The 71,161-nt window shown below is 45.3% G+C and overlaps 5 protein-coding genes and 1 non-coding gene across 6 annotated transcripts; 2 read left to right on the top strand and 4 right to left on the bottom strand.

The window, feature by feature from the left end:
- Window positions 1-898: 898 nt before the first annotated feature.
- LOC124680300 (BTB/POZ domain-containing protein POB1-like) lies at window positions 899-8,427 on the bottom strand. The gene is made up of 6 exons (XM_047215371.1): window positions 8,217-8,427; window positions 2,597-2,673; window positions 2,457-2,520; window positions 1,875-2,154; window positions 1,295-1,769; window positions 899-1,252 (listed from the first exon to the last, which is right to left on the bottom strand). Exons 1-6 carry the CDS (start codon window positions 8,425-8,427, stop codon window positions 899-901), a joined length of 1,461 nt encoding a protein of 486 aa, XP_047071327.1.
- Window positions 8,428-9,816: 1,389 nt separating this feature from the next.
- Window positions 9,817-9,978, top strand: LOC124680309. The gene has a single exon (XR_006995474.1). It is a non-coding gene; the product is annotated as a U1 spliceosomal RNA (small nuclear RNA).
- A 520-nt stretch (window positions 9,979-10,498) lies between these two features.
- On the bottom strand, window positions 10,499-16,037 carry LOC124680303. The gene is made up of 13 exons (XM_047215374.1): window positions 15,795-16,037; window positions 15,059-15,245; window positions 14,327-14,399; window positions 14,021-14,165; window positions 13,669-13,778; window positions 13,147-13,278; window positions 12,944-13,070; window positions 12,726-12,860; window positions 12,012-12,169; window positions 11,835-11,909; window positions 11,574-11,712; window positions 11,043-11,309; window positions 10,499-10,645 (listed from the first exon to the last, which is right to left on the bottom strand). The coding sequence occupies exons 1-13, from the start codon at window positions 16,035-16,037 to the stop codon at window positions 10,499-10,501; spliced, it is 1,938 nt and encodes a 645-aa protein (XP_047071330.1).
- An 865-nt stretch (window positions 16,038-16,902) lies between these two features.
- LOC124680304 (probable protein phosphatase 2C 36) lies at window positions 16,903-20,181 on the bottom strand. Its single transcript, XM_047215375.1, has 4 exons — window positions 19,881-20,181; window positions 19,384-19,751; window positions 19,045-19,281; window positions 16,903-17,464 (listed from the first exon to the last, which is right to left on the bottom strand). Exons 1-4 carry the CDS (start codon window positions 20,179-20,181, stop codon window positions 17,252-17,254), a joined length of 1,119 nt encoding a protein of 372 aa, XP_047071331.1. The 3' UTR covers window positions 16,903-17,251.
- Window positions 20,182-23,884: 3,703 nt separating this feature from the next.
- Window positions 23,885-27,273, top strand: LOC124680306 (huntingtin-interacting protein K). The gene is made up of 4 exons (XM_047215376.1): window positions 23,885-24,096; window positions 25,150-25,205; window positions 26,824-26,890; window positions 26,975-27,273. The coding sequence occupies exons 1-4, from the start codon at window positions 23,914-23,916 to the stop codon at window positions 27,053-27,055; spliced, it is 387 nt and encodes a 128-aa protein (XP_047071332.1). The 5' UTR covers window positions 23,885-23,913; the 3' UTR covers window positions 27,056-27,273.
- A 4,222-nt stretch (window positions 27,274-31,495) lies between these two features.
- Window positions 31,496-36,500, bottom strand: LOC124680307 (elongation factor 2-like). The gene is made up of 3 exons (XM_047215377.1): window positions 36,375-36,500; window positions 34,861-34,990; window positions 31,496-34,130 (listed from the first exon to the last, which is right to left on the bottom strand). Exons 2-3 carry the CDS (start codon window positions 34,949-34,951, stop codon window positions 31,690-31,692), a joined length of 2,532 nt encoding a protein of 843 aa, XP_047071333.1. The 5' UTR covers window positions 34,952-34,990; window positions 36,375-36,500; the 3' UTR covers window positions 31,496-31,689.
- Window positions 36,501-71,161: the final 34,661 nt, after the last annotated feature.

Genomic DNA, 71,161 nt, shown 5'->3' on the forward strand with positions numbered 1-71,161 from the left:
ATGGAAAGTTGCCGTGTTAAGATTCTAAAGGACCAACGCATTAGACAAGCAACCGTCGCTAAAGATAATAACCATATGTTGAAAGAAACTAACCTAAAACCACACCAACTAACATGAAAACCGGCCGGATCCCAAGAGATCCACTGGACACATGACTCCACGCGCCCTCTGTCAATGCTAGACACACCAACGAAGCGAGGATAGTGCAAAGAGAACCTTATTCTAACTGATTTAGGCGAGTGAAGCGTATATATGTCATAATGCATGTGACATAAGCAACATGGCTATGCTGTAGCCGCACCGCCTGGTTTCACGTATGTATGTGGTGTGCAACTACATATAAGCTACCGAAGTAGGAAAAAAATGCAGATTTAATGTTCAAAATGTGCAACAACATATAAGTTCTAAAAAATCTTAAATAGATTAACATAAAAAAACAACAACAGTGATAGTTAAAAAAAATAAAAACTGCAACTAGATAGAAAATTAAATAACCAAAAACAGTAATTATTATTAAGTGAGAAATTAAGAAAACTATCCAGAATAGAAGTCAGGAAAATGTCCTAGTAACCGGTCAAGCACTTTTTTGGGAATAGATCAAAATGTAACACAAACATATCACATTACAATGACAAAATACTAGCTATAGGAATGTAAAATTTCAATCCATTGAATATTGTTCGCAAAAGAGTTTATAAAGGATAAGGAAGCCATCCTTCAGTCTCACATTATTACATCTGTAAATTATTTGGATAAAAAAGGAGACAAACTTTAATTTAATTGACCCTCAATCAACGCCTAATCCAAACTACTAGGCTGGTGGTTGGCTGTGGTCGGACATTGGATAAAGAACCACCATGTTACAACTGACCCAGCAGTAATTCTGTAGAGTAACTTATCAAGCTTGTAGTTCTTGTTGCTCCAATACCCTCCAATCAGCTCTCAGATGCAGCACGTCGTCGATGAAGAGGTTGTCATCAGCAATGAACATCTTCCATGGAATGCCAAAAACATCATCGCATCCAATCATCAAACTACCAGTGAAGGTGTTCTTACTCTCAAACCTGGTCACAAATTTCCCCGACCCTCTTGTCCTTGCAGCAAACTCATAATCTACTGTCACAGATCCCTTCAGCTTCTCTATAATGACTAAGAAGAGGCCAAAACTGTACAATCCACTCGGCTGGTCGATGTTACATCTTGCTACGAGCGTGAAGTCCAGCCCTGCAAGATTGAGCGGGTGCGAGATTATCTGTCCTGACTGGAAGAGTCTAGGGAGTGGCTGTGAAGGTACCTGTCCTGGCTGAAAGAGTCGGGCGCACTCCTCACGCTTCAGATCCCAGTAAGCTATAACCTGGGGGCAGGGTCCATCAAACGCAACAACTTTTACCGGTTTGCACATGTAAGTTCGTTCTGCAAATTGCCAACAAGTTGTTGCGTCTGCTCCAAGAACACCATGTACATGTGCTGGGTAAGCTTTGTGCAGAAGTACTGTAGTGATAACCTTATTTACTTGATCATGGTCTATATCATCGTCGGTGCAAGTTAGGACCTTCTGCAGTCTTGCACAACTCATATGACTGAAGCGCACCAGCGGAAGTAGATGAGAACTCAAGATTGTGCGTCTTTCCTCCAATTCTGGGTATCGCGCACGGGCCCAGGTGAGCATGAACATATATATGTTGTCTTCAATTGTTACATGTAGGTCGGTACTTGAAAATATGGCTTCAATCCCAACAAGAGGGAAGTTCATTAGTTCGTGCTGGAACCTGAAAAGAAACAAAACCATGCCTTGAGTACACTTCATAATTTTGCGACAACAATGTATATGATTTTTTCTCTGCGAAGAGCCCCGTCCAATGAGGATCACTCACTTAGTATAGTTCTTGTATTTGTTGGCAAGGAATTTCTTGGCTCTAACTATCAAACAATGAACTTCAGATGCCATTGAAATGGAGCATGCATGGTCGAGGTAGAGCAGCGCAGATTCTGTGGTCATAGGCAACTTTGCAAGCAACTGACTGCAAAGCCTCATGCAAGAAAGCACCTCAAATTTATCAGCGGCCATCAATATGTCGAGCAGACGAGCAGGCTCGGGTGTTGTCAGCTTTCCATTGTACATAAAGCTTAAAAGCTCCATGACGGCGTTTTCCTCTGTTCCCAAGTAGAATCAAAACAAAAAAAAGGCACAAGGATTAAGAAAACTGTTGTTAAAAGTTATTTAAGTGTGTACCAAAGTTACACAAATCTATTTCGTAGGTAAATCAAAAACTGAAAAGAGACTTAAAAGTTTCGGTATCAAAGAAAGGAGTGAAGAAAAAACTCGGAAACATAAATGCATTCATTATTATAAGTACTCGTGTTTTATTTCAAAGTACAAATTAATAACAGAATCACAATAATTAATTAGAAGGAATTATAAGAGGCAGAATGTTACATTTGAGTTTTGTCATTACCTGAATTAGCAATCCTAAGTGTTGGATGTGTCTGATCAGATTCTTTCATGCCATTTGAGAAAAGCTAAGAGGGGCCAAACTTGTCAGAATCATGCTCTGATAATAAAACACATGTATTTAAAAAATAGAAGAACAGCTACCTTGAGAAAGAAAGGACTTCTTGCAGCAAGAATAGCTGAATTGATATAAACTGTCTTTACTCGTAAAAGTGGTGTATCTACCATGGTTGAGGATGATTCTATATTTTGTCCTGCATCACCTGCAAAATACCAAGCTTGGATAAATAAAACAGAAATCTGAAAATAAGTACAAGGTACATACACAATCTCTAGATAAACTTCGAACAACGTTCTGTGAGTGCAAATTCTTTTATTACACTTCAGCAATATGGTAAAAACGATCAAATAAAATCACGAATATTGCATGCACTCACTCTCCTGCATCCAGCAACAGAGGCAAGCTTGTAGCTCAGTCAGTTAAGTAATCGATCATAAGCATGTTGAAGCAAAAAAAAAATCACGCAAAGTTCATAATATAATTAATTAAGCATTTAGTGGCAGTAAAAAGTCAAGTAACTAAAAAGGAAACAAGGGGTTAACTAAGACTTTGTGGTAATGTGCCGATGCCAGAGGTTGCCATGTAACCAACACGTATAGGAAAGAAGCAACCAAGGCCTACATAAGTAATTGCACTACATAAAAGTAAGAACTCATCAAACAAGCTATGATGACCTAAGTTCACCCAGAATAGTAATCGTAAGACTGTTCATAGTGGGAGTAACATGGGTAGTAACATCACACATCTTAAGATATTTTGGTGACATGGCATGCTCATAGTGGGAGTAACATAGCTAGTAACATCACACATTTCAAGGCATTTTGGTGACATGGCATGCGAACAAATGAAGAAAGAGAGTGAGGTGATAACTAGCTATGTTACCGTAACATCACACACCCCAAGGTAAAATGAGTCTACAACATAATAAATGACACAATGCATGACACCACATATAAGTTACTACCCACTATGAAGGTAGTAACCTAGACTAGTAACATGACATATGTTACTAGTCTAAGTTACTCCCCGCTATGAGCAGCCTAATAAATGAAGAAAAAAAATGAGGTGGTAACTAGCTATGTTACCATAACATCACACACCCCAAAGCAAGATGAGTCTACAACATAATAAATGATACAATGCATGACACCACATATAAGTTACTACCCACTATGAAGGTAGTAACTTAGACTAGTAACATGGCATATGTTACTACTTACTACTCTAAATTACTCCCCACTATGACCAGCCTAAGTGTTACCCCAGCCCAGGGATTCTATAGAATTCTGTATAAACACGTTCAATTAATTAAGCTAAGTTGTGATTAAATGGGTCACTCATCCGACAGCCATAGCCAACACTAACATTAAGATATTGATGATACCATTACGAATTAAGGGCATCTCCAACGGGGCGACCCATCCCGCGCCCGCGCGTCCGGATGGGTCGAGCCGGACAAAAAAGCGGCCCAACGCGGGGACGCACCGCAAAAGCGGACGGCCGCGGTGTCCGGAACGACGCAAACCCGGCCCAAATCTGGGCTAGGTTTGCGTGGCCGCGGATGGCACGCGACGTCTGCTCGCGTCCGGGCGCTTGTCGCCTCGTCTCCCTTGGGCCCACCTGTCGGTGACCGGGGAGGCTATTAAATGGGGACTGGAGGGGATCTGTCCCTCCACTCCAGTCCCCACTCCACTCCCCGAGCGAAACCGCCGCCATGGCCCCGAAGCGACGGTTTGCTCCCGGAGCCAATGATGACGAGGCGAGCAGCAGCCGCCGTCGCCCGCCGGCGCTGCGGCCATCCGGAGGCAACCGAGGCGGCCTCCACATCGGAGAGGCCGCCCGTGGCGGCGCGGCATTGCCGCAACCGCCGCCGCTGCTCGAGCCCAAGCCCGAGTCCTCGGAGGAGGACCCCGACCTCCGCGCCGCGCTGCTCATCTCGGCGGCGGAGGAGGACGCGAAATGGCCGCACCTCCATGCGGCCATTCGCACCTCCGAGATGGAGGAAGCGGCCCGGCGGGAGGTCGAGGAAGCCGAGGGCTAGGAGCTGTACGCCCAGACCCGCCAGGCGCGACGGGAGGAGGCCAGGCGCCGCGCCGACGAGGAGCAGCGGCGGCAGGTGGCCAGGCGCCGCGCCGAGGAGGAGCGGCGCACAAGGCCAGGCGCCGCGCCTGGCAGGAGAGGGAGCAGCGCCTCAGGGAGGAGGCGCTGCTCCGTGCGCTGCCGCTTCCTCGGGCGGCTCCGGACCCCCCACTCAGCCTGGGAGGAGGCCCTGTGGTCTCCGTGGCCGGAGTCCCCGACGCGGTCGAGCCACAACAGTGCCTCGCCGCCCGGGGACCTCGTCGACACCGACGACGCCCACAGGGGCTAGGCGGCGCACCGGCGACCACCGCGCCGTCGACCAAACCCTAATAGAGGGTTTTTAGTTTAAATTTTAAAGCCCATATAGAGGCTTCTTTTGTTAGTTATTTGCCCAAAATAGGGCTATGTACAAATTTGCCCAAAATAGGGCATATGTTTAATCAAATTTCATTCAAATTCGCATTTTTACTTTCCTTTTTCTATTTCCTCGATTATGCATTGCGTCCACGCGTTGGGCGCACCGCGCGACCCAAACAGACGCGCGGACACGGGGCTCCGTCCGCGCGTCCGCTCGACCACCCAGACGACCCAAAACGGACGGTCCATCGCGTCCATTTGGGTCGCGCGGTTGGAGATGCCCTTCCCTCGTTTCTCTGAACGTGCTGCCGAAGACATGGCCAATCTAGACGCGGGGCTTGGATGAGGCAATGTTGGGCCACGAGGTGAACAGAAAGAAATCAATGGGCATGCGACCTGGTCAGTCACTCACTGATGGCAACGGAATGTGGCTTACTTGGTTGGAGAGGGCGGTCACGATCGGCGCACTTGTGCTTATCTCTGTTTGGAACCCATGCTATTTATCGCAAGCTCCTTATATGATGCCCCAGCGGCGTGACATGCCGGATTGGTTGCGATCCATGTGTACCTTGTTGAAATCGGGATCAACAAGCTTGAGCTCATCAGACGTCGCCTTCACCCTCACCCAATAGGTGCAAGAGTTTTGATTCGCACCAGTGAGAGGGTCGAGGCATACCACCTTCCATGCTTCGGTGAGGCATTCATCCTCCTTAGGCCATACCGCCGGAGCCGGCTTTCTTCTTTTGGCCACGGGAACCGGCGGCTCCTCCCCTTCCTCATCTTCATCCTCCTCGTTCCTCTCCTCCTCTTGCTGTTGATCGGCATAGGCCTAGGAATCATGCTGCGTGAACACCTCCTGGGAGCCGCACTGGATGTTTTTGTGCATGGTCGAGTCGCCATGCGACATTCCGCCGAACACGATGTGGGCGTCGTGCCCAACGTGCAGATACAGCTGCGACAAAGACGATCCGTCCCCTTGTGCGCCTCCTGTGAACGGCATGGCAGAGGGTCGCTCTGCATGGCTGGCGAGCTATCATGCGCGAGGTTGAGGTCGAGCGCGAGGGAGCTCGTCTCTCTGGGCATCTGCTCCAAAGCCGCCATGCGGATTGCTATCAAGGTGCTGGGGGGGGGAACCCGAGTGTGGCCAGGGAAGAGGTTATGTTGCGCTGGTCGCTCGAGACCACCGTGCGATCTAGTTCTCCGGCCGCTGCTTCGCCTACCAAGGTTTCTTCTTCGCTGCCAGCTCGGAATCATCGGCGGCACGAGAGCCTTGGAACTTTTTCGGTAGCATCTCGGCGATGAGGAGGCGAGTGAGGGTAAATTGCAGGAGTGGCAGCAGCGAGGGGGGAATGACGAAATGAGAGGGAAAGAGACGTTGGGAGGGAATGTTTGCTCTCTCTCGCTGACAAGGTGGCCCACCCGCTTTTCAGCTCCATCTAGCGCCTCAATGGGTTGGGCTAGTGGGGGCGGGGGACTGGAGATGGTCTAAGTCACTGATTAAAGTAACTACATGTGCTTGTATATTTATGCTATAAATAGCCAAAAAGGCAGAAAGCATTAAGCAGTTATGTTTATACTATTGTCCAATTTCCTAATATATATTCTACACAGTAAATGGCCAAACAGGAAATTAGGGGGGAAATTTGGTCAGCATATTGTGGGTATCTTGCCTTTAATCAGCATATTGTCCCAATACAAGATTAATTTACATGTATACAACACGTGCTTGTAACGCTTAAAAGTAAGCGACTACCAACAAGACTAGTAATTACCTTTGATCAGCATATTGTCCCAATACAAGATTAATTTACCTGTATACAACACGTGCTTGTAACGCTTAAAAGTAAGCGATTACCAACAAGCAGACTAGTAATTAGTACCTTAATGTTTCAAGATTAATGGTCCATTCTAAAACAGAGAGTTCTAGGAACTCCCTCCATGCCTCCTCTCCAAAAAGTATGAAGGGTCACATTTTCTAGTTTGGATAGATATACACAATGTATAATACAGTATACATTTCTCAAAATAGGCTTTCGCCTACTATATTAATATAGCAACCAACCGATACAATATTGAGACTACCGTTGAGGCAAACAGCACAACAAATCCCAAAAGAAACAAAAGAAGAAAAAACAAAACAAAAAAGCAAAGTCGACAAAGTCGGGTTCACGAAAACGCTGATAATCCGCAACTGATGCGCCCTCCAGAGAATTACCACCATGATGCTAGCCCTCTGAAGCGCTGCATACCAAAGCAACACCTTCAAGAAAGGATACGACGATAACGACGATGTTGCCCGGACGAACCTAGGGTTTCCCCCGATATGCAGGAGGGTTGTGGGGTGGGGGACCCAGACGCCCCTCAAGAAGGCATGGCGGCGCCCGTGAACATCACCGCGTCGGTGTCAGCCATCTAACAAGGATTTTTCCCGTCCCTCACAGAACCACGACCACGGACACTCCATCGCGCTCCGCCAACCTCTCTAGCCACCAACACGCGCCACCATGGTCTTGCGATCACCAACGCTGCCTCACCGTGGCCGAAAAAACGAGACAGAGCGAGAAGCAGCGGAACAACAGCCATGCAGGAGGGATCCGCCTCCACCGCCACATGCGGTTACCGTCCGGACGCAGCTCCATGAACACACCAGGTCCATCTGGCCCGGCCGAGCCCAAGGACTCGTAAAGCTCATGCCGCACCGTCCGCCCGCCGGGGTGGCGCATACTAGCACAGGGCAGGCCCGCCCAGACCCAGATGGGGCCCAAAAAGGCCTAGATTTAAGCCGGGAGGACACCGCCACCAGCGTCGGCACCACCCCGCAGCCAAGCTGCCGCGCCATCCCCGCCAAGCCACTCGGAGCCCCGCCGTCCTGGACTGCGCGCCACCACCGGAGCCATCGTCGACCGGGGCGTGCCCTGCCGACGCCCCGCGCCACCCCTCCATATGCACGGGTAGAAGCAGGACCGCCGCTGGCACCACGCGGGCTTTGCCCGGCGGCGGCAGGAGGACGAGCTAGGGTTCCCCCCTAGAGCGAAGCGTTTTGATACAGTATACATTGACTACTTTGTCTCACTAAATTTGACATGGATCCTCAAAAACAAATGGAAAATGATTCAGCCGTGGACTACTTCCAATGTCAATAACTTGCATTTCTACCACATCGCCGAGGCTAAAAAAACTTACGAACTTCATCTGTCGCGAGTGAGCCGCAAAATTACCATCTCTATCGCGTCAAACAGCAGGGGCGAGCGGCCTCTACGTACGCACCTTTCTCCTCGTGGCGCGACGAGTCTGGCTCTGGCAGGGATCGCCCGCCGGCGTCTTCACTGGCGACCACCTCTATCCGCAGCAACCGGTCGGAGAAGTTCTGCGAGTTGAACGCGAACTCGAACTCGAAGCTGGGCCCCTCGCCGCCGCGGGAGAGCTCCAGGTCCACTTCCATCTCCGCTGCCGTCGACGACCCTTCCGCGCCGGCCATCCGCGCGCGCGCTCCGCCACGGACTCCGGAAGAGGGATTGAGGGAGGAGGACGCGCGCGCGGTAGCGTGGACGGTAAAACCCTAGCCTCGCGCGGAGAGGATTTCGAGGCGAGGTCGGCGGCCGGTTCATTTCCAAGGCCCGCGAACCTTTATATTTTTCATTTTTTGATGAGGGGCCCAAGAATTAATTTCCCAAGAGGGACCCTCGAAAGTGGATGAATGTCAAAATAAGACGAGACCATGCGGACATGCGGTGAATAATTAATTTCTCGTCGGAGATGCATTGGGCATTTGAGCTGCGTCAACCACATTGAGGATGATCGTCGACTCAACCCAAACAACCCACGTCTTTGCCGCCAGCAAACTTGACACTACCTCCATCCTAAGAGGCTAAGACTTTAAGCTTATATTTCTTTAAAAATTAAACCAAGTAAAGCTCGATCAAAATTTTAGAAGAATCTATCAAATAAATGATATTTTGTAGATACCATATGAAAATATATTTTATTGTCTATCTAACGATATCGATTTTGTATTTTACATGTTAATGATTTTTGATAAAATCTTGATCAAACTTGATATAGTTTGATTTTTTTAAAAAAAATATAAGCCTTAAGTCTTGGGATAGAGGTAGTATATGTGAAACCTTGGAGAAACAAGGGACGGTGGTAATCAGCTGCAGGTGGTGAGTTGTCGCCGGTGATGTCCCCATGCTCACCGCTAAACGACATGACAGTGTGCAAAATTTTACAAATGGTGCAAAAGCCTATTTCGAGGATAACCGTAAAGTTAGTTTCTGTTGAGCCATGCATTTTGGTGTCCCTTTAATTTGGTAGGATTCTTGTGATCCACACCTGCGGTGGTAAGGTCGTTTGTACGTAGATGCACATTCTGCAAAACTCCATCTTCTCCTTTCAGTTCATTTTTATGGATGGAAAGTTTAATGGTGTTTATTTGTGCGGTGAGTGGGGAGAAGGCCACGATTTGATGATTTCAGGAGGTTTAAAATGCAATATGTGATGGTTGTTTCCTTCTGCTGGGTGAAGTGTCGGTGCTGAAAGGTGTCTCAGCCTTGTTCAGCAAAAACTTCTACAGTATATGCGTATAAATTTTATATTTGAAAATAGAAAAAGGGTAGAAAAGGCCAGGCCACGTTAGGCTGCGTAAGGGTAAAAGAAAAAAAAATAGACGACTGAAAAGAAAGCAGCCCATATACCATCTCTTCCCTCAGGGCCCAAATGGAGAATTACCTAGCAGCCCACGCACAGCCGCCAGACCGCCCACACAAGCTGAGAGCTCCTTCCGTATTTTTAGTCCCACATCGGCAATCGATGACGGTTGCCCCACGAGGCCCTGCTATAAGAGGAGGACCGGGTACCACCTTGATCCTTACTTACCTGGACGGGGTCGACGGAAGATCATGAAGTTCCGTGGCCTAGGCAAGTGACCCACATTGCACTTCGTGGGTGCGCTAGCTTACCATCTCCCCTTTGAGGGAGAGTGGACGTCATAATTTGTGTTAGAGGGGGTACGCGTTCGCGCGGCCCCTGCTAATTCTCCAAAATTAAAAGTTGGTCCCTGGTGCTGAACACATTGCACCCACTTCTGTTATGTTTTCTTTTGTTAAGGTCCCTTAGTGATTTGCTTCTTTGCATTTGGATCCTGGCTTTTGGTTCCACGTATGAGATGTATCTCACGGTCGCATGCTTGGGTTTTTTATCATCAAAACTCGTATCTGAATTTTCTTGTCTCAGAATTATCTAGTGACAGAATCATGGCTGAAACAAGGCCTCTGGCTACTTGGTTTCTTCACGACAGTCACAAATAAGCGAAAGGCTACTCACATTATGTCCAGATTGAACCACACCATCCCAGTAGAGAACCATCATAATATAAACACATGTCAATCAACAAGTAAAAAAAGCATTCGGTTCCCGGTGGCAGATGCATCAACAGTCTGCCTACACAACACGCTTGAAACATGAGTCACCAGACAAAGGCAAGGCCATGATCCCAAGACACTTGTAACACAAAATATTTCGTTCTCAGTCACCGACGAATCCTGGGGAGTTCATTCGCATTTCTGGGCTCTCGTGATCTCCCACGCCGGAAGTGCCTTGTCATTCTCGGCGTACTTGTCAACCCGTTTGCTGGTGTTCGCGATGGCCACCGTGAAACTCTCGTTCTGCAGAGTGAAGAGGTACATTGCCTGATCATCCTGCCGGTTTATCATCAGAAGAAACTTCAGTAAGACAGAGTTGGATTTTTTGCAACAGGCTAGCAATAAGCAACCTGACAGGCTGACAGAACTGTACATGAGACCAGCGATGGATGCATCCCGAGTGATGCACATAATGGAGCTCATGAAAACTTCAAAGGCAATATTCAGTTTACCAACATGTTGAGAAACAATTAAGAAAACATACGTTTGCTAAAAATAAGTGCCTAGTTAATGCAGGATATTATTACTGCTGTGTAAGAAGAAACAGAAGGAACCTTGACTAAAACTATATGTAAACTGTTGTCCTGTAAGCTATTCGAAGCGGATGTTGAAAAGCGCCACCGCAAGTATTAGGTACATTGTATGAGTGGTGGATAAGTTGACAGGTCAATACCTCAGGGAGTTCCATATATTCATCTGGAGATATTTGAAGGAACTCTACAGCCGTTTGCCCGAGACACCATGCAAAGACCTTCTCGCTGTCGTCTGCAATGGTCAAGTGCAACTGAAAGCCATGTGTGCATCCATTCTGGCAGGCGACTTCGCAGAAGGAACAGTACAGTCCATCTGGCTGTTCATTCACCACATGGCCACATAGATTGTGGAATAAGGGCAGCTTTAAACTGTTGCAATCAATGTGGTCAAGTCGAACACGGCATATCTGTAAATTTTGGGGCATGCATGTTAGCAGAAAAAAAAATGACTGCAGATGAAGAAGGCAATCAAATTCTTAGAAACATCTGTAGAAGAACGTATATGATTCCTTGAAACAAAGGGTGTTTGAGACTGCTTTTATTATATGTTTACATTTTGGGGCATGCTAAAGGTGATGCAGTGGTTGTTTTCAAAAGTATTGTCAATATCTGAACTTAAAATGCTCTAGAAGAGATCTCATAGCAGTAGTGGTCAAATGGAGAAGAGTTACGTGTGTCCTGTTTGCTGAATGGGGAAGATCTGACAAGAGTGATAAACTATGCAGGCATGTTGAGTTCAGCAGGGCCGGCAGCAAGCTCAAGTTAACAAACAGAGATCCTGTCTCCTTCTCACGCCATGAGACTTCAAGGCTATTGATAAGAAAATAACGCATCAACCAAAACTTTGCACATATTGGAGACTCCACATATTGTGGCAAATAATAAGACATAGAGATGCATATAGATGTGATACAAAGGAACATGATGCTTACATTTTTGTTTTATTCAAGGTACAAGTCAGACCAGAGATATACACCATATGACCAACTCCAACTCTACCTAATGACCTACAAAGGTATTGATACAGTATAATTGGTTCAAATGCATAGTAGAACCAATTGAATTGGCAGAGGAACCAATAACCGGTAAAAACAACTAAAAATAGTTACCAGTGTCCAATAAAGTTAAGCTTCGTCAGAGCAACTCCAGTAACGTCTTCTATCTCCAAATAGAAGGTAGTCCCAGACGCACTTACTTTGCAAACACTTGTTACGGTGCCAAACAGACTAACTCCCACCATTTTACCATGAAGATCACTTACATATGACTAAAAATGAGGCATGTCATACAACTACCAGAAGAAAGATATTGCAGGAAGCTCACTACATGTCTACATGTGCAAGAGGTACATGATATATCAAGAGTTGTACCAAAGTGTAAGCAATGTTTTCCCAAGGTTTTCTTTTATTTGAAGATTCACCAAAAAGACAGCAGAAACATTTGAAAGGTATTATTTTCTCAAAGCAGGTTCAACATAAGGGAAACATCAAATCACACTTATATTTATGGTGTTGCCTATGTGCATGTGCCTATGCACTGAAAGTACAATATGCATATAAACAGAACTAACAGAAATGAAATAAATTATGACATGTAACAATTAATAAGATATTAAATTATTTAGTTTTTACTGTGGTAAACTCAACATTTTAAGTTACATATACTAATGTTATGATTCACATATTATATAACTCGATACAAATCAAAGCTTCAGCAAAATCAGCAGTTAGAGGCTAAGCTTGGTCAGAGCAAGTCCAACACGATGACAGGCAAAAGTTATCTTCTGAAAATAAACTCTAATGGATGAAGATAAGGTTACATACTCGAAATGGATATTTGCTGAAGTCAACTGAACCATGCAAATCACGTGGTAATGTTACTTGTGAAGCCATATTATCAATTGGAACACATGACAGCCGAGGTCCTTGGCTCTTTACTTGAGTAGGTGTGTGGAGTACCTAGCACATAATCCTTCTGTCTTGGTCAATAGTAGTGCAGAAAAAAGTAGCACTGTCCCACTAAGACATTCCAACCAACCAACCTGTTCCTCCTGTTGAGCAATCGGCACCAAGTAAACCTGTGTTGCACTACCATACTCAAGGCACAATTCCTGAGACTCCTCAGAACTTGCAATAAAAGGACTATCCAGTGCAAGCATGCTCCCTACACTGAAAGTTCAGAAAAAAAAGATTAGCTGTTATAACTCGACTGAGACAACTGGTACTTGTATTGAGTGAGATGAACCTGAAAAGATTTGCAAGCAAAATCTGCTCTCCCCATAAGATAAAATTTATCTTCTCACCATCACTGTCTACTAGTACAATCTGCTTTCTTTCTGTACATCTAAGAGGTTCCAAAGACTCGATCTTCTCAATCCTGCAAAAATGAATGGGTTGGGTGTTCTGAAACTTTCTCTAACAAAGTCGATTTTTATGGTTCATCCAATTCTTCCTTTTTACTCTTACTACCAAAGGAGGGTGTTGTTCTTTTTTACCACAGTGCAGACATGTATATATACCGCTTTAAACTAGTAGTAAAGTCCAAACTCCCCTATAAGAAAGCTTATTTTACTGCAGCCAAATACTAAACAAGCTTGTTTCTGCTATATCTTACATGTACATTACAGTAGTGTAACAAGAATAGAAATAGCCATAAACTAATGCACAAGCTACAATCATACTGAATCAATTCTACTAGAAAACAAATACAAGAAAGCACTCTATCTAAGGAGATTGCCAATGAGATGTAATAGATATCTTATTTTACCTGGCATAAAACGAATATACAACATCATTTCCGCCTTCCTCTTGCTTCATAGAGGAGAAAGAATATGTGCAAAACTGTGCCGCAAGTAGCATGGCATCTTCATCTTGATCCTATATAAATCAAAGGTAAGCTCAAAGTGAATAATGTGCATGGAACTCCGACACTCCATACTCCACAGTACAAGTGTCAAAATAAATCTATAACAGCTTAAGGTTGAACTATTTGTCTATACAATCATTTCAATGGTCAAATTGCAATTAAAGCAAAGGAGTCCATATTCTGACAAATTGCATTAACATGTATGTTCTGACCAAAAACTTCCTTAATACGCCTAAAAGCTTTGGATGGTCACCTCATCAAGTAATATCACCATGTATTCTGTCGGTAAAATACGAGCACGGCCAGATCCCTCCACAGCTGTACGAAGACAACATCCTGTGAGCACAACTTCTCGACCCTTCTTCAAGATGCAATGTTGTCCTATATAACTGTAGTACCTAGAATTAAAGTTGTGTGTCAGTCTATGAATGAAAGTTAAGCCGTGAAAAATTTATCCACGTCCATTCTACATTCCTTTATGCATTTGATTTGTTACTGACTTTTACCATGGCATCAGTCTAACAAAAATGAACATTAACTAAGAATTATTTAGACATACCTTCGGTGTAGATACAGATCAATAGTTGATGTACTCCACATGTCTCCCAAGGTAAGCATGTATATGTTTGTACCTACAAGAATGACACACAATTGAGTACGCTTCAAGGAAGACACATGTTAGATGTAATGAACAAAATTTCATGTCAAATGGTCACTGAGTTTAATAGTGTTTAATCATGAATATTGTTAAATGAACGGATAACAGCAATGAATCATGGAAGTTGGGAGAATTGGGGAATGCTTTTACACTTTTCTTGAATAATGATTACAAAGAGGGAGAGATTCCCTGACTGAATTTTCACTGAGAAGGGCCTAAGAGCTAGAGTTTACAGCATATAGACCGTGGGAATGGAGAGAACAAACTAAAGGTCATGGAGTCCCACGCCAAGGCAAACCTGCCAAGCACCGCAGGCGTGTGGCAGGCCAGCAGGGAGGCGGGGTTGCCACAAGATTGCACTATTTCTGCACATATTCTATACAAGAGTGATTGACAGGGCCAAGCCCAGGAACACCAACACATTCATATGCTTGCAGTGCTGCCAGCAGCATGAAGGGTATTCTGATCCCTTCTTGGGCTTCTGTTCAGTTATCGAGATAGTCCTAGAAAAGTAGTAGGCTACTACAGTATCGTGCCTCTTTAGTAAACATCTCCTTAGATGCTCTAAAAACAACCAAGGAATTGCTACATTTTGTTCATTCAATGAAGGCCAGTGTGAGTGCTTGAGTATACCAGGAAGAACAAAAACATTGATGACGACAGCTTCAAGGACACTCTTGGGAGAAAGGAAGTTCTTCTCGTGGATAGAGTCGATTGTGATAGTACTGGGAAGCCTCCTCCTCTTACTCCTTGTGTTTAAGAGATTAGTCACCTCAACCTTCTTCTTTGCAGTCAGATATTTACGTTGTTCTGTCCAGGACTATCAAAAGCAGCAAACGATTAAACCACAAAGCCATCTGCCTGTTTCGTGAAAACACAAGAGAAACCTCCAATCCAATGGTAGAAGAAATGATGGTAAAATACAATGTGAGAACACGGATTTGCAACATGTTTATATATGTGAACAAGCCAGAAGCCAGTATCAAGTTGCCAAAAATCAGTAACTCAACCGCCAAAACATCCTAACCCGCAATTGCTCCCTGTATATGGATAGATCCATTTTTATTACACATGAAGATATTGTGTATGCCTTCGTGTATTTGAGTATACTAATTAAGAGCACACTGGTCAGATCCTTCCACAAACGGGTGCGTTTGTGTTCAAATTCGAGCTAATTTCACAAAATTCTAGGAAACCGTGTGTACAAAACGTAAATGATGTTCGATAAAGAGCCGTGTGCTAAAAACTGAAGGCTGGATACATGTAGAGTGAACCTAACTACAACGACTCACTGACTAGAGAAAACCTGGTAACTAGAACAAGCAATCACACTTAGAAATGAGGGTTGGCGGCGGTGAGTCTGACTGACCTGGAAGAGGTCGGAGAGGAGGATGGCGGCGGTGACTCCGCTGGAGTAGGCGCGGCAGGACTTTAGCACCTGCGCCACCGTCCACCCCCACGGCGGCCGCGCCGGCGCCGGCCCCGCGCCGGGTGGGGACTCGTCGCCGTCGCCCCCGGAGGAGGAGGTGAGGACGGAGATGGCGTAGTCGACGAACTCGAGGAAAGCGCCGCCGTCGGCGGAGGCGGAGGGGGAGGCGGCGGCTGGTTCCATGGAACCCTAGGTACCGGAGGGCGGGAAGACTGGAGAATGAAAGACGAGAATGGAGACGAGCGCGGGGTTTTTTGCCTCTGTCAATGACAGATGGGGCCAGGTAACAGCCTTACAGTACTTTAGGTTTCTTTTTGCCACCATGGATATTAGTGGTATTTTGAGAATTTTCTCAGCACAACCAAATGTTAATAAGACTGTCAATCAAAATAAAGAAATACTCCGTATGTTAACAAGACCTTATCTAACTCTAAATAAGTATTTAACATCTTCTTCGCGTAGCAAAACCGTGAAAAGGATCAGTGACACGCATAACTAAGTATATGTGAATATTTGCATCGCTTCCACATCTTAGTTAAGTGCAGCAAACAGATCAGCATAATCCAGTCGATTGGGCATAAGATGATACGTCAAAAACCTGAATACATGATCATTCTATGCATATTATCAGTACAGTGCTATTTCATCCTGCGACAGTGAAGAGATACAACAGTTTAGCATGCCAGAACGAAGAAACTGCAAATAATAAGACTTCAAATAAAAGAGCACTCTCTACCACAAGTCCCCAAGGTAGATAGACAACTTCTTTGCGTAGCGAAATCCCAAACAGATCAGTGACACGCATAATTAAGTATGTGAATATTTGTATCGCTTCCTCATCTTCAGTTAAGTGCAGCCAAACAGATGAGCATAATCCAGTCGATTGGGCATAAGACGGTACATCAAAACCTGAAAACCTGATCATACTGTGCATATTATCAGTTCAGTAGTAAAATCTCATCCCGCAACAATGGATAGATTCAACAGTTTAGCATGCCAGAATGAAGAAACTGCTGTACAAGGTACACGTGCTGATAATTTTTTTGAGTCAGAATAAGCCATTTTATGTAAGCACGAAACTGAATCAATTTTCGGTTACAAAATCCTTAACAAGGTTCCCTCATAAACATCTTTCTAGAAAGAAAAAAAGTCCCCTCGTAAGCTCTAGGCAAATCTCCAGGCCTGAAGAATATCCACACTTATCCGACATCTTTAAGAGGGGAAAACTGATAATTTAGGGGAAAACTGGTAATTTAACAAGTAGTCAAATTTTATGTGCAAGCGCAAGAGAAAAACATAGACGGAAAGAAAACTGCTGCAAGCTGATTGCGCTGTGTACTGACGAAGCCGAGTTCCGCTGACAGAAACAGAGCATCCATGGACGAACTAGCTCGTGATCAGTTATCTAAGGGGCATCTGATTGAAAGGGGCTGTACTGGAGCATTTCCTTTTGCTAATAGATCGTGATTGAAGAATAAGACGATGACAGTAATATCGTCGTGGAAATGCCTGCGGACTTTCTTGTCGATCCTCATGAGGTCTGAGTACCGCATCTCACGTTTCCGTGCTGCTTCCTGGAGAGCCGCTTTTATGAGCCTCTTTGCGCTTCCCTGAACAAAGAGACGGTATGGCAGTCATGATAAATGAAATTCACCGTATATTTAGACAGAATTTAAACTATTACCTAACAGCTGAGAAATCAAAATCAACCTTGCAGCTATTCTGAGTGAGCCAACTTTGACAAGTTAGGTAAACTAACATGTCAAACTGCCCATAAATTCTTATTTATTGGCAATAAAGTGCCCATAAATTTTACTTGGTGGCTTTCCCTAATGGCATATACATGCATCAGCATTATATCTGGAGATAGCAGTAAATGCAAGCTTGCGAGACATCAATATCCAGGGTACCAAACACAAATATATATGACCAAGAACACGAGTTATGAATCCCCAGTGCTTGAAGAGCAGCACAAAACAATTTTTCGTCCCATGTAAGCAGTCACATTTTATTATTGGTATGGTCCATATGGACCTACTATAGTACAGTAGACGGTTTACATCATTACAATAGTTATAGGACATGGATGCTCGTGCCAACATTACAGGAGGGCAATGTGCCATAGACACAGCTAACTTTTTTAAAAAAATGAGTGCAAGCAGTCATAGGAGATGCCTCAAACTTCCTACAGTAATAGAGGAATTCTAACTCAAAACATTCATGCCTAAAAACTCCTGACTTGGAAGTTATGCCAGCTTGTAACTGTGAGAATCCAAAACAATTGACACAGTCGCACACCTGTAAATACTTCACATCCAGCACGTTACCATCAGCAGCAAACAACAATAATGCGTCTTACAGTGAGGACCCTAGCCGTACTTAACTACTCATGATAGCGTGTAAGAACTTGGTTTCTTTAATGAAAATCAGGGGGGGACCCTTCAATTAAAAAAAAAACTCATGATGGCGTCGACAAAACATCGGAGAATCATCTGATTTTTAATACACAAATTCAGATTATACACTCCTTTGCTTAGACGTATAAATGGAAATATGACAAAACAGTACACCCTGGTAGGTAAATATTTACTCTAGTTAAAAGAACAAGGAGACTAACTTTTTATCTAAATGAGTGCAAAAAGTCATAGGAGATGCCTCAGACTTCTTAGTTCCTACAGTAATAGGGTGACTCAAACTCAAAACATTCAAGCATAAACCCCTGACTTCGAAGTTTTTTGCCAGCTTGTAACTGTGAGACTCCAAAACCACTGACACAGTTGCACACCTGTAAATACTTGACATCCAGCACGTTACCATCACCAGCCAACATCATAATTAGTTTTGCAGGGAAAACCCTGGCCGCACTTAACTATTCATAAATCAGACCATAATCTGGATTTTTAATGCACAGGCTCAGATTCTATATACTCCTTTGCTTAGAAGTATAAATGGAAATATGACACAACAGTACACCCAGATACACATTTACTCCAATTAAAAGAACAGAGAGGCTACGAGTGAATGCAATGAAATATTCCCTGCTACTCCTAATAATTCTAATGCAAAACAAAACTCATGGAATTTCACAACTGGTCGATTAATGATCATCTTAGGCAACAACAACAACAACAACAAAGAGGTCAAAAGAAATACAAAGAGACGATGGAAACGGTGTGTGGGATCATCTTACAGCGCGTGGATTGCTGTGAACGATCTCGACAGCTTCCTGGTTACTCAGGTGCTCCCACAAGCCATCGGAGGCAAGTATGAGGAAACTGTCGGTCGGCTGAAGGGTGCGGGAGACGATGGACGGGTCGGCGCTCATTATAGGCCTGCTGAAGGGCTCGGCGACCCTGAACTTGGGCTTGATCTGGTCCGTGTTGAACTTGGCGTCCTTCAGGTAGGCGTCGCCCAACGAGCGCGACACCTGCATAAACAAACCCGGCGCGTAATAAGCATGCATAGAACCTTCAGACACGGTGACATGAGCTCGAACCGCTGGGGAGAGAGAACAAACAAGCAGGGATACCTGTATGATGCCCTTGACCCTCCATACCCCGTGCTTGAGCGCGACGATCTGCGGGTCGTCGGGGTGCTGGGCGAGGAGCTCCTCCCTGACGGGCTCCATGTTGGCATTGTGCTCGCTGGAGAGCTGCTCGGCGACGACCTGGCCGCCGCGGTTGGGTTTTCTGCCCAGGACGGCCCGGGAGTCGCCCAGGTTGGCGACGAAGAGCGTGCGGCCGTGCACGACGGCGAGGAGGCAGCAGGAGCCGACGGTGGCGGCGTCCGGGTGGGACTCGAACTGGGCGGAGACTTGGGCGATGAAGGCCCCCTCCGTGGCCGCGAAGGCGGCCCTGATCGCGGCCTCCGTCACGCCCCGCGGGCCCGACGCCGCCTCTGCACGCGTGGGTAGAGGGATCAGAGTCAGACCTAGGCTAGCGTCGTGGTAGGGGAGCGCGCTGGTTGGCTGGTTGGGTTCATCGGCGCGGGTGGAATAGAATAGGATAGGATAGAAGGGGGGCAGACCTGCGAGGTTGGGGAGGAGGTGGTCGCAGGCGAAGCGTGCGGCGGCGTGGCCGGCGTGGCCGTCGAAGAGGGCGAGGAGGGTGCCGAGGGGCGGGGCGGAGTGGAGGCGGCACTGGTCCTCGAGGACGTGGTTGGCCTGGACGAGGGCGGCGGAGAGGTCGCCGGCGGCGCAGCGCGCGAGGTCGCGCCACCAGAGCAGGCCGTCGCGGGCCTCATCGGAGGAGGCGGGGGCGGGGGCGTTGGGGGCGTGGGGCGAGGTCCCGCCGCACGCCGAGAGGAACCTGAGGAGCGGGCCGAGCATCGCAGCGCCACATCGCCGACCGGGGCGTCCCCGAGGCGGGCGGCGGCGGCGGCGGGAGGGGAATGCGCGTGGGGGAGGGGGCGGGGTCGCAATCGGGTGCGTACGAGAAAGGGGGGAATTGGAGGAAAAAGGTGAATAGAAAAAGGCCGCCGGGTGGGGGAAGGGGGAGGAGGCGTGCGTCCGGTTTGGTTTGGTGCCGCCTGCCTCTGCCTGCAGTGGGAGTGCGCTCCGTCGGAGCCTGAGTGGGAGTGGGGACTGGAGGGGAGGACGGCAGGCAGGGGCATTGGACGGCCGTCGTTTTTCTAATTGTTTTAGTTTTCTTGTGGTTCCGGGATGGTGGGCTCCGTCTGTATCATCACGATGTGGTGACCGTGTTGGACTGTTGCGCCTCGTGCTCGCCAAAACAGGTGCCCTTGCGCGGGGTGCAAGACCTCTCCCGGGTGACCCAACAAAATTTCTCCATGCATCATATAAACAATTTTCCTTGAATTTCTTGCATCTTTAGGTGGTTCCTCAAAACCTTTTCTCTCTACAACCCACTCTTACTAGGGTTTCTGTGGTCTGTGGCTTTACCGGTGCATAGTTCACTTTTACGCATCTGGTATCGATGCCATACGTTGCCCTGCCAAAAGGGCCATTTTTCATCGGAACGAAGACGAAAGTGGAGACGGTGCTAACTTTGCATCTTTCGAGGCGGTGACTAGTTAGATCATTTCCCATAAATTTCACGCACGTCCTAGAAGGGCCTTGAACACACAAAACGGATTTTACATCACTACCACGACTCATAGAAATTAACAGAGACTTAGAGGACACCAACAATCACCACTACAGGAGAGGGGGCTAGGATTGGGGAAGTCGATTATGATATACTGGAGATCTAATTTTCATTTCATTTCCCGCAATTAATTTGTGGATACGGCACCAATCAGGGGGTGTCAGCCTAGAGATACTTTAGCAGTAGGAATTACCAACTATTTTATGGATAAATGGTTTGCATGTGCATCTTACCACAATATTTCGACCAAACAGATATTTGCATGGGTTTTGAGGAATTATTTAGGGCGCGATGCGTTATTGACCTATAAGTGCCAAGTAAAAAATTTTATGAGAAACATAATAGTTAGTTGCCCCGATACCAAAATCTTTACAGTTGTTAATTAGCTAAATGTTTGGTGTTAATCCGCTAGAAAAATCATTGGTCATAGTGAGGACCATGTCTTGGGAACCAGATCCTACGTTAAGGAGCAAAGTGAGGCAAACTACATTCCTCTAACTTTTCTTCTTCACATTCATACTATTAATATCAGTTTGAACTAAATTAAATTGCACAATATATATGTGTGTTGCCCGTTTAAAATAATTACTAACAATCAAAATTATCACTGAACATTTTTTAATCTACAAGATTTATATGCACGGTAATTTGCTCTAAGACATACAACACAATGTTTGTTACAGCTTTTGCTTCTTCATTTAACACTAGACGAGCACTGTAGTTTGTCTAACTTTACTCCTTGACATTATAGGATCTGGTTCCCAAAGTCTTGGCCCATGTTGGCCCCAACTGAATTCGTTTACACCTAGGAGTGAACAAATTCCAGTCAAGTTAGGTGTACAAAAAATTCTAAATAAGGTGATGTTTCTTCCACACAAATCGTTACATGCAAACAACTTGGAGAATGATGTGTTTGTCGTACACTCCTATTAGTTAATTCGATATGCAGTGCTACTAACTGCAAATATTTATAAAAATCGGTGCAATTAGCGACTTAGGGGAAAATGTCACAATGGAAAATAGTTAATTTGATATATGATACTGCCATAAATGGCATGTCTCAAAGTGTTCACTATTAAATTGGCATATTTTCCTTGATTGTTCTTGCATTGACACTTTTAGATTGTGCAATGTTCACAATGATACACATTGAATTGTTCAATTACTTGTGCTGCTCATGTCCGAATATGCTTCTGTTTTACAATAGTCTTGCACTCTTGCTTACAAGGACATAGTAGCACAAACATTCATAGAAATACACATACTCTTTTGTGGCAAGACTAATGAAGAATATGGTGCACCAGTCATTTATATTTGAGTGATTTTCATTTTATCGACCTATTAATTATGCATTTTTCAATTTAGTTAAAATCCTACCAAAATTCATTTAAGAAACTTTGAACATAATTTTGACATATTTAAGCATCCCCTGGATAGAACTGACATGTTAGATCCATGTGGTGTAACAACAATGCGTAAAACTCGGAGGGTTTGGCATGTTAGATCCATGTTGTGCAACAACAATGCGTATAACTTGCAGAGTTTCATTGCAGATCATGTTCAATCTTCTCTCCATTTATTATGTTGTTGTCCTCGTGAAATCTTCGAACCTCAATCATCACCTCCCATCTTGTTCAAATCTCCAAAGTTTCTTAAATTAGATATTCTGGAAGGATTTTGCGTTGGTGCAGATGAAAAAGGTCAAAGAATGCAATTCACTCTTTATATTTATAAATCAAAGATGTACATATCAAGACGGGAAGAACTCTTTAAGGTGTATTGCAAAATGTGGTTGTATGTTGGGGAGGGCGCGGCGCTGGATGGCGGGGTGGCGGCCATGTGGATGTGTGGGTTGCGCAAGTCTGCGGTCTTCGGCGTTCGTCTTCGAACCTCGTGTCGGTGTTGGTCGGCGTCCCCTCTATGTGGCGTTCCGGCTGCGCCCACGGCGCTCTTCGGCGGTACTCCGATGGCTACAGGTTGTGTAGCGCGGCGGTGGCAGGGTACGTGCGGCGTCTCTTCGTGGATCGCGTTGCGGTGGTTGCAGTTGGTGGTTTGTGCCGGTCCTTGTTTGGGCGGGCGCGAGGTCTTGGGACTCCCTGCTAGGCGAAAGCTTTGTCTTAGCGGCCGGCCAGGACCGACGACGGTGACGCCCGTGGGCGCCGCATCCTTCTTGAAGGCGTCATCGAAGCGGGTTTTCCTGATCTCCGCCCGGGTTCTCCGGGGGAAACCCTAGATCCTTAGCAGGATCGGGCGTGGGCGGCGCTCTTGTGTCGCTTTGCCTCTTGGGGCCGCGCTTTGGACGTCCACCGGTCAGAGGGTCTTGCGGAGTGTTTTGGCGGTTCGGCGGAGGTGGTCTCGTCTTCGGCCAGGAGGGGCGCGGCCTTGGGGCCGGCGTGGTAGTTTGGAGCGATGTCTCCGGTCTTTCGCCTCCGCCTGTTGCGTTGAGGTGTGGTGTCGACCTGTTTGGTCGTCGACCCGTGTGGAGCGCAGCCTCGGGGCTGGCGTGTGGTGTTGTGTTGTAACGGTTTTTGGCCAGTTTTCCTCATAAACGGGCCAACTCTTTTCTCCTATATCAATGAAAGGCAAAGCTTTTGCCTCGTTTCAAAAAAAAAAAAAAAAAGTGGTTGTATGATTGTATCATGCCAAGATTCATCCAACATACAGAGTAGATGTGATGTTTATTTACAACACCTTTAAATATCGCTAGCAGATTTATACGTGCGTGTTCGTGAGCGTTGTACTGTGTTCTCAAAAAAATGTCCCTAGCAGATTTATACTCCAAGTCGAATCAATCGGGCCCTTTTTTCCAAAGGAAAACTCGCCATGTCCTATCTCGCACCAATCTCAATGCCGTACGGTGGTTAACAAAGCCCACCGCACCCAGCCGACCCGCTCCAGTTGCGCACACACCACAGCGGCAGGGGAATTTTTCCAGCTAGGGTTTTAGGCAAACGATGGGGTCGGCGAGCGACGAGACGGCGGCGGCGGCGGCGGCTGCGGCCGCGGCGGTGGCCGAGGGCGGCCCCGCGGGGGAGGCCGGGCCGGACTCCAAGGACCTGCAGCAGCAGAGCAAGGCCCTCGACAAGCTCACCGACCACGTCGAGGACCGCCAGCTCGACTCCTCCCGCGTCCAGTCCGTGAGTCCTCTCGAACTCCAATACCACGCTCTTGTCGATTCGCGGATTCCGGCGCGTCGTTGCTGAGAATTAGTTGCGGATCGGCGATCCGCTGGCTCTTTAGAGCGACGAGCCGGAGGGTTTCGATATTGGTGGAACCGTGGCGTGGAGGCATGGTGAATCGCTAGCTAGCATGAATTAGTTCTGTGCCACTCCCCTGCTTGGCAGGGATGGGACGCTTCAGTTTGATCATCCGTGCAGCACTAATCTGAGCCTGGAAGCGTGTTGTATACTAGTATTATTGCTCCGTTCTCTCCGGTCAGAATCATTTCAAATGTCTTCTGAATCATGGTCCATCAGTTGAGCATACTATGTGTTTCTACTTGTTGGGCTCAAAGTTTTTTTTTTTAAAAAAAACGGGGGCAAAAGCTTTGCCATAATCTATTAATTAAGAAGTAGTTGTAGCAACAAACAAACAAACAAAAGACGCAAAAATATTGCAAAGCAGCCTACTCTTCTGACATTATTTCACTTAATCGCTTAGCGCCCTTCGTGACCCATAAACTCGCCTCTTTTCTGTTTCTACAATTAAAGCTTATGGTAAATGCAATATCTGTAGTCCGTGATACTCCATATTGTCGCTGAAAACGGTATTATCAACTCAACCGTCTGAAGACGTTGGATCTTAGCATGGACGACACACAACTTACATTTTCTATCAGCTCCCCATGTTTTTTTCTACCCACATTTATGGCCATAATCCAGCCAAACAGAATTACGGAAATTCATGCCTGGATTTGAAGGTTTGGGCAGATATACAGTTCAAACCTTCAAATCCAGCCATAAACTGTTTTAATCAGGTGAGATTGAAGGGGTTGTATAGATGACTCTGAAAGAGACAGCTAATAGCAGTTGGCAGATGCCTTCTTATAATAACTGCATGCTAAAACATCAATATCAGGAAATTATTTAGAAGTAAGATGTAGAAGGCAGGACCATAGAGATATTTATGTTTAATTGTGATACTTTTAGGAGTACCTTGGTGAAGCTGATAGATCGTTGTTTCTTTTACAGGCCATGGCAGCTCTTGCTTCATCTAAAGAGGCCGACTGGAATGCCATGAGACTGAGGTTGGTGTGGAAATATTCACAGCTATTATTCTACTCTCAAGAAACTTGCAATATTCACAGCTATTATTCTACTCTCGAGAAACCTGCAATACACCAATGCACTACTCTTTTGTAGTTTTTACTGAATACAACTACCGCATCTACAGTGAATGACAGAGGCGACTAGCAACTGAACATGAAAGATTGTATGTGATGTTCAGTTTGAATAAGAACTTTCCCTGCTAGAAATTTTAGCTTCATTTATAAATGCTGTTAACACATTAGATTAGCAGTTTAGCACTTTATGAAGAAGTGTACAAGCCAGCGGCTCAAACTGCTTACGGTTTTGCTACCACAATATTTTATCATCTGATACCTTTTTGGTCTGATAAAAAAAGCAAGGCTAGTAAGGATAAATAAACGAACATAGCAGTTCTAGCACGATGAGTCGATGATAGTGTAAGTTAGATCCTTTGTACTTCACAATTTGTGCGCTTGAGTTTGCAACCACCGCCGGCCAGCCAGATCATGGCGCCACGGGTTCTTGCCGAGGCTGCCACCTGCCCCTGCCTAGGCTGCTGCCCGGCCGTTGCCCGCCCTTGCCCAGGCCGCTGCCGCTAGGGCTGGGGTTAAGTCGTCCAGGAGCCGCTGTCATTGCCTTTTCGTTCTAGCTACTGCCTAGGTTGGCTAGATGCAATATGCCTAGTGTACAACATATTTGCAAGGGGTCCTGGACACACTCCAACAGACAAGCAGCAGCACCTATCTCTGTTTCTCAATCTCTCACTTCCTTTCTGAATTAGCAGCCAGCAGCAGGTCTCTCAGTTTCTCAGTCTATCTTTCTAAATTAGCAACCAGCAACCAGCACGTACGGTCTGGGCACAAGCAGGGGATGTGGAAGGCGGAGGTTGCTTGAGGGCTAGCGCCAGAGCCTGGTCTTGCTGGCCACCGGAGGAGCTCCTACATGATCCCCGTTACCTCGCTCTAGCTAGGAAGAACAGGTACGAGGGGAACATGTGATGTATGTATGATCTGGGTTAATTTCAATACGATGATGAATTGCTATACATGAAGGAGAACTGCTGGCGTGGCGAGAATAACCAGCTCAAAACCTGTCAAAACAGGGCAAGTGCTAATCCTGAACGTTCATTGAACCATATCACAGTTGAGCGTTGTACACTGAACTTTGGGACAAGTTTACGGGGGTTAAATTGGACTTCTCTCTTTCTGGTATGTTAGGGTATATTTGGATTGTGAGCAAAGTGTATCTAACCATTTTGTCAATGTTTGGTTTGGATAAGTTGCCAACATTTCGGCATGCCAATGCTCCTTTGCAAATTCTGCTTCATCTTTCAAGCCAATGTTGACCAGTTCGTGGGCAGGTCAAAAAACCAAACTGACACAAAATTGTGGGCAGGGAAAACCTCAACCTAAATTGTGTCTAGCCAAATTTTGGGGAGGGCATAAACCAGTCCCACGCATCAGTATTTCTGTGAGACATGTCAACTCCAATATGAAATTGAAAAGAAGTACACTTATTTCATAGATATAAATGGGTTGACCTCGTTCTCCTGAAAATGTTGTTCACAACTCATGGGACTGTTATAACAAAATCGGTGTTTTTTTGCTCTTTCACCAGGGAGAAAGAATTAGCTGCTGTCAAAATCAACCCTACTGATGTTGAGATTATCGCCAACGAGCTTGAGGTGCCATCTGAAACCTAGACTCAACATCCATTTTTTTTCTAATACTCTGAAGGCCCCCCATCTAAAGCATCTCTGAATGTGCAGTTGGACAAGAAGATCGCAGAGAGGACACTCCGGGAGCACAAAGGCGACGCTGTTGCTGCTGTTCGCTCCTTGCTTCACTAGTTCTGACACATGTTTGCTGCGGGCCAATGATTTCGTCCGATCTGTACACCATGCAAATGAGGCTTGTACTGTGTGTTACTGTTGAGGGGACATGCCTGTATCACAGCGAAACTATCTTTCTTTTTATGGGACGAAATTATCATTTTTGACATACATGTAGAACTTATATATTTTTATGATGCTGCAAATTTGTTTCTGTTCTCGGATAAAACTTGAAATTTCACCCAGGAGTTCATTGGTGTTTACCCAGATGATTACTGTGTACTTCTATATGTATGAGATGATTGGTTCATTTGGAGATCATAATCACCCGAGCTATTTTTGCGAGAACAAATTGGTGATATGGCTTTCTGTAGGTTATGACAACTGATCGATGGGTTGTCGTCATTGAAGAGTTGTGCATATATCATACAGAGGGTGCATTTGGTAGACAAGACAAGTAGCTAGGGTCGATATCTTTATAGAAGGGAAGACGCTAACATCAGAGACCCCTCCACCCACACACGCACCCCCTTCGACTAAAGCTTACTCTCGCAAATGATCCTCACTCCCTCCTATTCTGGTAAATTCCCAAATGGAAATCCTCTCTGATCTTGGATACCATTTGCTGCATGTAGAGTTTTTCTCTGTGTGTTACCAAAAACTCGCGCATTCCTATGTTTCCAAAGCGTCCAAGCGAATTTTTCTCTAGCAGAACAGAGAGCAACACCAAAGGTGGTAACATGGTGTAAACCTCCAGCTCGACATTACAAGCTTAATATAGATGCATGTTTTTTCCCGAATGGTACAGGGGCTGCGGCAGCTGTTATTAGAAATGATCATGGTGAGGCGATTGGAGGCGGGACTTGGCCTTTACTGGATATGTTAAGTCCAGCAGCTGCTGAAGCAATGGCGTTGAAAAATGGCTTGCTGTTACTTGAAAATATTGGATGTTCGCCGGTAGTGGTGGAATCTGATAGCTTAGACTTGATTACAGCATGCAACGGAGAAATTGAGTTATGGAGTCCTTATGCAGCAATACTGGCAGCTGTTTTCAAATTGCTCGAAGAATTGGGAGGATATCGTTTCAGCATTGTCCCAGAGAGGCAAACAAGACGGCGCATAATCAAGCTAGATTAAGTTTTGAGTCTAATATTTTTTGTATTTGGGATAGTAACCCTCCTTCATCTGTTTTAACAGATGTGCTGAACGATGTAAATTTGTGAAGCAGCAAGTACCAGACGCACTTTTTTCCTTACCAGGGTACCGAAGGGAACTGGAAGGTTTTTAATGAGGCGGCTTGCTGACTTAATATATTGGTTTTCAAAAAAAAAAAGCGTCCAAGCGATTAGGATGATTAGCGTGTCAAGATGTCTCATTTCCTCGCTTGCTTCCTTGCCTCCGTCCACCACCTCTCTAAATTGGCATTCTGTTGTGCAACCATAATCTGCAAGTTCATCTCTCTGAAACAACTGAACCAAACCCTGCCTTGCATTGTTGCACTGAACTATAATATGATCCACGGTGTCCTGATCTAGTAGGGATCCGGCTGCCCCTGCAGCCCGTGTCACTCTAGCCCTCCTATCCGAGGTCCACAACCTGTACCTTAAATTCTGCATTTCATTGCCATATAGGATCTCCAAATGGGTTGCACGTACTCCTCTTAATATTTCCATGGCACAACATGTTATAGGTTGCTTTTGCTGAATAATCGCCCGACTCTTTTCCCTTCCAGGTAATGCGATCCGGACGACCTTTTCAATCTCCTCCCAGAGTCTGGTACACTGAATAGAGCTATCAACATTCAGTTCACCTTACCTGAATGTCAGATCCAGGTGTTGTTTGTCAAAGCATCGCTTACCCTTCTAGCATTTTTTCCTCCTTGTTTTAACGAGCGATGTTACTGCAGGACCAATCTCCTCTGCGTTTCTTCCGTTGATCTACCGATCACGCCAGAAAAAATGAGACTGCCGTCTCCAATAGCGAACAAGCCAAGCTTTGTAAAATCTCCATTGCCGCTGGATCGTTCAGGGTAGGTAAACCTTGCCAGGGTCTGGACTGATATCAGTGCGTCTCAACCAGAGTCATCGAACTCGCAATGCCAGGCCTGCAGGCGCAAGTCTTTTACTCCCAGTCCTCCGTAACAGCTTCGTTCCTTTCCAGAAAAAGAAGTAGATAGGGGACGCGGCGTTTTTGCTCCGGGAGCATATAGTCCTGATTTTTAAAATAACTTTTAAACATATTTCAAAATGCTGAAAAAATTGGATAAAGAATGTAGCACGTACATCTTAATGTTCTGTGAGCTTACAAAGTTGTTTCATAGAAAATCGATATTTTTGTGTAATGTGTAGAAAAAGATAAAAAGCTTTTCACGAGGACATATTCTTATCTTTTTTACACATGACACAAAAATGTCTATTTTTCGCGAAACTCAGGCATATAGAATGTCAAGATGTACGCGCGAATTTTTTGTTCAGAATTTTAAAATATTTTTCTCGACAGCAGGAGCATATACACCCTAGATCAAAATTGGAATTTGAATTGGGTTTCCGGTAGCTAGGATCCTATCAAGGAAAATAGTTACAATATGTTCAGAAAGAGCAGGTGCCTATTGTTCACAGAGAATAGTTAGTTCAAAAAGAGCAGGTGGTAGATTGTCTCAATGGGAGGCACCTGCCTGTTTTACTATATTTTACTAAGGAGTTAACTGCCTTCAAAGGATTCCAAAATTAATGCCCAGATCCATTAACTCGTTTTACCGTCTTTGTGGACTGGAGTGATTAGGTAACTACCTTTCGTTACGAGCCTAACTTGCAACAAAACCAATTTAACATAGTAGGTCAATTTTAGCATACTCATGCTGCAAATGATTTTATAAACTATTTCATTTCACAACCAATTGGAACAAACACAATCATATATAGGCAGTGCCAGACGAATTGTTTCCTAGGTTTATCACCACAAGTGCACTATTAATCTCCATGTTTACCCCAAAATGTACAACTTAGAAACTTCAATTGCTAGAGTTACTGCACAGTTGGTCTACAAAACCCATTTTTCTTTGCAACAAAGAGTAGCAACAATCAAACCTGACGAAGAACCAAGTAAGTAGAAGCGTACATGACAGGTGAAGATCAAAAGAACATGCTGATACAAACAATAGTAATAGAGCTCCTGGAATTATCAACGAACCAGGATGGCCACTTACTAGAACACATCATAACATAACAGAAGAGAACTAACATGCTACAGTTAAAATGAAATATCAAGTACAGAAAATAATAACAAAGTAAAACTCAAGATCTGAAATGAAAGCTAAAACAAGACAGCAAAAGAGTTACCAGGGCGCACACAAAGAGGATAAAACCTGTGACGTGCTACTAAGCAAATGAAGAACACAAGCATGTACTCCCTTCATCCCATCAAAAGCATCTCAACTTTATCAAAATTTAGATGTATCTAGACACTATCTAGGTAGACATATCTAAATCTAAATTTTAATAAAGTTAAAACACTTTTGATGGAACGGATGAAGTAGAAGCATCCACGGCAGATTAGCATGTGAAGATAATAAGAAAAACAAGGAAGAGCAAATATAAAGATGAAAAAACAAACAAACAACTGCTACTTGAGTAGAACACAACATAGCAAAGAACTCAAAATCTGAAACAAAAGTTAAGACAAGACAGCAACAAGAAGTTCTATGTTAGCATAGCCAAAGCTGCGGATGTTAATAGTAAACTACGTATTTCATTTCACAACCAATTTAAACAAACACATTCATATATAGGTAGTCCTAGACGAATTTAGGTTCTAGGTTTATGACCACAAGTGCACTATCAATCTCCATGTTTACCGTGGAATGTACAACATAGAATCAGCATTCCTTGGAGAACCTGTAGGTTATGATAACTATAGGTAGTAGTAGAAACTTCAATTGCCAGAATATACTGCACAGTTGGATCTACGAACACAGTTTCTCTTTGCGACAAAAAGTAGCAACAATCAAACCTGTAACATGCCCAAACAAAAGAAAAAGTCAAGTCTGTAGAGGCGTCCATGACAGGTTTAGATCAAAAGAACATGCTGATTAAACCTATCAAGTAATAGAGCTCCTGGAATTAACAGAACTGACATGCTGCAGTCAAAATGAACTGCGAAATAACTCAAGATCTGAAATAAAATCAAACACGGGACAGCAATAAGAGTTACTAGTGGACATATACGAAAAGGATAAAACCTGTAACCCCCTAACCCCAAACCAATGAAAAACAAGTATGTACAAGCATCCATGGCAGAATGACAGGTGAAGTGAAGATCATAAGAACATGTTGACCAAAGAACATTAAAAAAAAAAAGCAATCAAGTACCGCATGAGAACAGCTGCTGCTTGAATAAAACACAACAACGCAGAAGTCAAAATCTGAAACAAAAGTGAACGCAGACAGCAAACAGGAATAGCTAGTGGACGACAGATACATAAATCTAAGTTTTAACATCTGTTACATCACCACGGACGGCAAAACATAGTCTCAGGCTCTCAGCCCACTACCAATACCACGACAGATGGTTCATTACGATACAAGACGACTCAATGAAAATAAAGCAGTTCTCATAGTAAGATAGAAAATGTAGCAAAACACGACCCCAGAAACTTAGAGCTTGTCCTCGAAGTCAGAGAGAGGAGTCATCTGTTCCTTGAGCCCCTTCCTCTTGCGGATATCCTTGACGAGGTTGAAAGACTGGGAGTCCACCTCCAGAGGATCAGAGTTCATCACTTCCCAGTGGTCAAACACACACTGGGGGAAGGCCTGGCCAGATGTTGCAGCCCTGAGGGTGGCCGAGAAACCAAACGACTCGATGACGGGAAGGTAAGCCTTGATGTTGTACAGTGGGGTACCTGGCCTCTGCATCTCCTCAAACACGTGGCCTCTCTTCTGATTCAGGACACCATAGATGCCACCAAGTGCATTCTCCGGGGCCTGGATCTCAACCAGATAGATGGGCTCCAGCAGCCTTGGCTTAGCAGTGAGCTGGGAAGCGAAAATGACCCTCCTGGCCGTTGGGATAACCTGGCCACCACCCCTGTGAATGGCGTCAGTGTGGAGGACAACATCACAGACCTCAAAGCAGATGCCACGCATGTTCTCGTCAGCCAGTGCACCTTCCTTTGATGCCCACTGGAAGCCAGCAACAACAGAGTCCTTGATCTCATTCAGGTACTGCACTCCCTTACACATGTCAACAACCATGTTCGGGCCTGTGGTCTCAGGTCCAAAGCACCAAATCTTCTTGGCGAGATCCTTGTCCCACCCAAACTCCTGAGAGAGGATCTGGGAGCGCACCTTAGGATCATCACGTGGGCCAATGCGTCCCTCATCAATGGCCTCAGGCAATCCCTCTTCCAATGGGCGGGCCTCCATGTAAAGACGGTTGTGCTTGTTAGGGGACTTGCTCATAACAGTACGGCATGACTTGTCCAGAACAGTCTCACGGAAGGAGACAACAGGTGGGGAAACAATAATTTCAGCACCACCCATGAAGTCATCCTGCAGATCCTTCAAGCAAATCTCAAGGTGAAGCTCACCAGCTCCAGCAATGATGTGCTCACCAGACTCCTCAATCGAGCAGAGGACCATAGGATCAGACTTGGCCAGACGCTTCAAACCTTCAACAAGCTTAGGAAGATCAGAGGCCACCTTGCACTGAACAGCAACACGCACAACAGGGGACACAGAGAACTTCATTGCTCTGATTGGGCAGGCATCAGTTTCCTTCTCGCCTGTAAGGGTTGCATTCTTCGTGATGAACTGATCCAAACCAACCAAAGCAACAGTGTTACCACAAGGAACATCCTCAACAGACTCTTGTTTCTTTCCCATCCAGATAACAGTACGCTGGACACTCTTCGTGTAGAGATCTTTCTTCTGGCCAGGAACAAAGTTGGGGCCCATGATACGGACCTTCATGCCAGTTGCAACCTTTCCAGCAAAAACACGACCGAAGGCAAAGAATCTGCCCTTGTCAGATGCTGGAATCATCTTGGAAACGTACAGCATAAGAGGACCCTCAGGGTCACAGTTCCTGATAGCATTGGCATATATATCATCAAGGGGGCCCTCATACAAGTTCTCAACACGATACCTCTGAGCCTTCGAGGGAGAAGGCAGGTGATACACCATCATCTCAAGCAGAGCACGACTGGCAGGGAGCCAGGTTTGCATGACACGCTTCATGAGAGGCTTGCCCATTAGGTCCTTCTCGTCATTCTTCATGACGATACCAAGCTTCTTCAACATAGGCCACAACTTATCCTTCTGATCATTCATACAGATCTCAATGATTTGCTTGATTGGCTCATAGCAGAACTGAACAAAACCTCTCTTGCAGGTTGCTGAGCCAGAGTTCTTTGTTGTCCATTTCTTTGTGGCTGGGTCAAAGAAGTTCTCACCCCACAGCCTCTCCATCATCTTTGATTCATCAACTCCGAACTTGGAGGCATACATCTTGGCGAAATTGGTAAGGGTAAAAGCCCACCCGTGCAAACCAGCAGAGAATGCAACAGTCCCCTTCTCTGGGTACACTTGGACATCACCAAGGAGCACATCTTCATATGTTGCCATGATGACATTAGCATTTTCAATGACACGGGAGAAAGTCTGATAGGCTTCTTCACCATCCACTTGAAGCTCCAGGAAACACCTGTCCATCTTGTTGACCGTCAGGACAGGCCTAATCCTCTCACCAAGAGCCTGGCGCAGAACAGTTTCAGTCTGCACACAGACACCCTCAATACAGTCAACCACCACCAAAGCACCATCAGTAATACGGAGAGCAGCTGTGACTTCAGACGAAAAGTCAACGTGGCCAGGTGAATCAATCAGGTTGATTAGGTATTCGTTTCCATCTCTCTCCCCCTTGTAACTTGCAAGTGATTCATCAGTCATCTCATAGAAAAGAGAGATACCAGTGGATTTGATTGTAATACCACGTTCTGCCTCATCTGCACGGGTATCAGTCATGCGAACATCACCAGCAACTTCCTGGGCAATAATCCCAGCAGCAGCCACGAGGGAGTCCGTAAGCGTAGACTTGCCTGTACATATATGAAAGTAATATATAAGAACAGTGCATAATTTCAGTATATAACAAATTAAGAAGTATATCAGGTTTTCAACAATCGACCACAAATCATAAGAGTAAACAATTACACAAATTAACATCTCACACAGACGCAGCTTTCCAAAACATACTACATCTCCGAACAGAAGTAACAGCAAACAAAAGTACAATACACTGATTTTTTCACTCTTGTCCTAGGATAGAACAGATATTTTGTAACATGACTAAAAATCACAATTTACTGGGATATTGAAAAGTAACACACACAAGATCAAAGAATTTTAAGTAATTAAGCGCAAGAGTGAAAATTACATAGCTTAAAATTTGTAATAATAGACAGCTGTTAACATGAGAGCAACCCAAACTGGGTAGATTTTGAACAGTAAGAACACAATTTATGAGTAGACAACTGAAATATAGTAACATCAAATAAGACAGAAGTAGGAGACACCATAAGTAAATGTTAAGAATTAGGTATAGCAGAAAATTCATAACATAATGAGTAGCACTAGTAAACTCTAGGTTACAATTGAGATGACTTAATATTTTCAGGGGAGGTGTCAGTAATCATTTCAAAATAATGCTGGTAGCTAATTAAATTACACCTATTACAACTAGGAAAAGGGCTATAAAACATAAATCAACCAAGAGTCAACAGTACAAACTATAATTAGATATCACGGTTTCACAGTACGGTAACATACCGTGGTCAACATGAGCAATAACAGACATGTTCCTGATATTGTTCTTTTTGTCCATAATCCGGCGGAGCTCCTCCGCTGTAAACTTCACCATCTTGACTGCTTATGAATGTTACTCTGCGAATATAAGTTCCTGTTCAAATAATAGCAAGCTATTAGAATCAAACAAGAATCAGGTGAACAGGACATTATTATAACCAAAATTGCATAACCAGAAGTGTTCTTAACTTTATTGGACATCCATTAGTACTGAAAACCATTTTTCACTAACAGCCCGACCCCACCCATAGTGTAAAACAAATGCATAGGAACTAGAGATACAATGTTCAAACAATTGTCAAAAGTACACAGAAAAAGATATTCAGAGTACTTATGCAAGTTAGCATGACAGCTTGTTAAAACTAATTGTGACAATATTCATAAAACTTAATTGTCCAAAGTGCACTAACAATAAACAGAGCACTAGTAACACAAAACTGTACTAGCAAACGATGGTTCTCCATCAATGAAGAGGATGCACAGCTATAAAGGACAATCAGGTAATGAATTAGCATAACTAAACTTCCAGGTACTTGCAGATATTGAGAGATAACAGGTCATCAAATAACTTGCTAAAAATCTGTCATACCATAAAGCCATAAATGCTTATCAAGTAGATATATTACATAGTTTGTTACATGAATAAGCAAGCATGCATCTGCTGATGGCCAAGTGACTGGAAAGAAATGGAATTAAAACCTCATGATCACATAGAGCAATACTAACCAACCACGCAAGAAAAAAATCTGATACTAGTATTCAAATTACAAGTCAACTCGTGATTAACAGGAAACTGAGGAAAGCAAGCACAGATGCAACGAATCTCCCCCTTGTAAACATCAAATTAAATTGAACAAGCAAATCTAGCAGTGATATCTATCCCCACTCTCCACGCTGAAACTGAGAGCAGGTAACAAAATCGACAGGGTTTAGGCAGACAACGCCAGGAAAGCACTACCCTACAGCCAGGTAGAACAAACTAGCGAAATCTACGAAAGTAAACAATAACAGAGCACCAGAATGGTAGATCCACGTCAAACACGACGGAATAACAGGTGTTGACCACTAATACTACTACCAGGCAAGCATCTGCTATTCCTAAGCAACCAGGAAACAGTAGATCTACGAAGTTTCAGAACAGAGAAAGCACATACAAAGCTACCGACGAAACAAGGAAACTATAGCGCATCCAGCGAGAGTACGTCCAGCAAAATCGACTAGGATCCAATCGCGGAAGCTAGAGCGCATCGAGCGACACACGAACAAGTAGAACCGATTAAGCTAGACCGCATACACGACCGACGAATCCAGGAAATCAGAGCGCATCCAGCGAGACAAGGACCAGCAAAATCGACTAGGAAGCAATCCAGGAAACTCGAGCCCGTGTAGCAAAATCGACTACGCAGCAGCTAGTACGGACGCGCCGACGAGCTCCAGGAAGCAATCGGAGGAGCGGGGAGGAGGAGCGGGGGTCTCACCTTTGCTTCCGCCTCCGGATCGGAGGGGAGAGACGAGGAAGCGGCGGCGGCGGGTTTAGGGGATTGGGGGAGGAAGGAATGGTGGGTAGAAGACCTAGGCTTCGGCTGCCCGTATATATATTGCTGCTAGCGCGCTGGCCACGCATACGCTATCTCGGGGCACGGCGGGCGGAGCCGGCCACGCGACTCCGGTCCAGAAGCGAATGGAGGTTTGGTGGACTGACGGCCCGGCCCAATCTAGGCGTGAGAACCTTTTCTTTGGACCGAGAATATCCGAATATCCTCTCTTTTTCCTACAGAACGAAATGGGATGGACAAAGAGGCAGAGCAAGCTTAGTACTCCCTCCGTCCCAGTTCGCAAGGCAAAGTTCCAAAAAATATTTGTCCCAAAATGCCTCATCTCCTAGGCACATTTGCATTTAATGTGGGAGTAAAACTGATTCATTATTGCATGCAAAAGACTCCTCCTTTCGTATCCAACCGTGTAAAACGAGGCTCAGTAGTACTTTACATGCACCATTTGCATTTAATGTGGGAGTAAAAATGAATTAAAGGGTAGAAAATAAAGTTCTTTTTAATTTCCCAATTAATTGCAGCGCCGATGTTAACGTTTTTACGTGGAAATTTAGAGCCAATGAGAATTCACCTTGGGCCAAGATATTTGAAAACTTTGCCTTGCGAACTAGGACGGAGGGAGTACCCTTTTCTTTGGGCTTAAATTGTTGATTCTTGGATTCTAGCTGTTGTAGAATTAGAATCTGAAACAAACATGCCTTCACAATACCCAGATTGTCTAGAATTGATTTAAAAAATATACACAGAGCACCACAATCTGAGAATTGAGAAAATAGCTGATTCCCGAGCTTCTTTGAGCCGAACCGTTTTCTTTCCCCGCGGCCACGCCTCGCATCAGGGCGCAGCCTCGATCTGCCCAGGCTCGCGTCGCCCGCACGAGAGACCGCCACCTCGCGCCAGCACCCTGCGTCGCGCTCGCTCCGCCAGCCGTCGCCCCGCTCGGCCGCCCGCCGCGTCGCGCCCGCTCCTCCCGCCGCCCGCCGCCGATCTGTTCCTCCCGGCCGCCCGCCGCCAACCTGTTCCTCCTGGCCTGCTCCTCCCGACCCGCTCCTCCCAGCCTCCTGGTGCGTAATGTAATCAACAACTACATCCTCAGACATAGCGCCAATGTTTTATTCCTAGTGGCAACAGCACAACACAACCTTAGAACTTTACGTCACTTGTCCCGGTGTCAATGCGGGCATGAACCCACTATCGAGCATAAATACTCCCTCTTGGAGTTAAGAGCAAAAACTTGGCCGAGCCTCTACTAATAACGGAGAGCATGCAAGATTATAAACAACACATATGTAATAACTTGATAATTAACATAACATGGTATTCTCTATCCATCGGATCCCGACAAACACAACATAGAGTATTACGGATAGATGATCTTGATCATGTTAGGCAGCTCACAAGATCCAACAATGAAGCACAATGAGGAGAAGACAACCATCTAGCTACTGCTATGAACCCATAGTCCGGGGGTGAACTACTCACTCATCACTCCGGAGGCGACCATGGCGGCGTAGAGTCCTCCGGGAGATGAATCCCCTCTCCGGCAGGGTGCCGGAGGAGATCTCCAGAATCCCCCGAGATGGGATCGGCGGCGGCGGCGTCTCAGTAAGGTTTTCCGTATCGTGGTTTTTCGCATCAGGGGTTTCGCGATGGAGGCTTTAAGTAGGCGGAAGGGCGAGTCGGAGGGCCGACGAGGGGCCCACACCACGGGGCGGCGCGGGCCCCCTTGGCCGCGCCGCCTTGTGGTTTGGCCACCTCGTGGCCCACTTCGTATGCTCTTCGGTCTTCCGGAAGGTTCGTGGCGAAATAGGCCCCTGGGTCTTGATTTCGTCCAATTCCGAGAATATTTCGTTACTAGGATTTACGAAACCAAAAACAGCAGAAAACGACAAGCGGCACTTCGGCATCTTGTTAATAGGTTAGTTCCGGAAAATGCACGAATATGACATAAAGTGTGCATAAAACATGTAGGTATCATCAATAATATGGCATAGAACATAAGAAATTATCGATACGTCGGAGACGTATCAAGCATCCCCAAGCTTAGTTACGCTCGTCCCGAGCGAGGTAAAACGATAACAAAGATAATTTCTGAAGTGATATGCCATCATAACCTTGATCATACTATTTGTAAACATATGTAGTGAATGCAGCGATCAAAACAATGGTAATGACATGAGTAAACAAGTGAATCATAAAGCAAATACTTTTCAAGAATAGTACTTCAAGATAAGCATCAATAAGTCTTGCATAAGAGTTAACTCATAAAGCAATAAATCAAAGTAAAGGCATTGAAGCAACACAAAAGAAGATTAAGTTTCAGCGGTTGTTTTCAACTTGTAACATGTATATCTCATGGATAATTGTCAACATAGAGTAATATAACAAGTGCAATATGCAAATATGTAGGAATCAATGCATAGTTCACACAAGTGTTTGCTTCTTGAGGTGGAGAGAGATAGGTGAACTGACTCAACATAAAAGTAAAAAGAATGGTCCTTCAAAGAGGAAAGCATCGATTGCTATATTTGTGCTAGAGCTTTTATTTGAAAACATGAAACAATTTTGTCAACGGTAGTAATAAAGCATATGAGTTATGAAAATTATATCTTACAAGTTGCAAGCCTCATGCATAGTATACTAATAGTGCCCGCACCTTGTCCTAATTAGCTTGGACTACCGGATCTTTGCAATGCACATGTTTTAACCAAGTGTCACAATGGGGTACCTCCATGCCGCCTGTACAAAGGTCTAAGGAGAAAGCTCGCATTTTGGATTTCTCGCTTTTGATTATTCTCAACTTAGACATCCATACCGGGACAACATGGACAACAGATAATGGACTCCTCTTTAATGCATAAGCATGTGGCAACAACTATTATTCTCATATGAGATTAAGGATATATGTCCAAAACTGAAACTTCCACCATGAATCATGGCTTTAGTTAGCGGCCCAATGCTCTTCTCTAACAATATGCATGCTCCAACCATAAAGGTGGTAGATCTCTCTTACTTCAGACAAGACGGACATGCATAGCAACTCACATGATATTCAACAAAGAATAGTTGATGGCGTCCCCGAAGCATGGTTATCGCACAACAAGCAACTTAATAAGAGATAAAATGCATAAGTACATATTCAATACCACAATAGTTTTTAAGCTATTTGTCCCATGAGCTATATATTGCAAAGGTGAATGATGGAATTTTAAAGGTAGCACTCAAGCAATTTACTTTGGAATGGCGGAGAAATACCATGTAGTAGGTAGGTATGGTGGACACAAATGGCATAGTGGTTGGCTCAAGGATTTTGGATGCATGAGAAGTATTCCCTCTCGATACAAGGTTTAGGCTAGCAAGGTTATTTGAAACAAACACAAGGATGAACGGTGCAACAGAACTCACATAAAAGTCATATTGTAAACATTATAAGACTCTACACCGTCTTCCTTGTTGTTCAAAACTCAATACTAGATGTTATCTAGACTCTAGAGAATCCAAATATGCAAACCAAATTAGCAAGCTCTAAGTGTTTCTTCATTAATGGGTGCAAAGTATATGATGCAAGAGCTTAAACATGAGCACAACAATTGCCAAGTATCAAATTATCCAAGACATTTTAGAATTACTACATGTAGCATTTTCCAATTCCAACCATATAACAATTTAACGAAGAAGAAACTTCGCCATGAATACTATGAGTAGAGCCTAAGGACATACTTGTCCATATGCTACAGCGGAGCGTGTCTCTCTCCCATAAAGTGAATGCTAGGATCCATTTTATTCAAACAAAACAAAAAACAAAAATAAACCGACGCTCCAAGCAAAGTGCATAAGATGTGACGGAATAAAAATATAGTTTCAGGGGAGGAACCTGATAATGTTGTCGATGAAGAAGGGTATGCCTTGGCCATCCCCAAGCTTAGACGCTTGAGTCTTCTTATAATATGCAGGGGTGAACCACTGGGGCATCCCCAAGCTTAGAGCTTTCACTCTCCTTGATCATATTGCATCATACTCCTCTCTTGATCCTTGAAAACTTCCTCCACACCAAACTCGAAACAACTCATTAGAGGGTTAGTGCATAATAAAAATTAACATGTTCAGAGGTGACACAATCATTCTTAACACTTCTGGACATTGCATAAAGCTACTGGACATTAATGGATCAAAGAAATTCATCCAACATAGCAAAAGAGGCAATGCGAAACAAAAAGGCAGAATCTGTCAAAACATAACAGTCCGTAAAGATGGATTTTATTAGGCCACCAGACTTGCTCAAATGAAAATGCTCAAATTGAATGAAAGTTGCGTACATATCTGAGGATCATGCACGTAAATTGGCTTAATTTTCTGAGCTACCTACAGGGAGGTAGACCCAGATTCGTGACAGCAAAGAAATCTGGAACTGCGCAGTAATCCAAATCTAGTACTTACTTTACTATCAAATAGTTTACTTGGCACAACAAAACATAAAACTAAGATAAGGAGAGATTGCTACAGTAGTAAACAACTTCCAAGACTCAAATATAAAACAAAAATACTGTAGTAAAAACATGGGTTGTCTCCCATAAGCGCTTTTCTTTAACGCCTTTCAGCTAGGCGCAGAAAGTGTATATCAAGTAACATCGAGAGACGAAGCATCAACATCATAATTTGTTCTAATAATAGAATCATAAGGTAACTTCATTCTCTTTCTAGGGAAGTGTTCCATACCTTTCTTGAGAGGAAATTGATATTTAACATTACCTTCCTTCATATCAATAGTAGCACCAACGGTTCGAAGAAAAGGTCTTCCCAATATAATGGGGCAAGATGCATTACATTCAATATCCAAGACAACAAAATCAACGGGGACAAGGTTATTGTTAACCATAATATGAACATTATCAACTTTCCCCAAAGGTTTCTTTTTAGCATTATCAGCGAGATTAACATCCGGATAACAGTTTTTCAATGGTGGCAAGTCAAGCATATCATAGACTTTCTTAGGCATAACAGAAATACTTGCACCAAGATCACATAAAGCATTACAATCCAAATCTTTGACTCTCATTTTAATGATGGGCTCCCAACCATCCTCTAGCTTTCTAGGAATAGAAGTTTCAAGTTTTAGTTTCTCTTCTCTAGCTTTTATGAGAGCATTTGTAATATGTTTTGTGAAAGCCAAGTTTACGAGCGCTAGCATTGGGACTCTTAGCAAGTTTTTGCAAGAACTTTATAACTTCAGAGATGTGGCAATCATCAAAATCTAAATTATTACAATCTAAAGCAATGGGATTATCATCCCCAAGGTTGGAAAAAATTTCAGCGGTTTTATCACGAAGCGGTTTCAGCGGTTTTAGCGGTTTCAGGTAATTTTGCGCGCTTTGCACTAGGAGTAGAAGCATTGCCAACACCAATTATTTTACCATTGATAGTAGGAGGTGCAGCAACATGTGAAGAATTAGCATTGCTAGTGGTGGTAATAGTCCAAACTTTAGCTACATTTTTCTCTTTAGCTAGTTTTTCATTTTCTTCTCTATCCCACCTAGCACGCAGTTCAGCCATTAATCTTATATTCTCATTAATTCTAACTTGGATGGCATTTGCTGTAGTAACAATTTTATTTTCAATATCCCTATTAGGCATAACTTTCGATTTCAAAAGATCAACATCAGAGGCAAGACTATCAACTCTAGAAGCAAGAATATCAATTTTATTGAGCTTTTCCTCAACGGATTTGTTAAAGGCAGTTTGCGTACTAATAAATTCTTTAAGCATAGCTTCAAGTCCAGGGGGTGTATTCCTATTATTGTTGTAAGAATTCCCATAAGAATTAGCATAACCGTTACCATTATTATAAGGATATGGCCTATAGTTATTACTAGAATTGTTCCGATAAGCATTGTTGTTGAAATTATTATTTTTAATGAAGTTTACATCAACATGTTCTTCTTGGGCAACCAATGAAGCTAATGGAACATTATTAGGATCAACATTAGTCCTATCATTCGCAAGCATAGACATAATAGCATCAACCTTATCATTCAAGGAAGAGGATTCTTCAACGGAATTTACCTTCTTACCTTGTGGAGCTCTTTCCGTGTGCCATTCGGAGTAATTAACCATCATATTATCAAGAAGCTTTGTTGCTTCACCAAGAGTGATGGACATAAAGGTACCTCCAGCAGCTGAATCCAATAAATTCCGCGAAGAAAAATTTAGTCCTGCATAGAAGGTTTGGATGATCATCCAAGTAGTCGGTCCATGGGTTGGGCAATTTTTAACCGAGAGATTTCATTCTTTCCCAAGCTTGAGCAACATGTTCATTATCCAATTGTTTAAAATTCATTATGCTACTCCTCAAAGATATAATTTTAGCAGGGGATAATATCTACCAATAAAAGCATCCTTGCATTTAGTCCAGGTGACATGGGCATACCCTTCGGGTACCCATTATTAGTATACCTGGCTCGGCCCAATATGGAGAAGACCAAATATGGAGAAGGCCCAACAAGGCAACCCGAAGAAGTAGTCGACTAGGACTCTTGTAAAACCCTAGGCTGGTTGCATATATAAAGCCAGCCAGGGCACCCGATAGAAAAAACCAACATATAGACAGAAGATAGAGGACAATAGATATACAACATAGCTCCGCCTATGGCGGCACCCTGTAAACACATCTGTGATCATATACTGGATTGCTAGCAGCACGTAGGGATCCTCCACCGAGGGGACCCGAAGCTGGGTACGTCGTGTGCCTAATCTCGTCCCCGGAATCTCCATCGTCGCTCTCTCCCGAAACCCTAGTCTACAATACGTAGGCATTGCCGAGGTGTTCCCTCGTCAATTGGCGCCGTCTGTGGGAATCAGCGATGATTGGATTTCGTTATCCGGGCGAGATCCTTCGTCATCATCTACAACCAGATTGCATCCAGCCGGCGGCGCGTTCGATTTCATCGGCTACGGCAACTTCGCCATCGTCATGAGGGCACGCAGAGAATTCACGCTTAAAGTATCGTAAGATCCAATCTATGTGAGTCGCGGGTGTGCGAAAAGCTCGAGTTCGCACTCGGCGTTCAATCAAGGGCGGGCCAGTGATTGGACTGCCGGAGACATCCAAGACCGGCCAGTACAAGAAACCAATATCGGCTACTGCAAGGAACAAGTCCCGATGCGGTACTACTTGGTCGAATTCCAAAGAAAAGAGAGACCACTAATCGACTTGAGCAATCGGTGCAAGTTAGCTGGAGGAGCCGAGCACGATCACGGTTGTTTCCAAATCCGTCGGGTCGCAGCCATCGAGTCGCCAAAATCGTTGGCATCGTTCTACTACTTTTCGTCCATGTGTGAGTTTGGTTCTCGACAATCCATGAATCACTGATGTACTTGCCCGTTGATTTTGGAAAAAGACGAGAAGCTGTCCGGTCATACGTATTTATCGAGAAGCTATACACCAGACCGATTGATCATCATGGAGGACAACGCCCGAGAAAATGTCTCAAGATAAAAAAATCTGCTGTTGTACACGCGATTCTTATCTCATGGGAAAAAGCAAAATATTGGTCCATCAGAAGCAGCGATCAAGCCATGGAGCAGGATCAAGTCTGACACATCAGCTTCACTTGGATCAAGTCCCGAGCAACTCCAACAGAGGTGGATTATGGCCAATTCCGTGACTGATGCAAGAGCTAGTTAACACAAAGATAGCGAGTCAATATACTGCACTTACGAATCGACAGCTGATGGACAACATAAATAATATATACTGCAACTTCGCGTCTTCGCCGCTGCACGTCGCCTTGATCACCAATTACTTTGAGTACGAGCAGTTTCATCGCTATGACTCTGGTGGAACCACTGCTTTAGGCTAAGCGAGAAAATCATCTTTACTACGCAAAGGTGTGCATCATCACTCCATCAATAAAATCAATCTACGTCAGTCTACCGCCTATCAAAACCAAAGTTTAAATCGGTGTGAAGCAGCCTCAAGAATATCCAGGTGATATCTATTCCAAAATTTTGTTTCTGCTTGTTAGTTATTTGAGGAATTACTTCTGGCACGTGCTATACTATGTATTTGCAGATTCATCTACAAAATCGTGAAGATTCTATTCACAGACAACCGTCAACTGATTGTGAATAAAATCCCCTCCGTCGTGTCGAATATTCTCGGCTAAACGTCACACGGCACAAGAATATCCAGATTGAAATAACACATTGACTTCCTCTACTTCTGGCACGAGCTAAGTGTTTTTCTTCTAAGACTCGATTATTATTTACTTTGGCCACACCCAAATATTCGGGGGCTGCGCCATTGCATTATTACAACAAATTCATCCAAATACTGGGGGCTGCGCTATTACTTCGTTACCACAAATATACTCGGTTACTTGGTGAATTTCTTTTCTTCGGCTCTGGATATATCTTTTCCGGCTCAGTGAAATTATTTCCTTCGGCTCGGTGGAATTATTTTCTTCGACTTAGTGGCTTTATCTTCTTCGGTTCAGTGGATTTATTTTCTTCGGATTACTGGATCGGTTTTCTTTGGGCTATTATTGGTTCACTCTTATACAACATTACCCGAGGCGTTTCGGGTCAGTGGATTTATCATCGAGGATTATTACTGGATTTATTTTCTTTGGCGGATTCATCTTCTATAGTTACTACTGGATTCTTCGGTTCAATGGATTCATCCTCTGTGATATCAGCGGATTCACTTTCTATGGTTATCATTGGATTCTTCGGGTCAACGGATTCATCCTCTATGATATCGCCGGATTCATCTTCAGTATATGCTTCATATTTAATGGCGGATTCATATTATATTATTGCTAATGGTTTCATCCTAAATGGCCTCACCTTATTGCCGCGACTTCGCCAATTTCTTCTGACGTCGTGACTAACACTCGGGGGCTCGACAATGACTTCGCCTCGAGTAACAACTGTGACACGGCGTCTAAGCAACAATCATGACATCACCCCAGCAGTGCTCGGGGGCTCGGCTATCTCTTCATCAACAATTTGGTGGTATCCACTTTCGTTAATTCGGTGGTTTCTTTTTCGGCTCGACTTTTTCGCTGTACTCGAAGACCTCATCGCGCATCGACTCCGTCGTGCCCAATAAGCTAAGTGTTCCTTTATTTCATATAAAGTTGATTATCATTTACTTTCGCCGCACCCGACACTCGGGGGGCTGCGCCATACTTCTTCACTTTGCATCTCAGGTCGACAGAAAGAATAATTGCGCCTACGAAAAATTATCTTCAAGGAGGTTCCGAAAAATTATCTTCAAGGAGGTTCCGAAGAATTATCTTCAAGGAGGTCCCGAAAAATTATCTTCAAGGAGGTTCCGAAGAATTATCTTCAAGAAGGTCCCGAAAAATTATCTTCAAGGAGGTTCCGAAAAATTATCTTCAAGGAGGTCCCGAAAAATTATCTTCAAGGAGGTTCCGAAAAATTATCTTCAAGGAGGTTCCGAAGAATTATCTTCAAGGAGGTCCCGAAGAATTATCTTCAAGGAGGTTCCGAAGAATTATCTTCAAGAAGGTCCCGAAAAATTATCTTCAAGGAGGTTCCGAAAAATTATCTTCAAGGAGGTTCCGAAAAATTATCTTCAAGGAGGTTCCGAAAAATTATCTTCAAGGAGGTCCCGAAGAATTTCCTCAGGGAGGACCCGAAGAATTGTCCTCAAAGAGGACCCGAAGAAATTTTCCTGAGGGAGGAACTCGACGAAATTATCATCAAGGAGAAACCCAAAAAAAAAAAAAAAGAGGAGTAGAAAAAAAAAGGGGAGAAAAAAAAAGAGGATGGACAAATCTTCGGGTCCATTGACTCGTCATTTGTTCTGAGCAAGAGCATCGGCGATGTGCTTGACGACAATATAGAAGCACCAATATATTCGGCTGTCTCATCAAGCCCGAGAGAAAAATATAGAAGAACCCGCAAAATGGGTCATTGCATCAGCCGAACAAGGCACTCGACAATATATTCTCAGAACACCAAAGTTGCGATCAATTTCTGAATGCCGCAAATTTGCGAAGGTAAGACCCCAGATCCGTTCTGCTGGGCGTGGCATCGCCGAAGACTCGCGCTCTGCTACTTTTATCCGTATCAACGGATACGAAGAAAAATCCTAACGGACGCGTTAGGTACCCGATAAATATGACTCGGGACTCGACGAATGGTAAGACCTTAAGCGGCACTCGTCGAAGTTTACACCAAGTATCCCGAGATCATGTCCAGGGACGTGATCTTGAAGTAGGTTTTTGCGGATTGCCACTAGAGCAGCTTAACTAGTACCCGATCCGTCGGATGAACTAGCCCCAATTACCATTATCCCTGTACAATATAGATATGGATGTCAAATAAAAATAGCAAAGACCTGGAGTCGATAAAAAAGAGGGGATGTGCCAAGTTTATTATTGAGTAGTACAACTCGAGCCTATGCCTAGGTGCAAGCACCTGTTCATAGGCTCGGGGGCTACTCTTATCGAGAGTATTGTTCATCCTCCCGATAAGATACAAGAAAGAGGAAAAATTGTGGTGTCGATTAAAAGCAAGTTGAGCCTACACCCAAGTACAAACACTTGGCTGTAGCCTCGGGGGCTACTCCCATCGGGAGCGCTGGTCGCGCACCCGATAGAAAATAACTTCGACAGCATCTATGTCAATCAAGGTTTGTAGACTCAACTCGATTCTACAATTCGAGTGGAGCCTACTCCCATCGGGAGCCCATGAATTTCATCAAGTCCTCCAGAAATATAGTTAAATTCTTCATTGAGTAGTACAACTTGAGTCTATGCCCAAGTGCAAGCGCTTGTCCATAGACTCGGGGGCTACTCCCATCGGGAGCGCTGCCGCGCACCCGATAATTTCAAGAATCGTCGACATCATCTACGCTACACATGATCTACGACATGGACCTCGCCTTGTATTTTCTTCGACTCCGGAGATGGTTATGTTTGGAGTTTCTACGCAAGTCTTCGACTTCCCTATAAACTCGGGGGCTACTGACATGGGCATACCCTTCGGGTACCCATTATTAGTATACCTGGCTCGGCCCAATATGGAGAAGACCAAATATGGAGAAGGCCCAACAAGGCAACCCGAAGAAGTAGTCGACTAGGACTCTTGTAAAACCCTAGGCTGGTTGCATATATAAAGCCAGCCAGGGCACCCGATAGAAAAAACCAACATATAGACAGAAGATAGAGGACAATAGATAGACAACATAGCTCCGCCTATGGCGGCACCCTGTAAACACATCTGTGATCATATACTGGATTGCTAGCAGCACGTAGGGATCCTCCACCGAGGGGACCCGAAGCTGGGTACGTCGTGTGCCTAATCTCGTCCCCGGAATCTCCATCGTCGCTCTCTCCCGAAACCCTAGTCTACAATACGTAGGCATTGCCGAGGTGTTCCCTCGTCACCAGGAATCAATACTATTCTTAGGCAGAGATAGCAACCAATCTTTAGCTCTTCCTCTTAATGAGAAAGGAAACAATTTTAATTTTATAATGTCACCATCCACATCTTTATACTTTTGCATTTCACATAGTTCAACAAAATTATTGAGATGGGCAGCGAGCATCATCGTAACTAACACCGGAAAATTGCTCTCGCATAACAAGATTCGAGTAAAGCGAGGTTTAATTTCAAAGAATTCCGCTGTAGTAGCAGGTGGAGCAATAGGTGTGCATAGGAAATCATTATTATTTGTGCTAGTGAAGTCACACAACTTAGTATTTTCGGGGTTGGCCATTTTAGCAGTAGTAAATAAAGCAAACTAGATAAAGTAAATGCAAGTAAACTAATTTTTTTGTGTTTTTGATATAGCAAACAAGACAAGTAAATAAAGTAAAGCTAGCAACTAATTTTTTTGTGTTTTGATATAATGCAGCAAACAAAGTAGTAAATAAAATAAAGCAAGACAAAAACAAAGTAAAGAGATTGAGAAGTGGAGACTCCCCTTGCAGCGTGTCTTGATCTCCCCGGCAACGGCGTCAGAAAAAGAGCTTGATGGCGTGTATTTCACACGTTCGTTGGGCAACCCCAAGAGGAAGGTATGATGCGTACAGCAGCAAGTTTTCCCTCAGAAAGAAACCAAGGTTTATCAAACCAGGAGGAGCCAAGAAGCACGTTGATGGTTGATGGCGGCGGGATGTAGTGCGGCGCAACACCAGGGATTCCGGCGCCAACGTGGAACCTGCACAACACAACCAAAGTACTTTGCCCCAACGAAATAGTGAGGTTGTCAATCTCACCGGCTTGCTGTAACAAAGGATTAACCGAATTGTGTGGAAGATGATTGTTTGCAGAGAAAACAATGAAACAAGTATTGCAGACAGATTTGTATTTCAGTATTAAAAGAATGGACCGGGGTCCACAGTTCACTAGAGGTGTCTCTCCCATAAGATAAAAGCATGTTGGGTGAACAAATTACAGTCGGGCAATTGACAAATAGAGAGGGCATAACAATGCACATACATGTCATGATAAGTACAGTGAGATTTAATTGGGCATTACGACAAAGTACATAGACCGCCATCCAACCGCATCTATGCCTAAAAAGTCCACCTTCAGGTTATCGTCCGAACCCCTTCCAGTATTAAGTTGCAAAGCAACAGACAATTGCATTAAGTATGGTGCGTAATGTAATCAACAACTACATCCTCGGACATAGCGCCAATGTTTTATCTCTAGTGGCAACAGCACAACACAACCTTAGAACTTTCTGTCACTCGTCCCGGTGTCAATGCGAGCATGAACCCACTATCGAGCATAAATACTCCCTCTTGGAGTTAAGAGCAAAAACTTGGCCAGAGCCTCTACTAATAACGGAGAGCATGCAAGATCATAAACAACACATATGTAATAACTTGATAATTAACATAACATGATATTCTCTATCCATCGGATCCCGACAAACACAACATAGAGTATTACAGATAGATGATCTTGATCATGTTAGGCAGCTCACAAGATCCAACAATGAAGCACAATGAGGAGAAGACAACCATCTAGCTACTGCTATGGACCCATAGTCCAGGGGTGAACTACTCACTCATCACTCCGGAGGCGACCATGGCGGCGTAGAGTCCTCCGGGAGATGAATCCCCTCTCCGGCAGGGTGCCGGAGGAGATCTCCAGAATCCCCCGAGATGGGATCGGCGGCGGCGTCTCAGTAAGGTTTTCCGTATCGTGGTTTTTCGCATCAGGGGTTTCGCGATGGAGGCTTTAAGTAGGCGGAAGGGCAGAGTCGGAGGGCTGACGAGGGGCCCACACCACAGGGCGGCGCGGGCCCCCCTTGGCCGCGCCGCATTGTGGTTTGGCCACCTCGTGGCCCCACTTCGTATGCTCTTCGGTCTTCCGGAAGGTTCGTGGCGAAATAGGCCCCGGGTCTTGATTTCGTCCAATTCCGAGAATATTTCGTTACTAGGATTTCGAAACCAAAAACAAGCAGAAAACAAAGAATCGGCACTTCGGCATCTTGTTAATAGGTTAGTTCCAGAAAATGCACGAATATGACATCAAGTGTGCATAAAACATGTAGGTATCATCAATAATATGGCATAGAACATAAGAAATTATCGATACGTCGGAGACGTATCACTCCCCGCCATTAAATATTTTGCATATTACATTGCTACTAGCATACTTGGTAGGGAGAACACTAGCAATATTTCTAGTTACCATCTTGCTTTCTTGAATATTGCACTTACTGGACGGACATCTTATCATCTTGGTTCTCTTATTGCTCGCCGCTCTGTCTAACAGGGGGCCTATTTTTGGAGGAACTATTGCACTGCGCATTTTAACACATTTAAGACTTCCTATTGATCCTAATGATGTGCCATTAACCCCTAGGAGGCTTGATATCACTGCTATGAAAAGCCATCATTTTGTTACCACCGATTCCACTTTAGATAATATGGTCTATAGAATGTTGTTTGCTGACGGGGATGAGAAAGAGATCCCTCTTCCCCAGCCGGGTTTGTTCCGTATTGACAGGCCACCATGGTCGCGCACTAAGGAGGAGGTGGATGAACATATGAAGATACAAGTCTTCCACCAGCAGCATGACTCCGAGGACGCCGAGCCCTCCTACGACTATACCGTCACGTATCCGGGTGCTTCTTCTAGCACATACCCGGAATATGATCCATCTTCGTCGTACTACGGGGATACTACCTCATGGCCTCGATGGGATTGAACTCCACTTAGGCCAAAAGCCTAAGCTTGGGGGGAGGTATACCGGCATCACTCACACTAGTAGAAAAAGGGGCAATAGGCCCGGTCCATTTGGGCCTTCAGTCCCGGTTCCCAAACCGGGACCAATTGGGCGGGACTAAAGGGGTACCCTTTAGTCCCGGTTCAAAGTTGAACCGGGCCTAAAGGCCTCGACACGTGGTGCGGCCAGGGAGCTCGCGGTGGAAGGCCTTTGGTCCCGGTTCGTGGTACGAACCGGGCCTAGGTTTCTCGCCGCGGCAGAGAATTGCTATTTCTCCGCCGCGGCACAGGTTTAGGCTGTACCAGCGTTTCTCGCCGCGGCGGAGAAACAGGCGTTTCTCTGCCGCGGCAGAGTTTCAGCAATGCATATATATCATTCAAGAAACCACAAAAAATCGTCATGAATATATATAGACATCGTCAACGGTACACGACATCGTCAACGGTACACGTAATGCATGCATATTTACAATACAACATCTCCTCGACGAGTTTCCTCCGCCGTCACGATCCGCCGATAGTGCTCTCCACTCGGGGTAAGGGCCTCGGTAATAAAGAATCCCGCGATTTCCTCTTGAATTGCTTTTATTTGATCCTCCGTTATGAGAGTGTTCCGCAGGCGTGTCATCTATATTTAAAAAGGGAGATCAATATATGAATGGAACTCAATACAATAGATGGTACTAATTAAGATTAATTGTGAAATTTTGTTATCGTACACGAGTGTGGTGTATACGGGCATCCCCACCCTTGGGACAGGCCATGTCACGCATGAAGGTGCGGACGTAGTATCCACATAAGTTATTCCCTTGTTCCTGCCTCATACACTTTACGAAAAAATAGTTCGATCAAACTAATAATCAAGCATCGTATTGAAAGTAAATATCATATATAAAGTTTCACGGACATAGCTATATATATAGTACTACTTACAGTGGTAATCTTCAAATGTAAGCTCCGGTTTCCATTTACCCGGAACAGTATTGATGAACCATTTCCAAGCCCCGTCCAGGCAACAAATAATGAGTAAATGAGTAATTGATTAGTTGATGATATCTTCGAATTAGAACAGATGAAGATGCCAATACGAAATTGATTGAAACTACCTCCGGAGGATGGCAGCCATGTCCGCCCATTCCGCATATTCTTTACGTTTCGAGTCCATGACTTTTACAACTCCAAGGGGAAGATCAATGATTAGGAGAATAAAGTGGAATCTGCACAAGCATAGCTCAATGATTACGAGAATAAAGTGGAAGGTGCACAAGCATAATGTATGTTATATATAACACTCACTTGAAGTTGTAGGGAAAGAATATATCCTCTTTGTCTCGCTTGCTTCTCTAAAAACATTACGATGTTGTCCTCTCGTGTCCTTGGGGTACCGTCGAACCGTAACTTCATGAACTGTGTTTGGGTCTATGAACCCCAGCGGTAGGAGCTTGCCTCTTTTGTATTCCAGCTTCTTCATTCTGCATAATTAAATGTATAGCGTACACAAAGAATATAATGAGGATAATTGTTAGTGCAAATGAATGAGCTACAAACTTAATTACACAAATAAATCACTTACAGGCAGTAGCAACTGATGACAGCTTTGTCGAGGGTGTCTTGATTGAATAACTGAAACAGTTCTTCAAACTCAAGGTTTATCTCGTCTTCCCCCCGGAAGTAATGCTCATCTCGAAGATACACCGTGAGGTAGCCTTCACATCTTCGACAGGCTTTCAGGTACCATTCATGCAACCTTCGCATCTGAGTCCCTAGACGCGCGAGCTCGCCAGGTTTGACGAGATCAGATCCGTATCTATACTTGTTTACCACTTGAGCCGTTGGATAGTAATCTTCGTACTCAACCGATGCTCCCCGAGCTCTAGCCGCCCGTTCGATCATCGATGCCGTCTCCGGATCATGATATGGCTCCACGATGAAGTGGGGTGCGGCCTGAATGTCCCGCTGTCCAAGCCGGGCGACTTTTTTGCTTCTTTGCTCGCTCTAGAGGACTCGTCCAAGAGAGCGGTCATAATCAGCTCTCGGCTCAGGTCTCTTCATTCTCGTCTCGGCAAAGTGCTTCACTGTCTCGCGGTGGAATAAACATCTTCTTCGGCGCAAGAAACGCCTTTTGCTCTTCGATCCTGCTCATGTGGTAACAACTCTGGAGTCTGTGCCCTCATTGGAGTTGATGATCTCTTCGGAGCTGTAGGAGGTGTCGCGGACCGCTTCCTCTTTTGCTTAAGTGGAGGCGGCGGAGTCTCCTGACGAGGAGGAGGAGGCGGCGGAGTATTTTCACGCGGAGCAGACTGGTCATGGATAGGGGAATCATCATCGCGCAGAGGAGAATCATCACGCGGAGGAGACCCTGCAGGTGGCGGAGGAGGCGGAGGTGGCCTGCTTGTTGGCTTCTCACCTGGAAACACAATGTTCTCCTTCCGCCATTGCACGGTGGTTCTACGGGCTTCTCCCAGTTCTTTGATTTCCCCATCTTCACCTGCAGGGTGCTCAAGCACCAACCCCTCATAATCTCTCAACACTTCATCCACCATCACAACAGCGAAGTCGTCTTGGACCGGACGGCAATGGTAAGACCTTGTAGGTAAGAGGATGCCGACCGCCGCCTTGAAGGATAGGTTGAAAACTTTAACATGCAGCTCACAAGGACGGCTCTCAGTGAGATCATCCACGGGGGGGTAGCGAGGAGGCTCGACCACCCGGTCATCATCATCATCATTATCCACCTGCTGAGAGGAAGCCACGCTGCTTTTCCGGTGTGGTTGAGATTGCAGCGGGGCGAGGGCATTGAGCAATGCAGGATCTACAGCCTGCCCCCGAGCCATCTGAGATGTAAGTACTTGGGTTACCATGGTTAATTGGGCTTTCATGGTGCTCATACCCTCCTCTAAGTTAGCCAGGCGGTCTGTTTCCCTTGCCTTCCTCCTCTCATGGCTTTTATCGGGAAATCTCTTCCTTTCCGCGAGAAAGCCATACTTCCACGGAACGGAGCCTTCGTGCCTCGTGTTCGTCCGGCGTGTTCTTTGTTCCCAAGGGCGCGTGTCGGCTCATCGTTCTCTCTTTCGGGCTGGAACAACCCCGCCTCCACGTCCCTATGTGCTCTTTCCAGGGCATCAATGGGAACCTTCGGATGAGCTTTCTTATAGATGCACTTCCCTGTTTCCGGATCCAACGTTCCCCCAATCCCGTAGAACCACTCCTTGCACCGTTCGATCCAACCGTGTGTCCCTAATCTGATCCCTTTATCGGTCGGTTCCGCCTCAGCCTGCTTGCCACTTAGGACGGTTAGCCCCGTATCCACCTGGACCCGGAATTTGGTGATATAGCTTCAACGCAGCATTTGCCTTATTTATTTCCGACCTTCTCTTAAATTCTTCCGACTCCGTGCTTGTACTTCACGAATTCTTCCCAGTGATTTTTTACCTTCTCATTGTCCGAGTCTTCTTTATCTTGATAAGGCGGCGCAATCTTTTCTTGTGGCTCTTGAATAGTTCGGCCATCTTCTTCTTGCCAAACTCGCGGAGGGCCTGCTCCATCTTGGCCTTTTCAGCGTCACCCCCTCTTCGGGTACTATGTTGAAATGTGACATGAGCTTGTTCATAATGCTGTTTTTGGCTACATCATCGATATAAAGACCTTGAGCTTCTTCCTCCGCGGACAGCACTAGTCCCTTCGGCTTGTGCCATTCTCGAACGGTGATCGGGACGTGGTCCCTAACAAGCACTCCGCATTGAGCTATAAATGCCTTTGCACCTTTCTCTCGGAGCAATCGGTTTACCATCCTTTTCGATGTGGGTGATGTCGTGCCTAACACCGTCATCCAACTTTTTGGCCGGGCCTCGCTTCCTCGACTTTACGGAAGAAGTGCTCGATCCGGAGGGCTAAAAAAGAAATAATTCATAGTCGAGTACAATTTAATTAGTTAATGCATCTAGTCGATCAATAGCGGCTTAATTAATTTATATACCTCGGTGATAACTACGGTTCGGGAGCCATTATGATGATCTTGTTCCTCACCGGCGCCACTAGGATCTTCTTCCTCAATATTCTCCGCTCCCTCACCGGAGTCATTCAAATAAGTTGCGGTGACATCGTCACCGCCATCATCCGGAATAACGTCGTCGTCGCGATCATCCAGAGTACCGTTTGCTATGAGGTTCTCCATGAAATTTTCTTGAAATTCATCTCTCGTCCATGCTTTCTACAACGACCTGCAAGCTATACATAGGAACCATCATATGATCAAATTAAGGATAATGCGTAAAACTGAAAATGGAGTTACATATGTAGTTCTTAACTAAGGATCGATAATATAGTGCTCGAAAGCAGATAGTGCAGCTTACATGCATACATAGATCGGGTTCATGTTTATTTAACCCTAATACATATCAATCACTACTACAACCACTCAACCGCGCAGACCGGGTCCTAGAGGGCGCCGACCGGGTTCTGAGCCGCGCTGGGTGTACCCCCAAAGCCACGGAACAACAACGGGAGCATAGCTAACATGAGATCCCGCATAACGCTCCATCCGGTCCTATACATGTTGTCTAACGCGTACATGTAACGGCGAACGTGCTGGTCCTCCGCTTCAATGCACTGAGCTACCTCCTCCGGCGGGGCCGGCTCCCTCTGAAACGACCGTGGCCCATAAGACCTCCACCAAAGAATATCCGGGTCGACAACGGGACCCGGATTCCGCACCAAGGTGCGCGACCCGGAAGCTAAGACCTCCCAGTGCCACCCCGGCGGAGCCCGGTCCCGGACCTCCCCATCTCGCTCCATCTCCTCTAGAAGAGTCGGACCACGGCGCGGCGGCCGTCGCGGCATCGTAGCTACGAAAACAAATCATATATGTACTAATATAAATAAAAAACATGATATTGTGCTAAATAAAAAACTTCACTACTTTTGTACTAACGCCGCGTTCCACGACCCCGGATCGATCGATCCGGATCGGGGGTCGGGAACGACAGCGGGAGCGGTAGCGGGAATTGAATGACCCTGTTTTGGGGGCGTCGGCAGGGGCGCCGGCAGTACCGGCACCGCCACGGACTCGGCACAGCCACGGGCGCCTGTAGGGGCACCGCCACGGACTCGGCACCGGCAGGGCGCCCGCACTACCAACTATACATCGATCACTACTAGCTAGAACATCTCAACGACGCCGACATATTAACAACTATTTCTAAAAAATAGAGTTCTAACTAACATAGAGTTGTAATTAGCATTATTATTTCTAACATATATTATTGTAAATTTTACTAACTATTTCTAAAAAATAGTTTACTAACTATTTCTAAAAAAAATAGAGTTCTATCTTGCCTAGCGGTTCTATTAACTATTACTAACTAACTATTACTAACTATTACTAATTAACTAACTATTACTAACTATTTCTAACATAGAGTCGATCTATTTTACTAACTAACATAGAGTTGTATCAACAAATTTGATATATAGAGAATTAAGTTAACAAAAAAAGTAAAACAAAAGTAAAGGCCGGGGGGCTCACACCTTGCCGGCGGAGAGGAGGAGGCGCGCGGCGGTGGGCGGCGGCACGCGGACGGAGGGAGGGAGGAGGCGGTGGCGAGCGCGCGGAGACGGCCGGGCGACGGCGGGCGCGGGCGGAGGGAGAGGAGGCGCGCGGCGGTGGGCGGCCGGCGGCGCGCGGACGGAGATGGCCGGGCAACGCGGGCGCGGGCGCGTGGTGGTGGAGGCGGTGGCGCACGCGGCGGCGGAGGCGAGCGCGGTGGCGGCGGCGCGGGCGGCGGCGCAGCGGGCGGCGGCGCAGCGGACGGCAACGGCGACGGCGAGCGGCGGGAGCGGTAGCCTGGCGGCGTCTCTGTGCGCTCGTCTCCGCGGGATTGATCTCCGCGGAGACGAAGCGAAACAGTTATAGCCCCCCCCCCCCCTTTGGACCCGGTTTGTATTATAAACCGGGACCAAAGCCCCCCCTTTGGTCCCGGTTTGTAATACAAACCGGGACTAAAGGTCTTTTTTGTTGCGTTTTCGCTGCGCGCGCAAAAAAGGCCTTTAGTCCCGGTTTGTAATACAAACCGGGTCCAAAGTCCACTTTTTTAAAAAAGTTTCATTCCCGCCTTATTTCAAATGAAAAAAATGCCACCGCACTGCGACACGTGTCCACCGCCGCCCGCGCCATGCATGTACTGGCCACCGCCACCGCCGCCACCGCCACCGCCGTGTACTGGCCACCGTCACCGCCGTGTACTGGCTACCGCCACCGCCGTGTACTGGCCACCGCCACCGCCGTGTACTGGCCACCACCGTCACCGCCATGTACTGGCCACCGCCGCCGTGCCACACGTGTCCCTTCCCCGTGCCACGTGTCCCTCCGCCGTGCCACACGTGTCGCTTACCCGTCAACGCCGTCATGTACTGGCCACCGCCGCCACCGCCAGCGCCGTGTACTGGCCACCGCCACCACCGCCACCGCCGTGTACTGGCCACCGCCACCACCGTCACCGCAGTGTACTGGCCACCACCGTGCCACACGTGTCCACCGCCGCCGCCGCCATGTACTGGCCACCGCCACCGCCGTGTACTGGCCACCGTCACCGCCGTGTACTAGCAACCACCGTCGTGTACTGGCCACCATCACCGCCACCGCCGTGTACTGGCCACCGTCACCGCCGTGTACTGGCCACCGTCACCGCCGTGTACTGGCCACCGCCACCACCGTGTACTGGCCACCGCCACCGCCGTGTACTGGCCACCACCGTCACCGCCATGTACTGGCCACCGCCGCCGTGCCACACGTGTCCCTTCCCCGTGCCACGTGTCCCTCCGCCGTGCCACACGTGTCGCTTACCCGTCGACGCCGTCATGTACTGGCCACCGCCGCCACCGCCACCGCCGTGTACTGGCCACCGCCACCACCGTCACCGCAGTGTACTGGCCACCACCGTGCCACACGTGTCCACCGCCGCCGCCGCCATGTACTGGCCACCGCCACCGCCGTGTACTGGCCACCATCACCGCCGTGTACTGGCCACCACCGTCGTGTACTGGCCACCGTCACCGCCACCGCCGTGTACTGGCCACCGTCACCGCCGTGTACTGGCCACCGTCATCGCCGTGTACTGGCCACCGCCACCGTCGTGTACTGGCCACCACCGACGTGCCACACGTGTCCCTTCCCCGTGCCACGTGTCCCTCCGCCGTGCCACACGTGTCGCTTACCCGTCGACGCCGTCGTGCGACGTGTAGCCACCGCTTCCACGTGCCTCGCCCCGCCGACGCCGGCGTGCGACGTGTGTAGCCGTGGCTTACACGTGCCATGCCCCGCGTGCGCTATATAGAGCTACGAGTGCGGGCGCAACCACACGTCGCCACCGCCTCCGCTCATTCATCTCCAGGATGCCTCCACGTCGTCGAGGGGCGTCCGGTTTCCGTGGCGTTCGAGTGCGTCCGAGCGGTAGGTTCACCCCCGAGATACGCGCCGGTGGCTTCCGCCTCACCCTCGGCACGTACAACACGCCGGAGCTGGCGGCGCGCGCTTACGACGCGGCGGCGTGGCGCTTTCGGCGGCCAGGGCGAGACATGAACTTCCCGGATGTTGAATCGCTAGAGGAGGCGGAGTTCCTCGCGCCGCCGCCGTGCCTCGTCGACGACGAGGACCGTCGCCGGCACCGCCAGGTGCAGCGCAGGATCGCCATCGCCGAGCGCGACGAGTAGTTGATGCGCCAGTGGAGGGCGCAGTTCCCCAACGATGCCGACAACACCGACGCGTTCTTTGCTAACCTTAGGGCACAACGCAGGTCCGACAGGCGCCACCGTCGGGCCGTCGCCGCCTTCGAGCTCGAGAACCCGAATACAACTTGGACCGAAAACGACCCTCGGTGGGAGGACATTTGGACGGAAACAACCTCCGACGACGAGTAGAGACTAGACTAGTAATTTATCTATTTTATTGTAATTTCAATAAAGTCGTTGTCGGTTCTATTAGTTTAAATTTAGTTTATAAAGTCGATGTCGGTTGGTTTTGTTCAATAAAGTGGTTGACACGAAATTTATTACGATTGAACTGAAATTAAAGTACATAGCTCCTCGGAGAAAAGTTTCCCGCCACATACATGGAATTAAAGTACAGAGCTCAACTGAAAATTAATTAAGATACATCGCCAGATTCGACTGTTCTAGTCATTCAGTCATACTCGTGCCTAGCCCTATAGTACTCGCCACTATAGTCGTCGTAGTCGCCGTCATCATCGTCGCTGGCATCGGGGTCGTGGTAGTCGAACCTCGATGGGAGAGCACGCGTGGGCTGGGACTGAGGGTAGCGCAGGCGGGGGCCACGGTAGGCCATGACGCCCTGGAGAGTCCGGCCGCACCACCACAGCCGACGGCCGGCCTCGTTGAAGTCCGAAGGAGGCGGGCCGCCCTCCTCGTGCTCGGCAAGCGCCCTCTCACGCCGATTGATGAAGAAGCTTTCCCAAGTCGGGAAGTAGTCGGGATGCCATCGGGGATTCCTCCGCTGCTCTGGCGTGAGCTCGAAGTAGTAGTGGTTCGTGATGGCCATCTCGCGCGCCACACCTAGAGGGACAGGATGGACCGGTACGCCTCCGACGCTCAGCAACCAGCCGGTCGGGACACGGTAGCCCGGCGGGCAGGGGTAGTTCGACGCGCAAAGCGCCTCCGCCTCCCGGAGGGTTAGAGATACGATGGAAGCCATGGGACAGAGTGATGAGGTTTGCAGATATGAGTCTAGATGTGATATGTAAATGGAGGCCAAGCCTACATATATATATATATATATATATAGTGAAAAAAATGGCGGGAGGACAGAGGCGGGAAGCAGTGGAAAGCGCGGGAAGAAAAATAGGCGGGAACGCAGTGGAAAGCGCGGGAAGAAAAATAGGCGGGAACGCAGTGGCGCCAAAACATTAGTCCCGGCTGGTGGGTACAACCGGGAGTAAAGATCATTTTTTTGTCATATCTAACAAAACTGTCGGTGGGATAAAGACGTGTGGGTAACCTTTAGTCCCGGCTGGTGGGTACAACCGGGACGAAAGATCCTTTTTTTGTCATCTAACAAAACTGTTGGTGGGATAAGGACGTGTGGGTAACCTTTAGTCCCGGCTGGTGGGTACAACCGGGACTAAAGATGTCGGCAGGATAAGAACGCATGGGTGGACGCACTGCTCGATGAGATAAAGCATGTAGCGCACGACGCCCTGTCGAGTAGAAGCGGTGATGTGCCTATAAAAGGAGCATCGATACGGCTTGCCAAGCGGATCAACAAGCCAAGCGGAGATTCATTCCCATGGATTGGAAAATCTCCCGTGGCGCAGCTTCTCGAAGATGTTGTTGGTGCACACGCCCTACGGCATCTTCGGAAGCTGCGCCTCGGAATTTTTTCCCCGCAAGCCCGTGAACGACTACATCTCCTCTAACGGTGTTGGGGAAAGGGTTGGGAAATCTCCGTGGCGCAGTTCTCGAAGATGTTGTTGGTGCACACGCCCTACGGCATCTTCGGAAACTGCGCCTCGGAATTTTTTCCTGCAAGCCCGTGAACAACTACATCTCCTCTAACAGTGTTGGGGCAAGGGTTGGGAAATCTCCGTGGCGCAGTTTCTCGAAGATGTTGTTGGTGCACACGCCCTACGGCATCTTCGGAAACCGCGCCTCGGAATTTTTCCCCGCAAACCCGTGAACGACTACATCTCCTCTATATATATGGTACAAAAAGCCAACCACATCTCCACTTTTCATATCTTACATACGGTTAAATGATTACACAAAAATAAATGGGAAATTGATTGCCATGTTGAGATACTCATTTGTGCCATGGAGCATCTTCATCATTTAATCTTCTTCGGCCTTAACCATGGAGCATCTTCATCATTTAACTTGATGCTTGGATCAATGTTCACTCGAAGGGTGGAATTTCATCAAACTTATTACAATCTTCTCGACATGTCTGTCTTGTCCTCCACTCCCACGATGTTTCTTTTTCCGTAAAGAACTATGTGGCGCTTTGGCTCATCGTTTGATGTATTTGTTTCCTTATGTTTCCTTTTTCTTGGTTTGCTAGACATATCCTTCACATAGAAAACCCGGGCCACATCCTTGGCTAGGACGAATGGTTCGTCTCTATACCCAAGATTGTTGAGATCCACCGTTGTCATTCCATACAACTTGTCTACCCGAACCCCGCCTCCTCGTTTTGTTGACCCATTTGCACCTAAACAAAGGGACCTTAAAAGAAGGTCCATAGTCAAGTTCCCATATATCCTCTATGTAACCATAATATGTGTCATTTGGGCCTTCATTCATTATTGCATCAAATCGGACACCACTGTTTTGGTTGGTGCTCTTTTTATCTTGGGCGATTGTGTAAAATGTATTCCCATTTATCTCGTACCCTTGGAAAGTAACTACGATCGAAGATGGTGTCCGGGACAAGCAAGTACAACTCGATCTTCAATATCTTTGTTATTCAGGAGATGTTTTTGCAACCAACCACCGAAAGTCGACATGTGTTCACGTCTAATCCAATCGTTCGACCGCCCGGGTTCTGGGAGCGTAGAAAGTTCTTGTGGTCACCGATATACGGAGCCACCATGGTGGAACTTTGTAGAACTGTGTAGTGTGCTTGAGTCAAAGAAATCTCGTCCCTACATATCATTGATTTCCTTCCTAGCGTGCCTTTTCCACTTAGTCTCCCTTCATGCCGCGATTCAGGAACACCAATCGGCTTAAGGTCAGGAATAAAGTCAACACGGAATTCAATGACCTCCTCTCGTTCCATAGCCCTTGGAGATGCTTCCTTCCGGCCTAGCACGGTTATGAACATATTTCTTCAAGACTCCCATGAACCTCTCGAAGGGGAACATATTGTGTAGAAACACAGGACCGAGAATGGAAATCTCATCGACCAGTGTGAACGAGGAGATGTGTCATAATATTGAAGAAGGATGGTGGGAACACCAGCTCAAAACTAACGAGACATTGGACCACATCATTCCGCAACCTCGGTAGAATTTCTGGATTTATTACCTTCGAGAAATTGCATTGAGGAATGCACATAGCTTCACAATGGGCAGTCGAACATTTTCCGGTAGAAGCCCCCTCAATGCAATCGGAAGCAACTCGTGTCATTATCACGTGACGGTCATGAGACTTCGTGTTCGGAATGTTTTCTTCTCCATATTTATTATTCCCTTTATATTGGAGGAGAAGCCGGACGGGACCTTGATACCGCGCAGACATTCAAAAAATATTTCCTTCTCTCGCTTTTGTAAGAGCGTAGCTGGATAAATGACGTCCTTTAACTCTCTCATGCAGCTTTTTGGGGTCTTTCCAACGTTGCTCGGTCCTCCCGTGCTTCCGGTGTATCTTTTGTCTTCCCGTACACGCCCGTAAAGCCTAGCAGGTTAACGCAAAGATTCTTCGTCACGTGCATCACATCGATTGAAGAGCGGACCTCTAAGACTTTCCAATATTCTAGCTCCCAAAAAATAGATTTCTTCTTCCACATGGGCGCGTGTCCGACATCGTCATTCGGAATAGACCGTCCGCCAGACCCTTTCCAAATATTACATCTAGATCCTTGACCATACCAAATATATCAACACCATCACGATGGGGAGGCTTCCTCCGGTGATCAGCCTCACCGTTGTAATGCTTGCCTTTCTTTCTTACGGGATGGGTAGTCCTAAGAAATCGACGATGCCCCGTGTACACGACCTTCCGACCTTTTTCCAAATAATCACCTTCGAGCTCATGTAAACAAGTGCGTGCATGCATTGTATCCCTTGTTTGACTCGTCCCGAAATGTTACCAAGAGCAGGCCAGTCATTGATGGTTACGAAAAGCATCGCTCTTAGGTCAAATTCCTCCCGCTTGTGCTCGTCCCACACACGTACACCTGCTAGGGACCACAACCGTAGAAGTTCTTCGACTAATGGCTTCGTGTATACATCAATGTCGTTCCCGGGTTGCTTCGGGCCTTGTATGAGCACCGGCATCATAATGAACTTCCGCTTCATGCACAACCAAGGAGGAAGGTTATATATACAAAGAGTCACGGAGCCAGGTGCTATGGCTGCAGCTCCGCTCTCCAAAAGGATTCATGCCATCCGTACTTAGACCAAACCTTAAGTTCCTTGCATCCTGTGCAAAGTTTGGGAACTCTCTATCGATTTTTCTCCATTGGGATCCATCGGCCAGGTGCCTCAACATCGCGTCTTTCTTACGGTCTTCTTTGTGCCATCGCAACAACCTAGCGTGCTCTTTATTTCTGAACAAGCGTTTCAGCCGTGGTATTATAGGAGCATACCACATAACCTTGGCAGGAACCCTCTTCTTGGGGTGCTCGCCCTCAACATCACCAGGGTCATCTCGTCTGATCTTATACCGCAGTGCAAGGCACACCGGACATGCATCCAAATTCTCGTACTCACCGCGGTAGAGGATGCGATCATTAATGCATGCATGTATCTTTTGCACATCTAATCCTAGAGGGCGAGACAATCTTCTTCGCTTCGTACGTACCGGCGGGCAATTCATTACCCCTTGGAAGCTTCCTCTTAATTATTGTCGGCAACTTTCCAAATCCCGAGTCGTTGACACCGTTCTCCGCCTTCCATTGCAACAATTCCAGCGTGCCGCCTAGCTTTTTATGGCCATCTTCGCAAGTTGGGTATAACAATTTGTTGTGATCTTCTATCATCTTGTCGAAGGCCAACCTTTCCTTTTCAGTTTCACATTCTCTCCTTGCATCAGCAATGGCCCGACCAAGATCATCATCGCGAGGCTCATCTCGGTGCCTCTTGATCTTCTACTTCATTGTCTTCATTGCCTTCGCAGTATCATCGTATTCGGGGAAATTGGGATAACCGTCATCATCCTCTTCCTCTTCTTCATTGTCTTCCATCATAACCCCTCTTTCTCCGTGCTTGGTCCAACAATAGTAACTCGGGCATGAAACCGGATCGCGTAAGGTGGCTGTGAATGAGACTCGAGTGAGCGTAATTTACGGTATTCTTGCAGTTCACACATGGACAATACATGAAGCCACCATGTTTGTTTGTCTCCGCCACGGCCATAAAATTATCCAGGCCCGAAGTGAACTCGTCAAACCGTCGGTCAATGTACATCCATTGACGATTCATCTGCATGATATAATTTAGCTGATCAAAACCATTACAGAACATCACGATGTATATATACACATGCATTTTATCAATTACAGATGAAAAAGGATAAAGTTGTTAACCTCGACGAAGAAGAAAAAAAAACAAGTTAAGTGTGGCTTGATCTGTGTAAACTCAAGTGGCAAATCCTCTTAAGCATTTCATCAAACACCTCTTGTGCATGTGAAGAAGAGAGGAGAGCAATACAACCCTCTTGTGAAAAAGTGAAAAAATGGCCAAGTGTGGCTCACACTTGGGCAGGGCAAGGTAATATAGCCAGATTGGGGACCTTGTCCCGGTTTGTAACACAAACCGGGTCTAGAGGGTGGGGCTGTGGACCCGGTTTGTAATACAAACCGGGACTAAAGGTTTCCCACGCCTGACACGGCCTGCCGCGCCCTGCCGTGGACCCTTTAGTCCCGGTTTGTAATACAAACCGGGTCCAAAGGCCACTACCGGACAAGCTCCAGCTGGTGGGGTCGTCCTGGGCAGAAACGAACCGGGACCAATGCCACCATTGGACCCGGTTTGGTTCAGCACTGGGACATTTGCTTGGGATCAAAGGCCTCTTCTCCACTAGTGTCATTCTTTGCATATTATGGTTGCTGGATACTTTTACATACTTGTTTAGTCTCTTTGAGTGGTTTTCTAATGAGAGGGAGATGATATTTGGGGAAGTGCTGCCTGAAAACAGATTCTGGACTGTTACTAGAAAAATTCGTGCGCACAGCCGTAACGTTATTTTGAGCTGCCTATTTTTGTGCAGGTTCCCCAGGTTGTTATCTAACTTTCATTAGTTGAACACTTTTCGAGCTGAGCAACGTAAGATTTTTGTAAAAATCGATTTCAGTACTGCTTGTCAGTTTTGGCAGATTTCTGCCATCTCGCTTTTCTGTGTTCCTTTTAGTTTTCATTTTCTTGTTCTTGCTTTGTTTCTTTCCTAAAACACAAAAAGACCAAAAATATTTCTGTTGTTTCTCTTCATCATTTGTTTATCTTGGTTTCTTGCATTTATTTCGCTTTATTTGCTATTGCTAGTTTGCTATAAGAAAACCCAAAAAGATTTTGCTTTGTTTGCTTGTTTCCTTTTGTTCTTGTTCTCAAATTCGAAAACACCAAAAACATTTGCTGTTCTTCTTTGGTTTGTAAAGTTCATTATGAGTTCAATGGTCTTCGGTGGCTGGAGCATGGTTTTCATTTCATATTATCCAAGCTACACAAGTGAAAAGGCAATAATGACGATCTACGACAATCCGATTGTGGTGAGAGGCTGGTATGAACTCTATTTGTTTTCATTTTTGTACATATACTCATCCATGTGAGCATGCTTAGTTGGTTCATGTGAGGTATATGTTATTTAAGAAAGTCTAGTAGTTCATGATCTCTCATGTTTAGGTCCAATTTATTAATATGAGTAGCATGTCATGGATGTTTGCTTGCATTGTTTTATTCATAGATAGATATGATATTGTGGTATCCTCCTCTGAATAATTCGTTTGAATTAACTTGGCACATGCTCACGCATGCATATGAATGAACAAGAGTCAATTAAGCCTCCATGATTTACATTGCTTCAGAGTTCTTGTATCACTTTTATGCCTCAGTTAATTTATTTTGCCGCAAGCATGATTATGACAGCTTATTGCTCTCTTGATTTGTCGCTCCCTAGTCTTTTGCTAGCCTTCACTTGTACCGAGCGGGAACGCTGCTCGTGCCTCCAAACACATGAAAACCAAGTTATTCCAAAGTGTCCACCATAAATACCTATGCATGGCATTTCAAACCATTCCAAGTAAATTCTCATGCGCTACCTTTAAAACCTTCAAAATGCTTCTCAATTCGTGTTTATGTTTCATAGCTCATGAGGAAGTATGTGGTGTTTAAATTTCAACCTTTTCATTTACTCTTGACGGACTTTCATATGGACTAGTGGCACATCCTCTTATCCAATAATTTTGCAAAAAGAGCTGGCAATGGGGTTCCCAGCCCCAATTAATCAACTTTCACTAATAATTCTCTTCACATGTTTTGCTCTGATTCATCAGTAAGCAACTTAATTTTGCAAATAGACACTCATCCATGGTATGTGATTGATGGAAGGAACCCGAGGATTCGGTTAGCCATGGCTTGTGTAAGCAAAGGTTGGGGGGAGTGTCACCCATAATAAAACTAAAATACGTGTGTAAACAAAAGAGAAGAGGGATGATCTACCTTGCTGGTAGAGATAACGTCCTTCATGGGAGCCGCTCTTGGAAGTCCGGTTGGAAAGGTAGTTGGTGTACCCATTACCATTCGTTGACAACAACAAACACCTCTCAAAACAATTTTACTCCTGCTTTACAAATGAAAAGCTCTAGCGCATGTTAATCCCTGCTTCCCTCTGCGAAGGGTCAATCTTTTACTTTTATGTTGTGTCTCCATCCTTTCTTTGAGCACTTTCTTGAGAGCACAACTCGTCATTCTTAGTATAATATGCTTGTCTCAAAATATGATTGATTGTGGTATAACTTTGATGCTTTTATCTTTGACAATCACTACTTCTAGTCTTTCTATGAACTCCGGAGGTGCCCGGGCATTTATGTTTTGCCGATCAAATACGAGCAAGCGAGATACCACTCTATCATACTCATTTATGAACATTGCAATCCTGCTTATATACATGATTCATGATGCTTATTATTAATTGTTGGTACCTCTTCATGATTGACATAGCTGTTAGATGATCTTATTTGCATGTATCTTATTATGAACTGCTTAAGTATTAGCCATATCATGAGAATATATAAATCATATGAACAAATGTGTTCGTGAAAGTTCTTTTATCGCTCAGTTGTTAACTGAATTGCTTGAGGATAAGCAATAAGCTAAGCTTGGGGGGAGTTGATACGTCCAAAACGTATCTACTTTCCCGAACACTTTTGCTATTGTTTTACCTCTAATTTGTGTATTTTGGATGCAACTAACACGGACAAACGCTGTTTTCAGCAGAACTGTTCTGGTGTCTCGTTTTTGTGCGTAAATCCAACTTTCGGGAAAAACCTCGGGATTTTGACGAAGGCCCTATTTTCCCGAATATCGACGGAGCCGGAAGGACAAATCAAGTGGAGGCCCGAGGGCCCCACACCATAAGGCGGCGCGGCCTAGGGGGCCCGCGCGGCCCTATGGTGTGGCCCCCTCGGCCGGCCTCCGACGCCCTCCTTCGGACTACTTATTGGCCTCGACCTAAAACGCACGGGGAGAAGTCAAAGTCGCCGTGAAACCCTCCGAACGCCGCCACATCGCGAAACTCCGTCTCGGGAGCCGAAGTCTCCGTTCGGCACTCCGCCGGGACGGGGAATTGGAGGAGATCATCGCCATCATCACCGCCAACGCCTCTCCATCGACCAGCCATGTTTCCCCCATCCATGTGTGAGTAATTCCCCCGCTGTAGGCTGAAGGGGATGGTAGGGATTGGATGAGATTGGTCATGTAATAGCATAAGATTGTTAGGGCATAGTGCCTAGTATCCGTAGATGTTACTTTTATGATATTGTTGCAACTTGTTATGCTTAATGCTTGTCACTAGGGCCCGAGTGCCATGATCTCGGATCCGAACATGTTATTGATTCATGAAGATATTCATTGTTTATGATCTTACCCGCAAGTTGTATACACATGTCGCTGTCCGGAACCAATGGCCCCGAAGTGACAAAACCGGGACAACCGGAGGGGATGGTAGTGACGTGAGGATCACATGTGTTCACGGAGTGTTAATGCTTTGCTCCGGTACTCTATTAAAAGGAGTACCTTAATATCCAAGTAGTTTCCCTTGAGGCACGGCTGCCACCGTGCTGGTAGGACAAAAGATGTTGTGCAAGTTTCTCATTGCGAGCACGTACGACTATAATTGGAACACATGCCTATTGATTGATTAGTACTTGGATACCGTTTTATTATTATCTACAAATGCCCTGCTATGATTGTTACATGAGTTTCTCTCATCCATGCAACGCCCGTTATCCGTCCCCGTGCCTACAGTATTTTAATCATGCTGTTTACTAAAATCACTACTGCTGTCTTTGTTACTCTGCTGCTGTTATTTTATTACTGCTACTGCTATACAACTGTTACTACCGATAAACTCTTGCGAGCAAGTCTCGTTTCCAGTGCAGCTGAATTGACAACTCCGCTGTTAAGGCTTTCAAGTATTCTTTGTCTCCCCTTGTGTCGAATCAATAAATTGGGTTTTACTTCCCTCGAAGACTATTGCGATCCCCTATACTTGTGGGTCATCAACCTCTTCCTTGAGTGATAAGATTGATGCTATTATGTCTATGCTTGTGAATGGTAGATCTAATGTTGATCCTAATAATGTTCCTTTAGCTTCATTGGTTGCCCAAGAAGAACATGTTGATGTGAATTTCATTAAAAGTAATAATTTCAACAACAATGCTTATAGGAATAATTCTGGTAACAACTATAGGCCATATCCTTCTGCTAATGGTAATGGTTATGGTAATTCTTATGGTAGATATGAGGAAAAGATGCTAGAAATTGAAAGATCCACTAAGAGCTTTATGCAATCACAGTATGAGCAAAATCAATTGTTTACTAAAACTATGAATGAACAATCTACCTTGTTGAAAAATATAGGAAATCAACTTGAAAATTTGAATATGGAGATTTCGGGTTTGCAAACTAAGATTTCAAATGCTGAAAACCGAATCTCATACATGTCTACGTCACAATCCTCCTTAATTAATAAAATGGCTGCTAAACCTGAGGATATTGATAATAAAATTGTTACTACAGCAAAAGCCATCCAAGTTCGAATAAATGAAAATATTAGATTGATGGTTGAATTGCATGCTAGGTGGGAAAGAGAAGAAAACGAAAAACTAGCTAAAGAGAATAATGTAGCTAAAGTTTGGACTATTACCACCACTAGTAATGTTAATGCTTCACATGTTGCTACACTCCCTACTATCAATGGTAAAATAATTGGTGTTGGCAATGTTTCTACTCCTAGTGCAAAGCGTGCAAAATTGTCTGAAACAGCTAAAACTGATTGTGATAAAACTGCTGAAATTTTTCAAAATATTGGGGACAATAATTTCATTGTTGTAGATCATAATGGTTTAGATTTTGATGATTGTCATATCTCTGAAGTTATAAAGTTCTTACAAAAACTTGCTAAAAGTCCCAATGCTAGCGCTATAAATTTGGCCTTTACAAAACATATTACAAATGCTCTCATAAAAGCTAGAGAAGAGAAACTAAAACTTGAAACCTCTATTCCTAGGAAGTTGGAAGATGGTTGGGAGCCTATCATTAAGATGAGGGTCAATGATTTTGATTGTAATGCTTTATGTGATCTTGGTGCAAGTATTTCTGTTATGCCTAAGAAAATTTATGATATGCTTGACTTGCCACCATTGAGAAATCGTTATTTGGATGTTAATCTTGCTGATAATGCTATAAAGAAACCTTTGGGGAGAATTGATAATGTTCGCATTATGGTTAACAATAACCTTGTCCCCGTTGATTTTGTTGTCTTGGATATTGAATGCAATGCATCTTGTCCCATTATATTGGGAAGACCTTTTCTTCGAACCGTTGGTGCTACCATTGATATGAAGGAAGGTAATATTAAATATCAATTTCCTCTTAAGAAAGGTATGGAACACTTCCCTAGAAAGAGAATGAAGTTACCTTATGATTCTATTATTAGAACAAATTATGATGTTGATGCTTCGTCTCTCGATAATACTTGATTCACACTTTCTGCGCCTAGTCGAAAGGCGTTAAAGAAAAGCGCTTATGGGAGACAACCCATTATTTTACTTCTGCACTTTGTTTTATATTTGAGTCTTGGAAGTTGTTATTACTCGTAGCAACCTCTCCTTATCTTTATTTTATTGCATTGTTGTGCCAAGTAAAGTCTTTGATAGTAAAGTCAATACTAGATTTGGATTACTGCGCAGGAACATATTTCTTGCTGTCACGAAATTGAGCCGCCCCTGCTGTAGAAAATTTAGAAAAATCTTCCAATTTACGTGCGTCTGAGCAAGTTTCATCTGAGCAAGTCTGGTGCCTCTAAAAAATTCGTCTTTACAGACTGTTCAGTTTTGACAGATTCTGCCTTTTATTTCGCATTGCCTGTTTTGCTATGTTTTATGGATTTCTTTGTTCGATTAACTTTCAGTAGCTTTATGCAATGTCCAAAAGTGTTAAGAATGATTATGTCACCTCTGAATATATGAATTATGCACTGACCCTCTAATGAGATTGTTTTGAGTTTGGTGTGGAGGAAGTTTTCAAGGGTCAAGAGAGGAGGATGATACAATATGATCAAGAAGAGTGAAAAGTCTAAGCTTGGGGATGCCCCCGTGGTTCATCCATGCATATTTTAAGAAGACTCAAGCATCTAAGCTTGGGGATGTCCAAGGCATCCATTCTTCATCGACAACTTATCAGGTCACCTCTAGTGAAACTATATTTTTATTCCGTCACATCTTATGTGCTTTACTTGGAGCGTCTGTTTGTTTTTGTTTTTGTTTTTGTTTTTGTTTTTGTTTGAATAAAATCGGATCCTAGCATTCTTTGTTTGGGAGAGAGACACGCTCCGTTGTTTCGTATGAACACATATGTTCTTAGCTTTATCTTTAATGTTCATTGCGAAATTTGAACTATTTCATTCATTGTTATATGGTTGGAAACGGAAAATGCCGCATGTGGTAAATGGTATAATGTCTTGAATAATGAGATACTTGGCAATTGTTGTGCTCATATAGATCATGTTTAAGCTCTTGCATCATGTACGTTGTACCCATTAATGAAGAACTACATAGAACTTGTTAAAATTTGGTTTGCATGATTGGTCTCTAGAGTCTAGATATTTCCTGGTTAAGGTGTTTGAACAACAAGGAGACGATGTAAAGTCTAATAATACTTACAATATGTTCATATGTGAGTCTTGCTGCACCGTTTCATACTTGAGTTTGCTTCAAACAACCTTGCTAGCCTAGCCTTGTATTGAGAGGAATTCTTCTCATGCATCCAAATCCTTGAGCCAAAAACTATGCCATTTGTGTCCACCATACCTACCTACCACATGGAAATTTCTCTGCCATTCCAAAGTAAATTACTTGAGTGCTACCTTTAAAATTCTATCCTTTGTCTTTGCAATATATAGCTCATGGGAAAAATAGCCTTAAAAACTATTGTGATGAAGAATATGTACTTATGTGTCTTATTTCTTAATAAGTTGCTTGTTGAGCGGTAACCATGTTTCTGGGGACGCCATCAACTTTTACCTTTGTTGAATATCATGTGAGTTGCTATGCA

Source organism: Lolium rigidum, unplaced genomic scaffold (assembly GCF_022539505.1).
Source record: "Lolium rigidum isolate FL_2022 unplaced genomic scaffold, APGP_CSIRO_Lrig_0.1 contig_1215_1, whole genome shotgun sequence".
Classification (NCBI taxonomy): domain Eukaryota; kingdom Viridiplantae; phylum Streptophyta; class Magnoliopsida; order Poales; family Poaceae; genus Lolium; species Lolium rigidum.

Bases quoted from the DNA above. Each gene is read 5' to 3' on its own strand.
- LOC124680300 (XM_047215371.1), bottom strand. From the start codon at position 8,427: ATGGCCGGCGCGGAAGGGTCGTCGACGGCAGCGGAGATGGAAGTGGAC. The intron at 2,155-2,456 runs GTAATGACAAAA...ACTTGGGAACAG, and splicing joins ACTTAGGATTGCTAATTCAG to AGGAAAACGCCGTCATGGAG. The intron at 1,253-1,294 runs GTACCTTCACAG...CAGTCAGGACAG, and splicing joins GACTCTTTCAGCCAGGACAG to ATAATCTCGCACCCGCTCAA.
- LOC124680303 (XM_047215374.1), bottom strand. From the start codon at position 16,037: ATGGAACCAGCCGCCGCCTCCCCCTCCGCCTCCGCCGACGGCGGCGCT. The intron at 14,166-14,326 runs GTATGTCTAAAT...CTTTAATTCTAG, and splicing joins GATCTGTATCTACACCGAAG to GTACTACAGTTATATAGGAC. The intron at 11,713-11,834 runs GTAAGCATCATG...TCTTATCAATAG, and splicing joins ACCTTGAATAAAACAAAAAT to CCTTGAAGTCTCATGGCGTG.
- LOC124680304 (XM_047215375.1), bottom strand. From the start codon at position 20,181: ATGCTCGGCCCGCTCCTCAGGTTCCTCTCGGCGTGCGGCGGGACCTCG. The intron at 19,752-19,880 runs GTCTGCCCCCCT...CCACGCGTGCAG, and splicing joins CCTCCTCCCCAACCTCGCAG to AGGCGGCGTCGGGCCCGCGG. The intron at 19,282-19,383 runs GTATCCCTGCTT...TTGTTTATGCAG, and splicing joins GGGTCAAGGGCATCATACAG to GTGTCGCGCTCGTTGGGCGA.
- LOC124680306 (XM_047215376.1), top strand. From the start codon at position 23,914: ATGGGGTCGGCGAGCGACGAGACGGCGGCGGCGGCGGCGGCTGCGGCC. The intron at 24,097-25,149 runs GTGAGTCCTCTC...TTTCTTTTACAG, and splicing joins ACTCCTCCCGCGTCCAGTCC to GCCATGGCAGCTCTTGCTTC. The intron at 25,206-26,823 runs GTTGGTGTGGAA...CTCTTTCACCAG, and splicing joins TGGAATGCCATGAGACTGAG to GGAGAAAGAATTAGCTGCTG.
- LOC124680307 (XM_047215377.1), bottom strand. From the start codon at position 34,951: ATGGTGAAGTTTACAGCGGAGGAGCTCCGCCGGATTATGGACAAAAAG. The intron at 34,131-34,860 runs GTATGTTACCGT...ATATATGTACAG, and splicing joins TATTGCTCATGTTGACCACG to GCAAGTCTACGCTTACGGAC.